This window comes from Triturus cristatus, chromosome 5_1 (assembly GCF_964204655.1).
Source record: "Triturus cristatus chromosome 5_1, aTriCri1.1, whole genome shotgun sequence".
Taxonomy (NCBI): Eukaryota; Metazoa; Chordata; class Amphibia; order Caudata; family Salamandridae; genus Triturus; species Triturus cristatus.
In genome coordinates this window covers 17,611,849-17,683,937 of record NC_140587.1, presented here as the reverse complement: position 1 = coordinate 17,683,937, position 72,089 = coordinate 17,611,849, and positions in this window count along the sequence as shown.

The following is a 72,089-nucleotide window of genomic DNA, read 5'->3' as shown; positions in this document are numbered from 1 at the left end:
TTCTCCTATCGGGGGTCCCGCAGAAGGGAGTCGGGTTCAGCCCGTTTGAGTTGCTCTATGGCCATCCCGTTAGGGGGCCCCTCAGCTTGGTTAAGGAGGGGTGGGAGAAGACTTTGCAGAAGCTTCCCCGTGACATTGTCAGCTACATGCTGGCGTTCCGCAGCCAGATGGCCAAGCTGTGGAAGGCAGCCTCAGAGAACCTAGAGGCTAGCCAGACCGTTATGAAGGAGTGGTATGACCGCAACGCTCGGACGGTCAAGTTGGACGTTGGACAGAAGGTGTGGGTCATGGAACCTGGGGAGCTTTGTGCCCTCCAGGACCGGTGGACTGGCCCGCACGACATTGTGGAGCGACGAGGCCAGACCATGTACGTTGTGAATTTGAAGACCCCCCGTCAACCCCTCAGGGTGTTCCACGTCAACCGCCTGAAGCCGCACCATGAGCGATCAGAGCTCGCTCTCATTATGGTGACGGATGGGAGCGAAGAGGAAGAGAGTAAAGCTCTTCCTGACCTTCTAGCGGTACAAGAGAAGGATGGTTCGGTGGAAGGTGTAGTCCTCTCCCCATCCTTGACCCCAGAGCAACAGAGGGACTGTCGCCATGTCCTGGGACAGTACGCCTCGTTGTTCTCCCTCACGCCTGGAATCACTCATCTGTGTACCCATGACGTGGACACAGGGGACAGCCCCCGGTAAAGAACAAGTCTTACTGGCTCTCTGACCGAGTGAAGGCTAGCATCCAGCGTGAGGTGGCAAAGATGCTGGAGCTGGGGGTGATAGAACCTTCCAGCAGCCCGTGGGCAGCCCGTGGGCTAGTCCAGTGGTGTTGGTGCCAAAAGCGGCCCCACCGGGTACGACGCCGGAGCTTCGGTTCTGTGTGAACTCACGAAGACAGATGCTCACCCCATCCCATGTGCAGATGAGCTGGTGGACCGGCTGGGAGCAGCCCGGTACCTCAGCATCATTGATCTGACATCCGTATATTGGCAGATTGCCATGGCCGATGGAGCAAGGGAGAAGACAGCGTTCTCCACCCCCGAGGGCCACTACCAATTCCGAGAGAGGCCCTTTGGGCACAAAAATGCCCGGCCACATTCCAGCGGTTAGTGAATCAGGTACTATCTGGTCTGGAGTCCTTCTCAGCGGCCTACCTGGATGACATAGCTGTCTTCAGTAGCACCTGGGAGGACCATCTGCAACACCTCCAGGAGGTATTGCAGGCGCTGCAACGCGCTGGCCTAACAGTTAAAGCCAGCAAGTGCCAGATTGGACAGGGATCTGTCATGTACCTGGGACACCTGGTGGGCGGAGGTAAGGTGCAACCCCTCCAGGCCAAAATAGAGTCCATCTTGGCTTGGGAGCCCCCCAAGACCCAAACAGAGGTCCGAGCTTTCCTCGGCCTCACTGGGTATTACCGCTGGTTCGTCAAGGGATATGGTACCATCGTAACCCCCTTGACGGAATTGACCTCGAAGAAGCAACCTCGCAAGGTTGTATGGACAGCTGCTTGCCAAGAAGCCTTTGACACGCTGAAACATGCGATGTGTACTGCTCCAGTACTAGCAACACCAGATTTCAGCAAGGAATTCATTGTGCAGACAGACGCCTCAGAGCACGGCATAGGTGCGGTGCTCTCGCAGCTCAACACCGAGGGCCAAGATCAACCAGTGGCCTTCATATCCAGAAGACTCCTCCCTCGGGAACGGCGATGGAGCACCATTGAGAGAGAAGCCTTCGCGGTGGTCTGGGCTCTGAAGAAGTTGAGGCCATACCTCTTTGGAACTCACTTCCTCATTCAGACCGACCACCGCCCCCTTCGCTGGCTCATGCAGATGAGAGGCGAAAACCCCAAGTAGTTGAGGTGGTCCATTTCCCTACAGGGGATGGATTTTCGGGTGGAACATCGGCCCGGAGTTGACCACGTCAATGCTGACGGTCTCTCCAGGTTTTTCTGCCTTAGCGATGAGAACTCCCTAGAGGTTGGGTAGCTCTCCCCTCTTTCGGCTGGGGGGGGACGCGTGTTAGACCTGTCAGCCCTAGGGTGGTCTCCCCATCTATTTTTGATCGTGCCTCATTTTTTCCCCCTCATTTTTATGTTGGACTAGGTCTCCGGGCTCCTTTTCATTGCCAATCAGTGTTAAGGTGCAGGTGCTCCCTTCTCCCAAGATGGCTGCCACAGACCCCTGCTACTGCAGAGTGGTCTTTATTAGTAGCACCCTAGCTGCCAGGAGCTGGCTGGAACCCCACAACAATTTTGCGACACCAGCCTGCCTTTTTTGTCCCATAGGTAGAATGGGGAAGCTCCTGGAATGTGCTGGAACCTTCTAGAAGGGAGGTGTGGTTTTACTTTTGCCGCCTTGGCTAGAGGTCACCTGACCTAGGGCTACTTAAGTGAGGGAGGGAACTTTTTCTAGTTAGTTGGCCAGTGGGGTAAAGCAGAGCAGGAGAATCCATGCAGGAGTTTTAGGCAGTAGGGCCTAGCCAGGGACTTATGCCTCTGAGAGTGACAGGGCTTAGGTGCTGCCTCTTAAGTGAGTGAGGGATCCTGTGAAACCCACTGATCTTGCCCAGCAATAGGAGGACCCAGGGAACCTCTGCCCAGCCTGACTAGGAGGGACCTAGTCGCCAACTCATCCCCTACCCCCCTGGAACAGAACCCCAAGGGCGCCAGTATCACCTGCGCCGCAACAAAAACTGAATCCTGAAACTTCATGACAAGAACTGAATTCTGAAACTTCATGACACCAAGCTGAATACTGAAACTTCCTGCGAAGACTGATTGCCTGACTGCTGGGGATCAACCAGGTACTAGCGCTGTGTTTCCCGCGCTTCCAAACCTGTCCTGGGATCCCCTGCGTTGATCTACCGTTGAGCGTGGAGCTGGCCGAGCTCCCGCTTAATTTGTGACCCCCCCTGGTGCTGGGACCAGCAGCGCGATCACCGCCGCGGCCCGTAGGCCTCAGGGACGTGTCTGAGCCAAGTTGGGGCCCGCGGAGAAGCCCGGGGCCCCGCCGCTGCCGTCGCAGCGTGAGGAGGAGGAGCGGGTGTCCGTGACGTGTCCCACGCCGTTGCGCGCATCTAGCGAAGGGCCCGGAGCGGAGCCGAGCGACGAGACACAGGTAACCCCCGGGGGCTGGGAGGTAGCGCGGCCGTGTGGCGGCCTGGGACTCGCCCCCCGTGCTCCCCGGGAGACTTGGGAAGGCCCCGGTGCGCCCCCTGCCGAGTGGGAGCGACACCACATGCAGAGACTGAGACTTTCCCCCCTCCGTGGGATTTCCCTCCGTCCTTCCGAACTTTAACTGTGAATTCCCCCTCCGTGGGATTACCCGTGCCTGGGGACTGCCATCCGAGTGTGTTTGTTTACCTGTGCTCAATGCGTTCTATGCCTAAGTAGCGCTTATCTTCAAGTTGTGTTCACGAGTGCTCAGTGCTCCGAGTGTGTTCACCTGTGCTCAATGCGTTCTATGCCTAAGTAGCGCTTATCTTCAAGTTGTGTTCACGAGTGCTCAGTGCTCCGAGTGTGTTCACCTGTGCTCAATGCGTTCTATGCCTAAGTAGTGCTTATCTTCAAGTTGTGTTCACGAGTGCTCAGTGCTCCGAGTGTGTTCACCTGTGCTCAATGCGTTCTATGCCTAAGTAGCGCTTATCTTCAAGTTGTGTTCACGAGTGCTCAGTGCTCCGAGTGTGTTCACCTGTGCTCAATGCGTTCTATGCCTAAGTAGCGCTTATCTTCAAGTTGTGTTCACGAGTGCTCAGTGCTCCGAGTGTGTTCACCTGTGCTCAATGCGTTCTATGTCTAAGTAGCGCTTATCTTCAAGTTGTGTTCACGAGTGCTCAATGCTCAGTTTGTGTTCACCAGCGCTCAACGCGTGCTATATCTAAGTAGCGCTGATCCTCAGTTTGTGTTCCCAAGCGCTCAATGCGTGCTATGACCCTCAGTTGTACTCACAAGTGCTCAATGCGCCCTATGTACGAGTAGCGCTTCATTTTCAAGTTGAGTCCTTACGTGCAAATGCGCTTTATCTTCAAAGGGTGTTCATAAGTGCAATACGCTCTGTGTACCAGAAACGCTTTATCCTCAGGGTACGCTTGGAAGTGCTCAATGTGTTAGGCAGACGTGTAGCGCGTCCTCCTTACGTTATGCCCAGGAGTGCCTAGTCCTTGATGTAAACGAGTAGCGCTTCAACTTCAAGTTATGCTCAGGGGTGCCTAAGGTTCAACGTATACGAGAAGAGCTGTAGTACCACGTGATGCTCATGTGTATTTGTTTCTTTGTAGACACCAGTAGCACCGTGTATGCAGGCCCTGGCCCGCAGCACTAGTGAAGTTCATGCTGCTGGGATTGTGGAGGTAACCGTAATGAGATGCGGTAATGCAAATGTTAATATGTACAAGTTAAGATACATTGCCTTCTAAGAAACTGTGCGTGCTCCTTTGATTAGATAAATCTGATTAATTTGCATTCACCTTACTGTGTGGCGTCCCTTATTGTGTGCGTTTACTGCTTCAGAGGATGTGTGTGTTGTATGGTCGCTTAACACATAGGCCTTTGGGTGCCCAGCCGCTCGTGTCACGTTACCCCCTTAGGGCCTGGAGACCCTAGGTCTTACATACTTCCAGGACATATATCTGACCATGCAATGGTGAGTATCCTATTGAAGGGACTTAAGAAACTAAATAATCCTAGATGGACGCTTAAAAGGTCCATACTGTCAGATTTAGAGGTCTCTGCTCATCTGCACATGGGATGGGGTGAGCATCTGTCTTCGTGAGTTCACACAGAACCGAAGCTCCGGCGTCGTACCCGGTGGGGCCGCTTTTGGCACCAACACCACTGGACTAGCCCACGGGCTGCCCACGGGCTGCTGGAAGGTTCTATCACCCCCAGCTCCAGCATCTTTGCCACCTCACGCTGGATGCTAGCCTTCACTCGGTCAGAGAGCCAGTAAGACTTGTTCTTTACCGGGGGCTGTCCCCTGTGTCCACGTCATGGGTACACAGATGAGTGATTCCAGGCGTGAGGGAGAACAACGAGGCGTACTGTCCCAGGACATGGCGACAGTCCCTCTGTTGCTCTGAGGTCAAGGATGGGGAGAGGACTACACCTTCCACCGAACCATCCTTCTCTTGTACCGCTAGAAGGTCAGGAAGAGCTTTACTCTCTTCCTCTTCGCTCCCATCCGTCACCATAATGAGAGCGAGCTCTCTTCGCTCATGGTGCGGCTTCAGGCGGTTGACGTGGAACACCCTGAGGGGTTGACGGGGGGTCATCAAATTCACAACGTACATGGTCTGGCCTCGTCGCTCCACAATGTCGTGCGGGCCGTGTGGCGGCCTGGGACTCGCCCCCCGTGCTCCCCGGGAGACTTGGGAAGGCCCCGGTGCGCCCCCTGCCGAGTGGGAGCAACACCACATGCAGAGACTGAGACTTTCCCCCCTCCGTGGGATTTCCCTCCGTCCTTCCGAACTTTGACTGTGAATTCCCCCTCCGTGGGATTACCCGTGCCTGGGGACTGCCGTCCGAGTGTGTTTGTTTACCTGTGCTCAATGCGTTCTATGCCTAAGTAGCGCTTATCTTCAAGTTGTGTTCACGAGTGCTCAGTGCTCCGAGTGTGTTCACCTGTGCTCAATGCGTTCTATGCCTAAGTAGCGCTTATCTTCAAGTTGTGTTCACGAGTGCTCAGTGCTCCGAGTGTGTTCACCTGTGCTCAATGCGTTCTATGCCTAAGTAGTGCTTATCTTCAAGTTGTGTTCACGAGTGCTCAGTGCTCCGAGTGTGTTCACCTGTGCTCAATGCGTTCTATGCCTAAGTAGCGCTTATCTTCAAGTTGTGTTCACGAGTGCTCAGTGCTCCGAGTGTGTTCACCTGTGCTCAATGCGTTCTATGCCTAAGTAGCGCTTATCTTCAAGTTGTGTTCACGAGTGCTCAGTGCTCCGAGTGTGTTCACCTGTGCTCAATGCGTTCTATGTCTAAGTAGCGCTTATCTTCAAGTTGTGTTCACGAGTGCTCAGTTTGTGTTCACCAGCGCTCAACGCGTGCTATATCTAAGTAGCGCTGATCCTCAGTTTGTGTTCCCAAGCGCTCAATGCGTGCTATGACCCTCAGTTGTACTCACAAGTGCTCAATGCGCCCTATGTACGAGTAGCGCTTCATTTTCAAGTTGAGTCCTTACGTGCAAAGGCGCTTTATCTTCAAAGGGTGTTCATAAGTGCAATACGCTCTGTGTACCAGAAACGCTTTATCCTCAGGGTACGCTTGGAAGTGCTCAATGTGTTAGGCAGACGTGTAGCGCGTCCTCCTTACGTTATGCCCAGGAGTGCCTAGTCCTTGATGTAAACGAGTAGCGCTTCAACTTCAAGTTATGCTCAGGGGTGCCTAAGGTTCAACGTATACGAGAAGAGCTGTAGTACCACGTGATGCTCATGTGTATTTGTTTCTTTGTAGACACCAGTAGCACCGTGTATGCAGGCCCTGGCCCGCAGCACTAGTGAAGTTCATGCTGCTGGGATTGTGGAGGTAACCGTAATGAGATGCGGTAATGCAAATGTTAATGTGTACAAGTTAAGATACATTGCCTTCTAAGAAACTGTGCGTGCTCCTTTGATTAGATAAATCTGATTAATTTGCATTCACCTTACTGTGTGGCGTCCCTTATTGTGTGCGTTTACTGCTTCAGAGGATGTGTGTGTTGTATGGTCGCTTAACACATAGGCCTTTGGGTGCCCAGCCGCTCGTGTCACGTTACCCCCTTAGGGCCTGGAGACCCTAGGTCTTACATACTTCCAGGACATATATCTGACCATGCAATGGTGAGTATCCTATTGAAGGGACTTAAGAAACTAAATAATCCTAGATGGACGCTTAAAAGGTCCATACTGTCAGATTTAGAGGTCTCTGCTCGCTTGAAAGAAGCTAACCTAGATTTTTTTCAGATTAACACTCAATCGGCCCCGATAGGTGTCACATGGGATGCTTTTAAAGTGTTTCTTAGGGGAGTACTACAAAGTGCGACTTCCTATAAGAACAAGACAGAAAGGGTTGAATTAAAAAAATTGGAAGAGGAGATTGGGACATTAGAAGGAAGAGCACAGCAAGACACGCACGATATACAGTTAAAAGAAGAGATTCTGAAGAGCCTCGAGGAGGCCAGGATTAACTATAGGATTAAATTAGATCTGAAGTGTAGGGCTAGATGGACCAACGTCTGCATGCAACATTTCAAGTACGGGGAAAAAGCAGACGCACTCTTTGCTTGGAAATCCAAAGCTGAGAGAACCAGAAATCACATTTATGAGCTGGTAATTAATCAGGGGGGAACAATTACCAACAAAGAAGAAGAAATACAGGAGACTTTTGTTTCCCTCTTCTCCGAGCTATATTCAGAAGCTGGGCGATCGGATGAGGAAGTATTAAAAAGTTGGCTGAGGAATTTAAATTTCCCAGCCCTCACAGATGAAGGTAGGAACAAATTGGATGCCCCGATCACTGAAAGGGAAATCATAGAGCAGCTTACACGTATGAAAAACAGGCAAGGCTGCTGGCCCGGATTCCATTCCAGTCATAGTATAGAAAGTGTTAGTATATGAAATCGTGCCAGAGATGAAGGCTCTCTTCAATGCAGCTTACAGAGAGGAAGGCACTAGCCCGAAGTCCTGGAGTGAGGCTATTATAACTTTGATTTTAAAACCCTCAAAAGATCCAAAGAGAGCAGATTCTTACCGTCCAATCTCTTTACACAGGAATTTTAGCATGTCGCCTGGCTATGGTCGCCCCCAAATTAATCCATATGGACCAGAAAGGCTTTGTTCCAAAGCGACAAATACAGAACCTTACATTGTCCTTGATCGGAACAATAGACTTGGCAGTTGCATGCTCGATTCCGTTGGCAGTAATAACAATAGATGCTGCCGAGGCATTCAATCAAGTTAGTTGGGGATTCATATGGGAGGTGCTGAATACAATGGGTTTTAGTTATGGCTTTATAAGGGCTATGCAAAAGTAATTACATCCTACAGAGAAAAATCTATCTTGCATCCATTAAATCAGCTAAAAAAACTTACTACGTCAACGCCATTAAGGATGCTAGTCAAAAGCAAAAAAACCCTTTTTGCAATAGTTAACTCCTTTACCAAACCTAAAGCTCTTCAACTGGAAATCCCTCCATCTCAAGAATTTTGTGATAAAATCTCCGACTACTTTGATGACAAGATCATCTCCATTCACAAACATTTTCCCCCCCCTCCCCCTGTTCCTTCACTCCTGGACCCGGACCAATTCAACCAGCCTATCCATAGCCTCAAAAGCTTTACTCCTGTCACCTTGTCCCAGACCAGAGAAGCTATCCTCGCCTGCAAATCTGGCTCCCCCTCTGACCCCTGTCCACCTAAGATTCTTCACCTCATCATCGACGATGTCAACCCCTTCATCAATGCCATAATCAACCAATCCCTCTCATCCGGTTCTGTTCCCCGCTCTTGGAAAAAAGGGGTGGTCAAGCCGCTCATGAAAAAGTCAAACAAACCCCCCTCCGACCTGACTAACCTCCGCCCGATCACCCTCCTACCTGCACTAGGTAAAATAACGGAACAGTTGGTCCACAAGGAGCTCAAGACCTTCCTGGATTCACATAACTTACTTCACCCCCAGCAATCCGGCTTCCGGTCGAAACATTCCACTGAGACGGCCCTGATCGAACTGACCGATACCATCAAAATCCTTCAAGATCAAAGGAAGAAGGCCATCTTGATCCTTCTCGACCTCACGGCAGCTTTCGACACCATTTCTCATTCTATTCTGATCAATAGACTCTTAGATATCGGTGTCACCAACTCTGCCCTATCCTGGATTAGTTCTTTCCTCAGTGACAGGTACCAAACCGTCACCCTTGGCCCCTATCATTCCAAGGAGAAAAAGGTGTTCTGTGGTGTCCCTCAGGGTTCCATTCTGAGTCCCCTCCTCTTCAATATCTATCTTATCCCTCTCCTTACCCTCATAGAATCGTTCGGCATAACCGTCACCTCTTATGCCGACGATACTCAGTTGATCATTCCTCTTGATGACAATTCCAACACGGCTGAGCTCAACCTGAAACACTGCCTTACAGCAGTCTTCCAATGGATGGACTTCAATCACCTGCGCTGCAACTCGAATAAGACCGAGATTCTTCCCATCGGAAAAAATGCTTCCTTCTGCCCTGCCCTGTGGTGGCCGGACAACTCTGCTGCCCCACCACAAACTGTCTCATCAGCCAGGAACCTCGGGGTTCTCTTCGACTCCGAGCTCTCCTTCGATCTCCATGCCTCGACCACAGCTGGAAAATGCTTCGGCATAATAAAGTCCTTAAGGAAATTCTTTGATTTCCTCCCGCTCGACTCAAGAAAAACGGTGGCAGTAGCCCTCATTCTCTCCCGTGTAGACTATTGCAACGGACTCATGGCAGGGACCAAAAAGTCCACCCTTGCCAAACTACAAAGTGTCTTGCACACTGCCGCCCGGCTTGTCTTAAAACTTCCACGAAAATCTTCCATCTCTGCAGCCCTTAAGGCCTTACACTGGCTCCCCCTGCACAAGAGAATCCTCTTCAAAATTCTCATTGTAGCTTTCCGAGCCTTCAACAAATCCGGTCCTTCCTACCTGACTAAACGCTTCCCCCATTATACTCCGTGCCGCTCCCTTAGATCCTCACAAGATAACCTCATGACCCTGTCTAAATTCAACCTGAAATCCAAAGGCGGCAAAACTCTTAGCACCTTAGCCATTAAAGCCTGGAATAATATGCCAAGGCATCTCAGGCTTCAAACAGTCGAGAAGCCTTTCCGGAAGCTTCTAAAAACCTGGATCTTCAAGCTTCCCGACGACTGGTCCAAAGCTGCCATCTAGCCTTCCTCACTCCACCCTGTGACTTGGAATCAGGACTCATAGCGCCATGATGCTCCTTCCGGAGCGACCGTCTGCGCTTTAGAAATACTTTTCCAAATTCCAAATTCCAAATTCCAAATATGGTCACCCAACGGCCAAGATTCTTATCAATGGCAAGTTGATTAAAAGTTTTGAGATACATAGAGGGACAAGACAGGGTTGTCCCCTGTCTCCACTCCTCTTTGATCTCTATATAGAGCCGCTTGCACATTTATTGAGAGCAGATTAAAAAATTATGCCCATACGCCAACTCCCGTCTCATAGTAAAATCGCGCTTTATGCAGACAATCTAATTATATATACTTCTGATCCAACCCACAAATTAATAAGAATTGAACAACTGACTAGTGAATATGGGTCCTTCTCAGGGTATGCTATAAATCCATCGAAGACAGGAGTGATGTGTTGGAATATGGATGGGTGGGGAGGTACAAGATGCAAGGAAATTAGATATCTGTGGATCGACATTCTGGAAAAAATAGAGGAGATTCCATCTTACAATATGAAGCGAATTATGAGGGAGGTGTAGAAACAACTAACCAAATGGAAGAAACTGCCGCTCTCCGTATCTGGGAGAGTGAATTTGGTTAAAATGTCTATCCTGCCGAAGTTAACTTACCTTCTTAATGGAATTCCTCTTTCTTTTCCAACAGAGGAAATAAACAAAATCCAGGGGAAAATAACGAGCTTCATCTGGGCATCTAGAGGGGTCCGCTTATCATGGAGGAAATTAGGTTGTAGTCTTAAAAAGGGGGGACTTGCCTTGCCAGATCCTAAATTATACTGCCTGGCTTTTCAATTTAAGAATATTTGCATGCTACTTGGGGAGCCCGTGTACAACACATGGGGGTTTACCTTGGGGGAAATGGTTAAGGAATTAAGCCCAAAGGCTTTTTTGTATAAATTTGGAGCTAATTTGTTTAATAAAATATAAGGTTAAAAGTTTTAAAACTATGGCTAACAGTGAGATGACTTTTAAAGATTGGTTACTTTTCGGCCTTGGCCCCCATCTGGGAATCCCCGGGAACACCGGACTGTTTAGAAGATGCATTGAGTTTACCATTAAAACAAGCTGGAATAAACTGCTGAGGGATCTCTTGTCCGTAGAAGGATTGATCTCATGGGTTGCTTTGAATAATAGGTCAGGGAACAAACTATCTAAGTTTAAATATTTTCAGCTTATTTCATGGCTCTCAACCATTACAGAGGAGTTTGGGGGGAAATTGGGACTTTTAAGTTGCGGTACAGGATACAAGTCCAAAAGCCAAAGAGGGGTCGAAATGGTATGGCCAATTTCTGGAGGCTGAAGAGGATGGAATGAAGGCCTTATCAGATATTTGGGTAAGCACCTTGCAAGAAGATTGTGTACAATGTTTGTGGACTGAATCTTTAAAACATTTATATGCTTTGGTTTCACCTGCCAACGTCAAATGTCATCACTTTTTGTTATTCATAGGATCTATTGGACTCATGAGAGACTAGCCAAGTTTGTATCACAACCTGTCCCTAGTTGTAAGAGGTGTAAGTTCTTAAGAGCCAGCGATGTTCATGTTTTTTTCCCCTGCCCAGGAATCCAAGGGTACTGGAAGAACGTTGAAAATACTTTGAGGGCCGTCTTTACTAAGAACATTGGGGCTCATTTATGAGCCCCTGCGTCACTTTTGCGCCACCAGTGTGTCACTTTTTGTGACGCACCAGTGGTGTAAAACAGCACCATGTCACGCCATATTTACGAAGTGACGCATCTAGCTAGATGCGTCACGTCGTAAACCCCTGCGCTACATTATACCTGCTCCAGGTATAATGTATGCAGGGTGGGCATACCCCCGCAAGGAAGGGTCGTAGGAGTGGTGCAGCGAAATCTAGGAGATTTCGCTGTGCCACTACTAGGACGCCAATGCGTCAAAATCTTACGCCTGCCTCATGGCAGGCGTAAGGGTCACACAGGCCCATTCACATGGCGCTTGCCCCATGTGAAAGGAACATTGCTGGAGTTGCGTCAGGCTTCCGACACAACTCCAGCAATGCGCCACTTTTTGCGCCTACAGATATGTCAGTTATACTGACGTATCTGTCCTTCCTTGCGACATGATGCGTCATATTATAAATATGACGCATCATTGGTGTCGCAAGGAGGGCGCACTGAGAAGTGTCGCATTGCTACTTTCACGCAGCGATGCGTCACTTCTCATAAATGAGGCCCATTGTCTTGACAGAAGCGCTGGTGTAATTAGGGGTAAACAATTCATCTCGACAGATATTAAATAACATACAAAGGGGATTACTATTTTACTTGCTCCGTTTGGCGAGAAGAGAGATTTGTAAAAAGTGGTTAGACTCGGACCCTCCACAGCCAATGGCATGGTTAAATTCGATAAAATGGATTTGTGAACTAGACACTAAATGTAATTCTAGTCTTCCAAATGAGTTGTGGAAGGACTATCTGACATGGTCAAAATAGGCAGCTCAAAACAAGAACTATAGACATAGGTCAAAACAGCAAACCATACATGAGTTCAAACCATAACTATCGACATAGATCAAAACAAAAACCATACATGAGTTCAAACAAGAACTATTGACATAGGTCAAAACAAAAACCATACATGAGTTCAAACAAGAACTATACACATAGGTCAAAACAAAAACCATACATGAGTTCAAACAAGAACTATAGACATAGGTCAAAACAAAAACCATACATGAGTTAAACCAGAACTATAGACATAGGTAAAAAAAAAACATACATGAGTTCAAACAAGAACTATAGACATAGGTCAAAACAAAAACCATACATGAGTTCAAACCAGAACTATAGACATAGGTCAAAACAAAACCATACATGAGTTCAAACAAGAACTATAGACAGAGGTCAAAACAAAAACCATACATGAGTTCAAACAAGAACTATAGACATAGGTCAAAACAAAACCATACATGAGTTCAAACCAGAACTATAGACATAGGTCAAAATAAAAACCATACATGAGTTCAAACCAGAACTATAGACATAGGTAAAAAAAACATACATGAGTTCAAACAAGAACTATAGACATAGGTCAAAACAAAAACCATACATGAGATCAAACAAGAACTATAGACATAGGTCAAAACGAAAACCATACATGAGTTCAAACCAGAACTATAGACATAGGTCAAAACAAAACCATACATGAGTTCAAACAAGAACTATAGACATAGGTCAAAACAAAAAAAATACATGAGTTCAAACAAGAACTATAGACATAGGTCAAAACAAAAACCATACATGAGTTCAAACCAGAACTATAGACATAGGTCAAAATAAAAACCATACATGAGTTCAAACCAGAACTATAGACATAGGTAAAAAAAACATACATGAGTTCAAACAAGAACTATAGACTAGGGGTGGGCGGAATTTGCGAAATCCACTTTCGCAAATTATTGCGAAAATGTTAAAAATTATCGGAGAGCTTTCCCATATAGTGCCTGGGGCATTAACCACCCCTCGTGCTTGGGAATGGAGTGCAGCTGTCTCTACTGCCTGTGGGTGCAGCCATATATAGTGCCTGGGAATGGAGTGCAGCTGTCTCTAGTGCCTGTGGGTGCAGCCATATATAGTGTCTGGGAATGGAGTGCAGCTGTCTCTACTGCCTGTGGGTGCAGCCATATCTAGTGCCTGGGAATGAAGTGCAGCTGTCTCTAATGCCTGTGGGTGCAGCCATATCTAGTGCCTGGGAATGAAGCGCAGCTGTCTCTACTGCCTGTAGGTGCAGCCATCTCTAGTGCCTGGGAATGGAGTGCAGCGGTCTCTACTGCCTGTAGGTGCAGCCATATCTAGTGCCTGGAAATGGAGTGCAGCTGTTTCTACTGCCTGTGGGTGCACCCATATCTAGTGCCTGGGAATGGAGTGCAGCTGTCTCTACTGCCTGTGGGTGCAGCCATATCTAGTGCCTGGAAATGGAGTGCTGCTGTCTCTACTGCCTGTGGGTGCAGCCATATCTAGTGCCTGGGAATGGAGTGCAGCTGTCTCTACTGCCTTTGGGAGCAGCCATATCTAGTGCCTGGGAATGAAGCGCAGCTGTCTCTACTGCCTGTAGGTGCAGCCATCTCTAGTGCCTGGGAATGGAGTGCAGCTGTCTCTAAGGCCTGTGTGGGCAGCCATCTGCTGGGCCTGGGAGAGCTTCCCCATACAGAACCTGGGACCATAGACCTCTCTAGTGCCTGGTTATGGAGTGCAGCTGTCTCTAGCGCCTGTGTGTGCAGCCATCTCTAGTTCCTGAGAGTGGAGTGCAGCTGTTTCTAGCGCCTGTGTGGAGCCATCTGTAGTGACTGTGAAAGTTCACACATCCAGTTTCTGGGACTGTAGACATCTCTTGTGCCTGGAAGTGTACACAACTCTAGTGCCTGTGAAAGGAGTGCAGCTGTCTCTAGTTTCTAGAGTTGATGCAATCTGTAGTGCCTGTGAGAGGTTCCACATACAGTGAAATGGGACTGTAGAGACCTGTAGTGCCTGGGAATGGAGTGCAGCTGTCCCTAGTGCTGTGTGTGCAGCCATCTGTAGTGTCTATGAGAGATGCCTCCTCTATTGCCAAGGACTGTAGACAGCTCTAGTGCCTGGGACTGTAGACTTCTCTGGTGCCTGGGAATGGAGTCCAGCTGTCTCTAGTGCCCCTGTGTGGAGCCATCTGTAGTGCCTGGAAGTGGAGTGCAGCTGCCTCTAGCGCCCCTGTGTGTGCAGCCAGCTATAGTTCCTGAGAGTGGAGTGCAGCTGTCTCTACTGCCTGAATGTGCACCCATCTGTAGTGCCTGGGAGAGTTTCCACATACAGTGCCTGGGACTCCAGATATCTCTAGTGCCTTCGAATGGAGAGTAGCTCTCTCTAGTGCCTGTGAGTGTAGACCTCTGTAGTCCCTGGGACAGCTTCCTCATACAGTGTCTGAGACTGTAGACATCTCTTGTGCCTGTGAAAGGAGTGCAGCTGTCTCTAGTGTCTAGAGTTGATGCAATCTGTAGTGCCTGAGAGAGGTTCCACATACAGTGCCTGGGACTGTAGACACCTGTAGTGCCTGGGAATGGAGTGCAGCTGTCCCTAGTGCCTGTGTGTGCAGCCATCTGTAGTGTCTATGAGAGATGCCTCCTCTATTGCCTAGGACTATAGACATCTCTAGTGCCTGGGACTGTAGACATCTCTGGTGCCTGGGAATGGAGTCCAGCTGTCTCTAGTGCCCCTGTGTGGAGCCATCTGTAGTGCCTGGAAGTGAAGTGCAGCTGCCTCTAGCGCCCCTGTGTGTGCAGCCAGCTATAGTTCTTGAGAGTGGAGTGCAGCTGTCTCTACTGCCTGAATGTGCACCCATCTGTAGTGCCTGGGAGAGTTTCCACATTTAGTGCCTGGGACTCCAAATATCTCTAGTGCCTTTGAATGGAGAGTAGCTCTCTCTAGTGCCTGTGAGTGTAGACCTCTGTAGTCCCTGGGACAGCTTCCACATACAGTGTCTGCGACTGTAGACATCTCTTGTGCCTGGGAACAGAGTGCAGCTGTCTCTAGCGCCTGTTTTTGCAGCCATCTGCAGTGCCTGAGGTGGAGTGCAGTGGTCTCAAGTGCCTCTGTGTGCAGCCATCTGTAGTGTCTATGAGAGAAGCCTCCTCTAGTGCCTGGGGCTGTAGCCATCCCTAGTGCCTGGGACTTTAGACATCTCTAGTGCCTTGGACTGTGGATATCTCTAGTGCCTGGGACTGTAAACATATCTAGTGCCTTGGACTGTAGACATCTCTAGTGCTTTGGACTGTAGACATCTCTAGTGCCTTGGACTGTAGACATCTCTAGTGCCTTGGACTGTAGACATCTCTAGCGCCTAGGACTGTAAAAATCTCTAGTGCCTTGGACTGTAGATATCTCTAGTGCCTGGGACTGTAGACATCTCTAGTGCCTTGGACTGCAGATATCTCTAATGCCTGGGATTGTGGTGAAGCTGCCTCTAGTTACTGTGGTTGCTGCTATCTGTAGTGCCTGGAAGAGCTTCCCCATAGAGTGCCTGGGACTGTAGACGTCTCTAGTGCCTGGTAATGGAGTGCAGCTGTCTCTGACGCCTGTGTGTGAAGCCACATTTAGTGTCAGGGAGAGTTTCCACATACAGTGCTTGGGACTGTAGACATCTCTTGTGCCTGGTCATGGAGTGCAGCTGTCTCTAGCGCCTGTGTGTGCAGCCATCTGTAGTGCCTGTGAGAGTTCCCACATACAGTTCCAAGGTCTGTATACATCTCTAGTGCCTGGTAATGGAGTGCAGCTGTCTCTAGCGCCTGTGTGTGCAGCCATCTGTACTGTCTATGAGAGAAGCCTCCTCTAGTGCCTGGGACTGTAGCCATCTCTAGTGCCTAGGACTGTAAACATATCTAGTGCCTTCGACTGTAGACATCTCTAGTGCCTAGGACTGTAGAAATCTCTAGTGCCTGGAACTGTAAACATCTCTAGTGCCTTGGACTGTAAACATCTCTAGTGCCTTGGACTGTAGACATCTCTAGTGCCTTGGACTGTAGACATCTCTAGTGCCTAGTACTGTAAACATCTCTAGTGCCTTTGACTGTAGCCATCTCTAGTGCCTAGGACTGTAGACATCTCTAGTGCCTTGGACTGTAGACATCTCTAGTGCCTTGTCATGGAGTGCAGCTGTCTCTAGCGCCCGTGTGTGCAGCCATCTGCAGTGCCTGGGGTGGAGTGCAGCTGTCTCTTGCGCCTCTGTGTGCAGCCATCTGTACTGTCTATGAGAGAAGCCTCCTCTAGTGCCTGGGACTGTAGACATCTCTAGTGCCTTGGACTGTAGATATCTCTAGTGCCTGGAACTGTAAGCATCTCTACTGCCTTGGACTGTAGACATCTCTAGTGCCTAGGACTGTAGACATCTCTAGTGCCTTGGCTGTAGACAACTCTAGTGCCTAGTAATGTAAACATCTCTAGTGCCTAGGACTGTAGACATCTCTAGTGCCTTGGCTGTAGACATCTCTAGTGCCTAGTACTGTAAACACCTCTAGTGCCTTGGACTTTATATATCTCTGGTGCCTGGGACTGTAGACATCTCTAGTGCCTTGGACTGTAGATATCTCTATTGCTTGGGAGTGTGGTGAAGCTGCCTCTAGTGCCTGTGGTTGCTGCTATCTGTAGTGCCTGGAAGATCTGCCCCATAGAGTGTCTGGTACTGTAGACAGCTCTAGTGCCTGGTCATGGAGTGCAGCTGTCTCTGATGCCTGTGTGTGCAGCCAGAGTTAGTGTCTGGGAGAGTTTCCACATACAGTGCCTTGGACTGTAGACATCTCTAGGGCCTGGTCATGGAGTGCAGCTGTCTCTAGTGCCTGTGATTGTAGACCTCTATAGTGCCTGAGGATAGAGTGCAGCTTTCTCTAGCGCCTGTGTGTGCAGCCATCTGCAGTGCCTGGGGTGGAGTGCAGCTGTCTCTAGTGCCTGTGTGTGCAGCCATCTGCAGTGCCTGGGGTGGAGTGCAGCTGTCTCTAGCGCCTGTGTGTGCAACCATCTGCAGTGCCTGGGGTGGAGTGCAGCTGTCTCTAGCACCTGTGTGTGCAGCCATCTGCAGTGCCTGGGGTGGAGTGCAGCTGTCTCTAGCGCCTGTGTGTGCAGCCATCTGCAGTGCCTGGGGTGGAGTGCAGCTGTCTCTAGCGCCTGTGTGTGCAGCCATCTGCAGTGCCTGGGGTGGAGTGCAGCTGTCTCTAGCGCCTCTGTGAGCAGCCATTTGTAGTGTCTATGAGAGAAGCCTCCTCTAGTGCCTTGGACAGTAGACATCTCTAGTGCCTTGGACTGTACACATCTCTAGTGCCTTGGACTGTAGACATCTCCAGCGCCTAGGACTGTAGCCATCTCTAGTGCCTGGGACTGTAGATATCTCTAATGCCTGGGACTGTAGACATCTCTAGTGCCTTGGACTGTAGATATCTCTAATGCCTGGGAGTGTGGTGAAGCTGCCTCTAGTGCCTGTGGTTGCTGCTATCTGTAGTGCCTGGAAGATCTGCCCCATAGAGTGTCTGGGACTGTAGACATCTCTAGTGCCTGGTCATGGAGTGCAGCTGTCTCTGATGCCTGTGTGTGCAGCCAGATTTAGTGTCTGGGAGAGTTTCCACATACAGTGCCTGGGACTGTAGACATCTCTAGTGCCTGGTCATGGAGTACAGCTGTCTCTAGTGCCTGTGAGTGTAGACCTCTATAGTGCCTGAGGATAGAGTGCAGCTGTCTCTAGCGCCTGTGTGTGCAGCCATCTGCAGTGCCTGGGGTGGAGTGCAGCTGTTTCTAGCGCCTGTGTGTGCAGCCATCTGCAGTGCCTCGGGGGAAAGCAGCTGTCTCTAGCGCCTCTGTGAGCAGCCATTTGTAGTGTCTATGAGAGAAGCCTGCCTAGGACTGTAGCCATCTCTAGTGCCTGGGACTGTAGATATCTCTAATGCCTTGGACTGTAGACATCTCTGGTGCCAGGGAATGGAGTCCAGCTGTCTCTAGTGCCGCTGTGTGGAGCCATCTGTAGTGCCTGGAAGTGAAGTGCAGCTGCCTCTAGTGCCCCTGTGTGTGCAGCCAGCTATAGTTCTTGAGAGTGGAGTGCAGCTGTCTCTACTGCCTGAATGTGCATCCATCTGTAGTGCCTGGGAGAGTTTCCACATACAGTGCCTGGGACTCCAAATATCTCTAGTGCCTTCGAATGGAGAGTAGCTCTCTCTAGTGCCTGTGAGTGTAGACCTCTGTAGTCCCTGGGACAGCTTCCACATACAGTGTCTGAGACTGTAGACATCTCTTGTGCCTGGGAACGGAGTGCAGCTGTCTCTAGCGCCTGTTTTTGCAGCCATCTGCAGTGCCTGAGGTGGAGTGCAGTGGTCTCAAGTGCCTCTGTGTGCAGCCATCTGTAGTGTCTATGAGAGAAGCCTCCTCTAGTGCCTGGGGCTGTAGCCATCCCTAGTGCTTGGGACTTTAGACATCTCTAGTGCCTTGGACTGTAGATATCTCTAGTGCCTGGGAATGTAAACATATCTAGTGCCTTGGACTGTAGACATCTCTAGTGCCGTAGACTGTAGACATCCGTAGTGCCTTGGACTGTAGACATCTCTAGCGCCTAGGACTGTAAAAATCTCTAGTGCCTTGGACTGTAGATATCTCTAGTGCCTAGGACCGTAGACATCTCTAGTGCCTTGGACTGTAGATATCTCTAATGCCTGGGATTGTGGTGAAGCTGCCTCTAGTTACTGTGGTTGGTGCTATCTGTAGTGCCTGGAAGAGCTTCCCCATAGAGTGCCTGGGACTGTAGACGTCTCTAGTGCCTGGTCATGGAGTGCAGCTGTCTCTGACACCTGTGTGTGCAGCCACATTTAGTGTCAGGGAGAGTTTCCACATACAGTGCTTGGGACTGTAGACATCTCTTGTGCCTGGTCATGGAGTGCAGCTGTCTCTAGCGCCTGTGTGTGCAGCCATCTGTAGTGCCTGTGAGAGTTCCCACATGCAGTTCCAAGGTCTGTATACATCTCTAGTGCCTGGTAATGGAGTGCAGCTGTCTCTAGCGCCTGTGTGTGCAGCCATCTGCAGTGCCTGGAGTGGAGTGCAGCTGTCTCTAGCGCCTCTGTGTACAGCCATCTGTACTGTCTATGAGAGAAGCCTCCTCTAGTGCCTGGGACTGTAGCCATCTCTAGTGCCTAGGACTGTAAACATATCAAGTGCCTTCGACTGTAGACATCTCTAGTGCCTAGGACTGTAGATATTTCTAGTGCCTGGAACTGTAAACATCTCTAGTGCCTTGGAATGTAGACATCTCTAGTGCCTAGTACTGTAAACATCTCTAGTGCCTTGGACTGTAGCCATCTCTAGCGCCTAGGACTGTAGACATCTCTAGTGCCTTGGACTGTAGACATCTCTAGTGCCTAGTACTGTAAACACCTCTAGTGCCTTGGACTTTATATATCTCTGGTGCCTAGGACTGTAGACATCTCTAGTGCCTTGGACTGTAGACATCTCTAGTGCCTAGTACTGTAAACACCTCTAGTGCCTTGGACTTTATATATCTCTGGTGCCTGGGACTGTAGACATCTCTAGTGCCTTGGACTGTAGATATTTCTAATGCCTGGGAGTGTGGTGAAGCTGCCTCTAGTGCCTGTGGTTGCTGCTATCTGTAGTGCCTGGAAGATCTGCCCCATAAAGTGTCTGGGACTGTAGACATCTCTAGTGCCTGCTCATGGAGTGCAGCTGTCTCTGATGCCTGTGTGTGCAGCCAGAGTTACTGTCTGGGAGAGTTTCCACATACAGTGCCTGGGACTGTAGACATCTCTAGTGCCTGGTCATGGAGTGCAGCTGTCTCTAGTGCCTGTGAGTGTAGACCTCTATTGTGCCTGGGGTGGAGTGCAGCTGTCTCCAGCGCCTGTGTGTGCAGCCATCTGCAGTGCCTGGGGTGGAGTGCAGCTGTCTCTAGTGCCTGTGTGTGCAGCCATCTGTACTGTCTATGAGAGAAGCCTCCTCTAGTGCCTGGGACTGTAGCCATCTCTAGTGCCTAGGACTGTAAACATATCTAGTGCCTTCGACTGTAGACATCTCTAGTGCCTAGGACTGTATACATCTCTAGTGCCTTGGACTGTAGACATCTCTAGCGCCTAGGACTGTAGATATCTCTAGTGCCTGGAACTGTAAACATCTCTAGTGACTTGGACTGTAGACATCTCTAGTGCCTAGGACTGTAGACATCTCTAGTGCCTTGGCTGTAGACATCTCTAGTGCCTAGTACTGTAAACATATCTAGTGCCTTCGACTGTAGACATCTCTAGTGCCTAGTACTGTAAACATATCTAGTGCCTTCGACTGTAGACATCTCTAGTGCCTAGGACTGTATACATCTCTAGTGCCTTGGACTGTAGACATCTCTAGTGCCTTGGGCTGTAGACATCTCTAGTGCCTAGGACTGTAGACATCTCTAGTGCCTTGGCTGTAGACATCTCTAGTGCCTAGTACTGTAAACACCTCTAGTGCCTTGGACTTTATATATCTCTGGTGCCTGGGACTGTAGACATCTCTAGTGACTTGGACTGTAAATATCTCTAATGCCTGGGAGTGTGGTGAAGCTGCCTCTAGTGCCTGTGGTTGCTGCTATCTGTAGTGCCTGGAAGATCTGCCCCATAGAGTGTCTTGGACTGTAGACATCTCTAGTGCCTGGTCATGGAGTGCAGCTGTCTCTGATGCCTGTGTGTGCAGCCAGAGTTAGTGTCTGGGAGAGTTTCCACATACAGTGCTTGGGACTGTAGACGTCTCTAGTGCCTGGTCATGGAGTGCAGCTGTCTCTAGTGCCTGTTAGTGTAGACCTCTATAGTGCCTGAGGATAGAGTGCAGCTGTCTATAGCGCCTGTGTGTGCAGCCATCTGCAGTGCCTGGGGTGGAGTGCAGCTGTCTGTAGCGCCTGTGTGTGCAGCCATCTGCAGTGCCTGGGGTGGAGTGCAGCTGTCTCTAGCGCCTGTGTGTGCAGCCATCGGCAGTGCCTGGGGTGGAGTGCAGCTATCTCTAGCGCCTGTGTGTGCAGCCATCTGCAGTGCCTGGGGTGGAGTGCAGCTGTCTCTAGCGCCTCTGTGTGCAGCCATCTGTACTGTTTATGAGAGAAGCATCCTCTAGTGCCTGGGACTGTAGACATCTCTAGTGCCTTGGACTGTAGATATCTCTAGTGCCTGAAACTGTAAACATCTCTAGTGCCTTGGACTGTAGACATCTCTAGTGCCTAGGACTGTAGACATCTCTAGTGCCTGGTCATGGAGTGCAGCTGTCTCTGATGCCTGTGTGTGCAGCCAGATTTAGTGTCTGGGAGAGTTTGCACATACAGTGCCTGGGACTGTAGACATCTCTAGTGCCTGGTCATGGAGTACAGCTGTCTCTAGTGCCTGTGAGTGTAGACCTCTATAGTGCCTGAGGATAGAGTGCAGCTGTCTCTAGCGCCTGTGTGTGCAGCCATCTGCAGTGCCTGGGGTGGAGTGCAGATGTCTCTAGAGCCTGTGTGTGCAGCCATCTGCAGTGCCTGGGGTGGAGTGCAGCTGTCTCTAGCGCCTGTGTGTGCAGCCATCTGCAGTGCCTGGGGTGGAGTGCAGCTGTCTCTAGCGCCTGTGTGTGCAGCCATCTGCAGTGCCTGGGGTGGAGTGCAGCTGTCTCTAGCGCCTGTGTGTGCAGCCATCTGCAGTGCCTGGGGTGGAGTGCAGCTGTCTCTAGCGCCTGTGTGTGCAGCCATCTGCAGTGCCTGGGGTGGAGTGCAGCTGTCTCTAGCGCCTGTGTGTGCAGCCATCTGCAGTGCTTGGGGTGGAGTGCAGCTGTCTCTAGCGCCTCTGTGAGCAGCCATTTGTAGTGTCTATGAGAGAAGCCTGCCTAGGACTGTAGCCATCTCTAGTGCCTGGGACTGTAGATATCTCTAATGCCTGGGACTGTAGACATCTCTAGTGCCTTGGACTGTAGACATATCTAGTGCCTAGGACTCTAGACATCTCTAGTGCCTTGTCATGGAGTGCAGCTGTCTCTAGCGCCCGTGTGTGCAGCCATCTGCAGTGCCTGGGGTGGAGTGCAGCTGTCTCTAGCGCCTCTGTGTGCAGCCATCTGTACTGTCTATGAGAGAAGCCTCCTCTAGTGCCTGGGACTGTAGACATCTCTACTGCCTTGGACTGTAGATATCTCTAGTGCCTGGAACTGTAAACATCTCTAGTGCCTTGGACTGTAGACATCTCTAGTGCCTAGGACTGTAGACATCTCTAGTGCCTAGGACTGTAGACATCTCTAGTGCCTTGGCTGTAGACATCTCTACTGCCTGGTAGTGTAAACACCTCTAGTGCCTTGGACTTTATATATCTCTGGTGCCTGGGACTGTAGACATCTCTAGTGCCTTGGACTGTAAATATCTCTAATGCCTGGGAGTGTGGTGAAGCTGCCTCTAGTGCCTGTGGTTGCTGCTATCTGTAGTGCCTGGAAGATCTGCCCCATAGAGTGTCTTGGACTGTAGACATCTCTAGTGCCTGGTCATGGAGTGCAGCTGTCTCTGATGCCTGTGTGTGCAGCCAGAGTTAGTGTCTGGGAGAGTTTCCACATACAGTGATTGGGACTGTAGACGTCTCTAGTGCCTGGTCATGGAGTGCAGCTGTCTCTAGTGCCTGTTAGTGTAGACCTCTAAAGTGCCTGAGGATAGAGTGCAGCTGTCTATAGCGCCTGTGTGTGCAGCCATCTGCAGTGCCTGGGGTGAAGTGCAGCTGTCTCTAGCGCCTGTGTGTGCAGCCATCTGCAGTGCCTTGGGTGGAGTGCAGCTGTCTCTAGCGCCTGTGTGTGCAGCCATCGGCAGTGCCTGGGGTGGAGTGCAGCTATCTCTAGCGCCTGTGTGTGCAGCCATCTGCAGTGCCTGGGGTGGAGTGCAGCTGTCTCTAGCGCCTCTGTGTGCAGCCATCTGTACTGTTTATGAGAGAAGCCTCCTCTAGTGCCTGGGACTGTAGATATCTCTAGTGCCTTGGACTGTAGATATCTCTAGTGCCTGGAACTGTAAACATCTCTAGTGCCTTGGACTGTAGACATCTCTAGTGCCTAGGACTGTAGACATCTCTAGTGCCTGGTCATGGAGTGCAGCTGTCTCTGATGCCTGTGTGTGCAGCCAGATTTAGTGTCTGGGAGAGTTTCCACATACAGTGCCTGGGACTGTAGACATCTCTAGTGCCTGGTCATGGAGTACAGCTGTCTCTAGTGCCTGTGAGTGTAGACCTCTATAGTGCCTGAGGATAGAGTGCAGCTGTCTCTAGCGCCTGTGTGTGCAGCCATCTGCAGTGCCTGGGGTGGAGTGCAGATGTCTCTAGAGCCTGTGTGTGCAGCCATCTGCAGTGCCTGGGGTGGAGTGCAGCTGTCTCTAGCGCCTGTGTGTGCAGCCATCTGCAGTGCCTGGGGTGGAGTGCAGCTGTCTCTAGCGCCTGTGTGTGCAGCCATCTGCAGTGCCTGGGGTGGAGTGCAGCTGTCTCTAGCGCCTGTGTGTGCAGCCATCTGCAGTGCCTGGGGTGGAGTGCAGCTGTCTCTAGCGCCTGTGTGTGCAGCCATCTGCAGTGCCTGGGGTGGAGTGCAGCTGTCTCTAGCGCCTGTGTGTGCAGCCATCTGCAGTGCCTGGGGTGGAGTGCAGCTGTCTCTAGCGCCTCTGTGAGCAGCCATTTGTAGTGTCTATGAGAGAAGCCTGCCTAGGACTGTAGCCATCTCTAGTGCCTGGGACTGTAGATATCTCTAATGCCTGGGACTGTAGACATCTCTAGTGCCTTGGACTGTAGATATCTCTAGTGCCTGGAACTGTAAACATCTCTAGTGCCTTGGACTGTAGACATCTCTAGTGCCTAGGACTGTAGACATCTCTAGTGCCTTGGCTGTAGACAACTCTAGTGCCTAGTAATGTAAACATCTCTAGTGCCTAGGACTGTAGACATCTCTAGTGCCTTGGCTGTAGACATCTCTAGTGCCTAGTACTGTAAACACCTCTAGTGCCTTGGACTTTATATATCTCTGGTGCCTGGGACTGTAGACATCTCTAGTGCCTTGGACTGTAAATATCTCTAATGCCTGGGAGTGTGGTGAAGCTGCCTCTAGTGCCTGTGGTTGCTGCTATCTGTAGTGCCTGGAAGATCTGCCCCATAGAGTGTCTTGGACTGTAGACATCTCTAGTGCCTGGTCATGGAGTGCAGCTGTCTCTGATGCCTGTGTGTGCAGCCAGAGTTAGTGTCTGGGAGAGTTTCCACATACAGTGCTTGGGACTGTAGACATCTGTAGTGCCTGGTCATGGAGTGCAGCTGTCTCTAGTGCCTGTTAGTGTAGACCTCTATAGTGCCTGAGGATAGAGTGCAGCTGTCTATAGCGCCTGTGTGTGCAGCCATCTGCAGTGCCTGGGGTGGAGTGCAGCTGTCTCTAGCGCCTGTGTGTGCAGCCATCTGCAGTGCCTGGGGTGGAGTGCAGCTGTCTCTAGCGCCTGTGTGTGCAGCCATCGGCAGTGACTGGGGTGGAGTGCAGCTATCTCTAGCGCCTGTGTGTGCAGCCATCTGCAGTGCCTGGGGTGGAGTGCAGCTGTCTCTAGCGCCTCTGTGTGCAGCCATCTGTACTGTTTATGAGAGAAGCCTCCTCTAGTGCCTGGGACTGTAGACATCTCTAGTGCCTTGGACTGTAGATATCTCTAGTGCCTAGGAAAGTAGACATCTCTAGTGCCTGGTCATGGAGTGCAGCTGTCTCTGATGCCTGTGTGTGCAGCCAGATTTAGTGTCTGGGAGAGTTTCCACATACAGTGCCTGGGACTGTAGACATCTCTAGTGCCTGGTCATGGAGTACAGCTGTCTCTAGTGCCTGTGAGTGTAGACCTCTATAGTGCCTGAGGATAGAGTGCAGCTGTCTCTAGTGCCTGTGTGTGCAGCCATCTGCAGTGCCTGGGGTGGAGTGCAGATGTCTCTAGAGCCTGTGTGTGCAGCCATCTGCAGTGCCTGGGGTGGAGTGCAGCTGTCTCTAGCGTCTGTGTGTGCAGCCATCTGCAGTGCCTGGGGTGGAGTGCAGCTGTCTCTAGCGCCTGTGTGTGCAGCCATCTGCAGTGCCTGGGGTGGAGTGCAGCTGTCTCTAGCGCCTGTGTGTGCAGCCATCTGCAGTGCCTGGGGTGGAGTGCAGCTGTCTCTAGCGCCTGTGTGTGCAGCCATCTGCAGTGCCTGGGGTGGAGTGCAGCTGTCTCTAGCGCCTGTGTGTGCAGCCATCTGCAGTGCCTGGGGTGGAGTGCAGCTGTCTCTAGCGCCTCTGTGAGCAGCCATTTGTAGTGTCTATGAGAGAAGCCTGCCTAGGACTGTAGCCATCTCTAGTGCCTGGGACTGTAGATATCTCTAATGCCTGGGACTGTAGACATCTCTAGTGCCTTGGACTGTAGACATATCTAGTGCCTAGGACTCTAGACATCTCTAGTGCCTTGTCATGGAGTGCAGCTGTCTCTAGCGCCCGTGTGTGCAGCCATCTGCAGTGCCTGGGGTGGAGTGCAGCTGTCTCTAGCGCCTCTGTGTGCAGCCATCTGTACTGTCTATGAGAGAAGCCTCCTCTAGTGCCTGGGACTGTAGACATCTCTAGTGCCTTGGACTGTAGATATCTCTAGTGCCTGGAACTGTAAACATCTCTAGTGCCTTGGACTGTAGACATCTCTAGTGCCTAGGACTGTAGACATCTCTAGTGCCTTGGCTGTAGACAACTCTAGTGCCTAGTAATGTAAACATCTCTAGTGCCTAGGACTGTAGACATCTCTAGTGCCTTGGCTGTAGACATCTCTAGTGCCTAGTACTGTAAACACCTCTAGTGCCTTGGACTTTATATATCTCTGGTGCCTGGGACTGTAGACATCTCTAGTGCCTTGGACTGTAGATATCTCTAATGCTTGGGAGTGTGGTGAAGCTGCCTCTAGTGCCTGTGGTTGCTGCTATCTGTAGTGCCTGGAAGATCTGCCCCATAGAGTGTCTGGGACTGTAGACATCTCTAGTGCCTGGTCATGGAGTGCAGCTGTCTCTGATGCCTGTGTGTGCAGCCAGAGTTAGTGTCTTGGAGAGTTTCCACATACAGTGCCTTGGACTGTAGACATCTCTAGTGCCTGGTCATGGAGTGCAGCTGTCTCTAGTGCCTGTGAGTGTAGACCTCTATAGTGCCTGAGGATAGAGTGCAGCTGTCTCTAGCGCCTGTGTGTGCAGCCATCTGCAGTGCCTGGGGTGGAGTGCAGCTGTCTCTAGCGCCTGTGTGTGCAGCCATTTGCAGTGCCTGGGGTGGAGTGCAGCTGTCTCTAGCGCCTGTGTGTGCAGCCATCTGCAGTGCCTGGGGTGGAGTGCAGCTGTCTCTAGCGCCTGTGTGTGCAGCCATCTGCAGTGCCTGGGGTGGAGTGCAGCTGTCTCTAGCGCCTCTGTGAGCAGCCATTTGTAGTGTCTATTAGAGAAGCCTCCTCTAGTGCCTTGGACAGTAGACATCTCTAGTGCCTTGGACTGTAGACATCTCTAGTGCCTTGGACTGTTGACATCTCTAGCGCCTAGGACTGTAGCCATTTCTAGTGCCTGGGACTGTAGATATCTCTAATGCCTGGGACTGTAGACATCTCTAGTGCCTTGGACTGTAGATATCTCTAATGCCTGGGAGTGTGGTGAAGCTGCCTCTAGTGCCTGTGGTTGCTGATATCTGTAGTGCCTGGAAGATCTGCCCCATAGAGTGTCTGGGACTGTAGACGTCTCTAGTGCCTGTTAATGGAGTGCAGCTGTCTCTAGCGCCTGTGTGTGCAGCCATCTGCAGTGCCTGTGGTGGAGTGCAGCTGTCTCTAACGCCTGTGTGTGCAGCCATCTGCAGTGCCTGGGGTGGAGTGCAGCTGTCTCTAGCGCCTGTGTGTGCAGCCATCTGCAGTGCCTGGGGTGGAGTGCAGCTGTCTCTAGCGCCTGTGTGTGCAGCCATGTGCAGTGCCTGGGGTGGAGTGCAGCTGTCTCTAGCACCTGTGTGTGCAGCCATCTGCAGTGCCTGGGGTGGAGTGCAGCTGTCTCTAGTGCCTGTGTGTGCAGCCATCTGCAGTGCCTGGGGTGGAGTGCAGCTGTCTCTAGAGCCTGTGTGTGCAGCCATCTGCAGTGCCTGGGGTGGAGTGTAGCTGTCTCTAGAGCCTGTGTGTGCAGCCATCTGCAGTGCCTGGGGTGGAGTGCAGCTGTCTCTAGCTCCTCTGTTTGCAGCCATCTGTACTGTTTATGAGAGAAGCCTCCTCTAGAGCCTGGGACTGTAGACATCTCTAGTGCCTTGGACTGTAGATATCTCTAGTGCCTGGAACTGTAAACATCTCTAGTGCCTTGGACTGTAGACATCTCTAGTGCCTAGGACTGTAGACATCTCTAGTGCCTTGGCTGTAGACATCTCTAGTGCCTAGTACTGTAAACACCTCTAGTGCCTTGGACTTTATATATCTCTGGTGCCTGGGACTGTAGACATCTCTAGTGCCTTGGACTGTAGATATTTCTAATGCCTGGGAGTGTGGTGAAGCTGCCTCTAGTGCCTGTGGTTGCTGCTATCTGTAGTGCCTGGAAGATCTGCCCCATAGAGTGTCTGGGACTGTAGACATCTCTAGTGCCTGGTCATGGAGTGCAGCTGTCTCTGATGCCTGTGTGTGCAGCCAGAGTTAGTGTCTGGGAGAGTTTCCACATACAGTGCCTGGGACTGTAGACATCTCTAGTGCCTGGTCATGGAGTACAGCTGTCTCTAGTGTCTGTGAGTGTAGACCTCTATAGTGCCTGAGGATAGAGTGCAGCTGGCTGTAGCGCCTGTGTGTGCAGCCATCTGCAGTGCCTGGGGTGGAGTGCAGCTGTCTCTAGCGCCTGTGTGTGCAGCCATCTGCAGTGCCTGGGGTGGAGTGCAGCTGTCTCTAGCATCTGTGTGTGCAGCCATCTGCAGTGCCTGGGGTGGAGTGCAGCTGTCTCTAGCGCCTGTGTGTGCAGCCATCTGCAGTGACTGGGGTGGAGCGCAGCTGTCTCTAGCGCCTGTGTGTGCAGCCATCTGCAGTGCCTGGGGTGGAGCGCAGCTGTCTCTAGCGCCTGTGTGTGCAGCCATCTGAAGTGCCTGGGGTGGAGTGCAGCTGTCTCTAGCGCCTGTGTGTGAAGCCATCTGCAGTGCCTGGGGTGGAGTGCAGCTGTCTCTAGCGCCTGTGTGTGAAGCCATCTGCAGTGCCTGGGGTGGAGTGCAGCTGTCTCTAGCGCCTGTGTGTGCAGCCATCTGCAGTGCCTGGGGTGGAGTGCAGCTGTCTCTAGCGCCTGTGTGTGCAGCCATCTGCAGTGCCCGGGGTGGAGTGCAGCTGTCTCTAGCGCCTCTGTGAGCAGCCATTTGTAGTGTCTATGAGAGAAGCCTACCTAGGACTGTAGCCATCTCTAGTGCCTGAGACTGTAGATATCTCCAATGCCTGGGACTGTAGATATCTCTAATGCCTGGGAGTGTGGTGAAGCTGCCTCTAGTGCCTGTTGTTGCTTCTATCTGTAGTGCCTGGAAGATCTGCCCCATAGAGTGTCTGGGACTGTAGACGTCTCTAGTGCCTGGCAATGGAGTGCAGCTGTCTCTAGCGCCTGTGTGTGCAGCCATCTGCAGTGCCTGGGGTGGAGTGCAGCTGTCTCTTGCGCCTCTGTGTAGTGTCTATGAGAGAAGCCTGCATAGGACTGTAGCCATCTCTAGTGCCTGGGACTGTAGACATCTCTAATGCCTGGGACTGTAGATATCTCTAGTGCCTAGGACTGTAGACATATCTAGTGCCTAGGACTCTAGACATCTCTAGTGCCTTGTCATGGAGTGCAGTTGTCTCTGGTGCCTGTGTGTGCAGCCAGGTTTAGTGTCCTGGAGAGAAGCCTCCTCTAGTGCTTGGGAGTAGAACTATCACTAGTGCCTGTGACTTTGACCATTTCTAGTGCCTTGTGCTCGGATTGCAGCCATATGTAATGCTTGAGCATGTAACCATCTTTAGTATTTAGGAGTGCAGCTGTGTGTAGTGCCTGTGTGTGCAGCCAACTTCAGAACCTAACATTGAAGTTTTCTCAAGTGCCTGGAAGACTCGTGCCTGGAAGGGGAAGCCATCACTAGTGCTTTGACAGCTTTCATCTATAGTGCCTGGCAGTGTAGCCATGGCTAGGGCCTAGTGCTGTGAGTGCAGCCAGCGTCACATGGGCGGCCATCTTAGAATGGGCATCTCCTAATAAACGAGAGCCCCTCTGCATTACACAGGCTCATGCGCGCGCGCATACAGGGTGCAATCTTTTAATATTATCTTTTATTATAACTTTATTACGAAATAAACAGTGGACCGATAGTTAGTGTGCGCATGGGTACACGCAAAAGGCATCCAGTTGTTAATGGTTTGTTAAAATGGTGTGCAGATACACCGCCATTGGCAAGATCAACAGGCTTGCAACCTATGTCAGAGTGAATCCTACATTTTTGGCCTCTTTCAAAGTTGATTGGCCTTGTTTTTAATATTAAACCTGCCCGGGCTATCAGACACAGAAGGGCTATCACAGGGGCGGGGCGCTGCATTAGAAATCCCTGAAAGAGAGTCTAAAGCAAGAGGTAGTGTGAGGCAGTGAGAGCTGGCCCCAGTGGCCAAAGTCTACCAGGAGGCAGTGTGAGACACTAACAGCTGGCTGCAGTGACGAAAGTCTACCAAAAGGAGGCAGTGTGAGGCACTGAGAGCTGACTGCAGTGCCCAAAGTCTACCAGGAGGCAGTGTGATACACCAAGAGCTGGCTGCAGTGACCAAAGTCTACCAGGCGGCAGTGTGAGACACTGAGAGCTGGCTACAGTGACCACAGTCTACCAAAAGGAGGCAGTGTGAGGCACTGAGAGCTTACTGCAGTGGCCAAAGTCTACCAAAAGGAGGCAGTGTGAGGCACTGAGAGCTGGCTGCAGTGGCCAAAGTCTACCAAAAGGAGGCAGTGTGAGGCACTGAGAGCTGGCTGCAGTGGCCAAAGTCTACCAAAAGGAGGCAGTGTGAGGCACTGAGAGCTTACTGCAGGGACCAAAGTCTACCAAAAGGAGGCAGTGTGAGGCACTGAGAGCTTACTGCAGTGGCCAAAGTCTACCAAAAGGAGGCAGTGTGAGACACTAAGAGCTGTCTGCAGTGACCAAAGTCCACCAAAGGAGGCAGAGTGAGGCACAGAGAGCTGGCCTCAGTGACCAAAGTCTATCAAAAAGAGGCAGTGTGAGACACTGGGAGCTGGCTTCAGTGACCACAGTCTACCAAAAGGAGGCAGTGTGAGACATTGAGATCTGGCCTCAGTGACCAAAGTCTACCAGGAGGCAGTGTGAGGCACTGAGAGCTGGCTGCAGTGGCCAAAGTCTACCAAAAGGAGGCAGTGTGAGGCACTGAGAGCTTACTGCAGTGACCAAAGTCTACCAAAAGGAGGCAGTGTGAGACACTAAGAGCTGTCTGCAGTGACCAAAGTCCACCAAAGGAGGCAGAGTGAGGCACAGAGAGCTGGCCTCAGTGACCAAAGTCTATCAAAAAGAGGCAGTGTGAGACACTGGGAGCTGGCTTCAGTGACCACAGTCTACCAAAAGGAGGCAGTGTGAGACATTGAGATCTGGCCTCAGTGACCAAAGTCTACCAGGAGGCAGTGTGAGGCACTGAGAGCTGGCTGCAGGGACCAAAGTCTACCAAAAGGAGGCCGTGTGAGGCACTGAGAGCTTACTGCAGGGGCCAAAGTCTACCAAAAGGAGGCCGTGTGAGGCACCAAGAGCTGGCCTCAGTGACAACAATGAACAACAAGCATTTGCAATGCAATAGGTCTCGCGTTTACGGGAGTTTGAGCTATTGGCACTGTAAATGGCAATGCCTTTCATTTATGTTTTGGTTTTCAAAGCATAAATAAAAGACACTGTCATGTACAATGGTAGCAGCTTAAACTCGAGTAAATGCCAGACCTATTGCATTGCAAATGCTTGTTCTCTCTGTATACACAGGCTAACCTGTCTTTTTCCTAAACATCCTGAATCCTGTTTTCACAAAGTTCCCCAGACAATAAATGTCCTCCTCTCTTTAAAGCCTACGGTAACCTCTCAGATAGAATGCCAGCTGTGCCCACTGCACCTCTTAAATGTCGTCAGCACACCCTGCTAATAGTAATTATAAACGGCCACAAGCAGCAGCAGGATGAAATGTTCATAAATCGTGCATCACTTTTCTATCGGTGAATAGTGCGCACTAACTAGTTAATCTAAGAGGTATGATTAACTTTCCAGCTGCACCTGCACTTTGCCCCTCACTTTATGACTCTCCAGTGGCGGGTGGCAGAGGAGCTCTGCTCGGCAGGCCTCGGGAATATTCTGCGAGCTCTCGATTTTAAGCCTAAACAGGAGTGTGTGGGTCAGCTTCAGCAAGGCCACAAACCTCAAGTAGGGGAGTAGCTAGCGTTGATGCAGGAGGTGCAGTGACACCGGGGCCCGGAATCGTGAGGGAACTTTAAACCCATTGAACTCCTGCAATTGCTGTATTTTACTGCCACAGCAGAAGTCATTGTTTACTTTATTTCGGTCATAAACAACCAGAACAGTACAGTGCAACGAAAGTAAATCACAAAAAAGACATCTTGTTACATGGAATAAAAAAAAATCTATAATACAATAAAATGCATTTTATTTAAAATGATCTAGTGAACCAGGATGTCAATGGTTCCCTAAACATCGTCCAATTGCAAAAGAGAAAACCCAGTCTTCCTTCTCTAGTGCATCTGGCCGTTTATGCAAACATTTCAAGGAAACCAGCAGAGACCAAGCTTTTATATAAAAACAAATGCTACTTGTTGACGGAATAGTTTAAATGCCAAGACACATTTGAGTTACATGGCAAATTCTTCGTTCAAAGTTACGCATTACAGGCATTCAAAGCAACAGGGATCAAATAAACATGCCAACTTCCGCTTTATAAAAAATGTATGTGTAACATATTAAAAGAAATACCATGTATAAAGTATCCCAATACCCCAATCATTGTTCAGAGGAAAAGTCACTCAACTATAAAGTTTCTAGCGCATTTAGGTCTATGTGCAAATCATGCAAGGGCGTTCGCATGTGCAAAGTCCAGGCTATTGTAAGAGAACAAGCAAATGTTTGGGGGATAATCCAAAGCCAGATCACATTTGGCTAACATATTAAATTCATAATTCATGATGGCTAATATCAACGATTAATCATAGAGTAAACGTTACAGTGCAAACAAAATGTGTTAAAAATGTGTAAAACGACAGCAGTTAATGGGGTCATTTTCCTAGCTTGCAGCAGGGCCCGTGGCATCCATGTTACCTATTCACCCCAGGGGGCCTCAGCACAGGCGCGCAACACCCATTGGACTCAAAGGGCTTCAGCCCCCCCCGTCGTGTTTGGCAGCCCGGGATGAGAGACCTTCCCGGGCAAAAAAGCAGCCGCACCCGAGCACTTCACAGGTCTTTAAAAGACCATTTGCATGTCAATGAGGCCTTGCTGTTGTTTCACCCCTTCTAAGAGCCCCTGCAGCTCCACTCTGCCTATTGCTTAAAGTTCAGCCCCCCCCGAAATTTTTGCTCAGCCCCCCCCGAAATTTGGCTCTAGTTGCGCCTCTGCCTCAGCACATACAAATAACACAGACAAACAAGCGGCCGTGTGGCCGCGAAAGTGAAAGTGAACGCAATCGCGATCACGATCAAACATCAAAGCGGCCGTGCGGCCGCGAAAGTGAAAGTAATCGCGGTAAAGTGCGGCGCGCGCGCCCGCGCACATGCACTGTAGCTCTAGGCTGGCCTGGTAGCACTTTTTGGAGCCCTCTCAATAAGTCTCGCCAGACCAGCGCATGCGCTGGGTCAGGCGAGACCTAAAAAAGGAATATTTTAGGTCTGGGGAACCTTTGTCAGTTCTTTTTGCCTCTTTTCAAAGGATGTTGAGTTTCTCTGGATATCTGACTTGAATGCACTGCCAGACAAGGGTGGGTAGTGAAGGACTCCTTATCTCACGGACCAGTTGATGGAGACAGGTGCACATCAACTGAGGGATACAAGAGGTGATGGATAGAAGGCCTGAATTCATCTTAGGCACTGAAAATCCCACAGGGCTGCTTCCCAGTCCAGTGCCTTTTGCCCACCAGGCCACCTCAGTTTGCTCCCAGGCATTTGCAAGTCACTCTCAAAGCTGCTCCAAGAGGAACAGTTTAGCCGAACTGCAAAGCCAGGTCCTGTCGGGAACCCTTTCGTTTGCACAAGGAATTATTATAACAAGAAAGGGCATACCTCTGTAAAAATACCTGCAGGCAAGTATCCACGTTGGAGAAGATTAAGTCCTGGCTGGAGATCCCTCCTGCGCGCTGTGATATATGAACTGAAGCATTCCATTACTGGGGATCGAAACTCGACCGTGCCCACTTCCTGTAGTGGTGCGCGGTCTAGTTGCGCTTCTCTGAGACACTTCTGAAGGGTTAACGCGCATGCGCGATGATCGCGTGGCGCACTTCAATGGATGAGAAATCCCTGACAGGAGCGTTTACCTCAGCGCTTCGTGTCAGCACAGAGTTCTGCTCAGAGAGTTAATTACGCAGCAAGGAGACTTCAGTAGGGAAGTAGAAAAGGCTATAATTGTTTTTTCCTGGCAATATCAGTGTTTAACAACATTCAACAATTCCTTCAGCAGAGTATTTTTTCAAGGAGCAAGAGCAGCTGGTCCTGTTCAGAGTACCAGATTGCAAGTAGGAGAGAGCTGGAGAAGAGAATTTTCAAGGGAGCAGCTTCAGTGAAGAGAAGAGCTCTGAATCTCAAGTAAGCGTGTTCATGTGGTTTAAAAAGATCGCATTTTCAGTCAAGAAGAATTTCCAGTTAGGAAGCGAAATCGTCAAGAGAAAATTCTATCTTGAGAGGGTTTGAAAGAAAGGTGGAATAAATTCTTCCCGCGAATATTCACCAGTAAGGAGATAGTATTCTTCCCACGTATGTTCACCAGAAGGAGATAGTTTTTAACCCTACACTTATGAGACTAAGACTATGTAGCAAAAGGGTTGAACAGTAAAAGAACCAAAGAGACAATTGGAGCTATTAGAGGTTGTGAAGATTTTTTCTTTTTCCTTTTCTTTCTCTTGGAAGAACCTAAGGCTTGATAATATATATATATTAAAAGAAAGAAACTTTTGAAAGATAAGAATAATATTCAAGTCGCAAAATAGGGGTTCTTCCGGTTAATCAGATTACTCACAATTCAGACAAAACGTAATAGAGAGGAGCTCGCTTCAGAAGTGACACAGGTAAATAGGTGCATATGAGAGAGAGAGAGCGAGTGTAGCAATTAAGAACATTAGGCAAGTCAATGTTTGTGTTTCTCTTGCAGGTGACTTCCCTCCCAAGACTTGAAGTTAGGAGAGAAATCAGAGTCAGGAGGCAGTCTCTCTTGTTTTGTCTTCCACTTTCCCTTTCCCCCGAGCTGAAGTTTGTGACAGCTGATATCACCTGTCGCAGGCTTCGGCAGGTAGGATTTGGGGCAAGGTCATCTGCTTCTGAGGGAATCGTCTTATAGTAAGGCAAGTTTGACAGGTCCTCCCTGAGCCAGAACACAAGCAACCCAGGATGGATGTTGCCGAAATAAGTGTGCATCTGCCAGGTTTGTCTTATTAAACTGATGCAGGGTGTATGAGACCAACGTCTGCATCCCCTTAGAATTATACCCCATACAGCTAAATGTTCATTTCACCCAAGGGTGTACTTTGGTCAATAAGACAGAGGGGGTGTGAGCTTCAGATTTCCCAACAATCAGGCTGGGATATCTTGCTATAACACATTATATAAGTAGCACATGAGAGTGCTTAAGGGGTACTGGAAAGGTAGATAAGGAGGGGCACTTAAAACACAACATTTTCCAACGAATCAGCAATTTATAAGGCCTTCAAAACAGGTGCAAAAGCAAGTGTGTGCTTTTGTCAGTGTGTGTTTGTAACAATCCCAGGTGAAATCCAACAGACACTTGACCATACCCAACTGAAGGCACTTGTACCCAACTATGTACAACCAAATGCATTTTTAGGTAGTGTAACACATGAAACACCCCCCATGAAGCTCTGCTCCTGATTTGTCAATGAATCAGCAGTGCTAGAAGGATGCTCTAGTTTGATGACTATTTAATTTCAGCAGTCAGTCTAAGTACCACCAAAAAATGGTCAAAGGATATATAGCTGTTGGTCGACTGAATACACCATCAGGATTTTATATGAAGTTTCCGATGCTATTTATTGGAATTTTTGGCAGTCGCTATACAATTAGATTTTGTTCTCCCATTGGATAACATTGGGAGTCCTTAGGAAATTTAATAAGCTGCCATTTCCAATTGGGAGCAGGTAGCTATCACATGCTTGGTGTATTTGGAATTGTATTGGAATATCCCTATTTAATGGTAAAGTCGGGCTTTTGATTTCAATTTTGAAAAATTGCACTTTTAGAAATGTGAAATTTTTCTGCCCTTAGCCCTTTTGTGCCAGTAACCTGTCTTTGGTCACAGGACTTGGTGTAACTGACACTTAGAATTTGTGAATTTCTTTCAGTTATTCACAAAATAGAGGGATTAGGTGTGCCTTAATGTGCCATCTGTTGCCAGGATGATGTGGCACAGAGCTGAACACAGTCCCACTTGCAACTTACTAGGGAGTGCTCTGCCAACTCACAAAGGACTTATCACCTCACCATTGTCACTGCAGCCAGCTTGGACAGAGGGAAGGGGAGGTGTAAATTTCTATGCACTCCAAAACGACTGTCTAGAAGCTTCTCCCACCTTCCTGAAGCAGGGCATCAGGGTATAAAAAGGGGACCTCAGACACAAACTTCAGTACCCAGGTCCCAGACCAGCTCTCCCCTGCTGCTGCATTGCTCTCTTCTGCTTTCTGCCTCATTTTTACTGCTTTTTCCTCCTCACCCCTCGTTTTTCAGAGTGTTTTCTCCTTCTTTGTGCCACGCTTTTACTGCTTTCTCCTCTTCTCTCCCTGTTTTTCTGAGTGTGTTCTCCTGCTGTTTACCTTGTTTCCACTGCTTTCTCCTTCCTTTGCCAACCATTTTTCTGAGTGATTTCTCCTGCTTTTTGCCTCGTTTTCACCGCTTCCTTCCCCCAATTTCTCTTACTCATTTTTTAGTCTCGATTTTACTGCTTTCTCCTCCTCTCCCACCATTTTTTTGAATGCTTTCTCCTTTTTTGCCTCATTTGTAATGCTTTCTCCTCTTCTCCCCCAGTTTTTTAGACTGCTTTCTTCTAATTTTTGCCTCATTTGGTCAGTGTTTTTCTTTTTCCTATTGCTGCTCCACCCTGCCGCCCAGCCCTCCCTCCTCTCAGGACCTACTTAATGGAGGCAGAAGTGCAACCTCATTGAGCAGGTCCCAGGCCCAGCTTTACACGTGCTGCTGCATCGCGCTCTCCTGCTTTCTGCGTCGTTTCTACTGCTTTCTCCTCCTCACCCATTTTTCTGAGTACTTTCTCCTGCTTTTTGCCTCATTTTCACTGCTTTCTCTTTCCTTTCTGACTTTTTTCTAAGTGCTTTCTCCTGCTTTTTTACCTCATTTTCACTGCTTTCTGCTTCTTTTCCCGTTTTTATGTGAGCTTTCTCCTTCTTTTTCCCTCCCTTTTACTGCTTTTTCTTGTTTTTTCCCTAATTTTCAGTGCTCCCTCCTTTCTTGTCCCCCATTTTACTGAGTGCTCATTCTTTCTTTTTGTTTTGTTTTTACTGCTTTCTTCTTCTTCCCCTTTTTTTCTGAGTGCGTTCTCATGCTTTTTGCCCCATTTTTTACTGCTTTCTCCTTCATTTCCTCTATCTTTTGGAGTGCTTTCACTTGCTTTTTCCTGGTTTTTCACCGCTTCTCCTTTTAAGTTACTCAACAACGCTTTGAGACCATCACAGGTGATTTTCAGTGCTTTACAAATCCTGATGGATTGATTGATAAAATGTGTGGTCAGTGGAAGGACAAGGCATGAGTAATCGTACCCAGGTGAGTTCAAAAGCATTGATGCTCAGTCCACAGAAGTCCCTTCAGGTAGCCACAGCTAACCTGGAAATATAAGAGAAGGGCATGGAGACTCAGGGCTAGCAACTGAGCGGTGGGATCTTTCTGACATAGTTGGGGATTGTTTTAAGTCGGGGCTTAGGTCTTTTCTGAATTTGCAAAAAGGGCATAATGAAAAATCTGAAATGCGGAGCTAAATTAGGTACTGAGCAGAGGTTGGTTGTGCAATCCACTTGCAGCAGAATTTGTGAACTTTGTGGTAGGCCCATTTTAAGCTGAATATGGCCTGAATATTTTTAAATGAGCCGAGCCTGAAGCAGTAGCAGCTCGTGCCAAGTCCCCAAAACCTGTCGAGGAGCACACAGCTTTTTATCTCCTCACGCACCTGACCCACGTTGGACTGTAAGAGCCTTGTGGTGGGCAGCATCACTGTATGACACAAGTGTAAACTGGAGCCGGCCAGTGCTGATGGATTTTGCAGCATTTCACCACAAGTCTTGCGATCAGCCCTTCAGCCTCCCGGGGCTGGTGTCACTTCATATATTGGATTAGAACAGCCTCTTAAGGCTGTTTATATATAGCCTGATTTACAAGCTAAAAAGTCAACACCCTGAAGGATAATCACATGAAACTCAGCACAGAGACAGAAAGATGAGCACGCACAGACGTATTTTTAAGTTAGTGGTGTGGTGGAGCATTAAACCACTGAAAAGTTTATTTTTAATGACCATGCAAGTTTGTCTTGGCAGTCATGTAATGAATTAAAAAAGTTTAATTGGACTTTCATTTGTACTATCAGACACTTATTGGACATTCATGTGTACTATCAGAGTCTCGGTTGGTCTTCATATGTACTTTCAGAGTCTCATTGGAGTTCCATATGTACTATCAGAGTCTCATTGGAGTTCCATATGTACTATCAGAGTCTCATTGGAGTTCCATATGTACTATCAGAGTCTCATTGGAGTTCCATATGTACTATCAGAGTCTCATTAGATCTCCGTATGTACTATCAGAGTCTCATTGGAGTTCCATATGTACTATCAGAGTCTCATTGGAGTTCCATATGTACTATCAGAGTCTCATTGGATCTCCATATGTACTATCAAGAGTCTCGTTGGAGTTTCATATGTACTATCAGAGTCTCATTATATCTCCATATGTACTATCCAAGTCTAATTGGAGTTCCATATGTGCTATCAGAGTCTCATTGGACCTTCATATGTGCTATCAGAGTCTCATTGGATCTCCATATGTACTATCAGAGTCTCATTGCAGTTCCATATGTACTATCAGAGTCTCATTGGATCTCCATATGTGCTATCAGTCTCGTTTTCCAGTACTGATTGTGCCTGGTTTGGATATACATCTGTGGTTGGCCCTGAGTAATGGTCATTTTAATTGAAGATGCGTTGCCTGTAATGTCAGTGAGCTACCACACCATGCATACTCCACCTTAACCAAACACTCGACTCTTCAACACGCCATGCCACACCACTGCAATCTACTCTACACCAGTATACACTACACCACTCCACACTGCGTCACTGCACTCGACACCACTCTATGCCAATGTACTCTATCCCCACAAAACTAACATAGTATACTATGCACCACTCAACACTGCGTCACTGCACTCTATACCACTCTACGCCAATGTACTCTATCCCCACAACACTAATATATTATACTATGCACCACTCAACACTGCGTCACTGCACTCTACACCACTCTACGCCAATGTACTCTATCCCCACATCATTAATATAGTATACTATGCACTACTCGACACTGCGTCACTGCACTCTACACCACTCTATGCCAATGTACCCTATGCACAAAATACTAATATAGTATACTATGCACCACTCAACACTGCATCACTGCACCCTACACCACTCTACACCAATGTACTCTATACACACAACACTAATATAGTATACTGTGCACCACTCAACACTGCGTCACTGCACTTTACTATGCACCAGTCCACACTGCATCACTGCACAGTACTGTGCACCACTCCACCCTGAGTTACTGTACTTTACTATGCACCACTCTATGCTAATGCATTCTAACCCACACTACTCTACTATGTGTTACTGAACTCTATGCCAAAGCACTGTACCCCACACCACTCTACTATGAACCACTGAACTGAAAGCCAATGCACTCAAATCTGCACCACTAAACTCTGCACCACTGAACTTTGTGCCACTGAACTCTACACCGCTCTACTTTAGTCTGCACCACTGATCTATATGCCTCTGCACTCTGCAGCACTGTACTCTGTGCCAATTAACTCTGCACCACTCTGCTCTATGCCTGTGCAGTCTGCAACACTCCATGACACTCCACAACACTCCACGACATTCCATTCCACACCACTCCACTCCATGACATTTCATTCCTCGACACTCCATGACACTCAACTCCACAACAGTCCTCTCCGTGACACTCCATTTAACCACACTCCAGGACACTCCATCCACGACACTCTACTCCACGACACACCACTCTACTCCATGACACTGAACTCTGGTGCTCTACTCCAATAAACTCTACTCCTCTCTGACAGTCTACTCAATACTATGCCCCTCCACTGTACTCCACTCCACCCTACAACACTTTACGCAAGTCCCTCTATGCCACACCATGCCACTTAACTCCACTCTATTCTATGGCACACTAATCCACTCTACTCCACTACTCCTCTCTACACCACTTCACTTCACTCTATGCCACTTCACTCTCCTACACTTCTCCACTCTATGACAATCTACTGCGCTCTATCTCAATCTACTATACAGCGCTCTATTCCACTCTGCACAACACCCTCTATGCATCTCTGCTGTGATCTACACCACTGCACTCTATGAAATTTCATTCCACGCAATCCCAACACTCAACTCCACATCACTCCTCTCCATGACACTCCATTTTACGACACTCCAGGACACTCCATCCATGACACTCTACTCCAAGCTACTCCACTCGACTCCGCTCTACTCCATGAGACTTAACTCTGGTGCTCCACTCCAATAAACTCTACTCCACTCTGACACTATACTCAATACCATGCCCCTCCACTGTACTCCACTTCACTCTACACCACTTCTCCACTCTACACCACTTCACTCCACTCTATGCCACTTCACTCTCCTACACTGCTCTACTCTATGACAATCTACTGCTCTCTATGTCAATCTACTATACAGCACTCTATTCCACTCTGCGCAACACCCTCTATGCAACTCTGCTGTGCTCTACACCACTGCACTCTATGCCATTCCACTCTCCAACTCCACTCTATGACAATCTACTGTACAACAGTCTACTCTCTCCACGACACTCCATGACACTCTACGTCAGACAAATCTACTCTACACCACTCTGTGGTAATCCATAACACTCTACACCACTCTATGACTCTCTACAGCTCTCCATAACACTCCACTTTATGACTCTCTACAGATCTCCATAACACTCCACTATATGACTCTCTACAGCTCTCCATAACACTCCACTCTATGACTCTCTACAGCTCTCCATAACACTCCACTATATGACTCTCTACAGATCTCCATAACACTCCACTATATGACTCTCTACAGCTCTCCATAACACTCCACTCTATGACTCTCTACAGCTCTCCATAACACTCCACTATATGACTCTCTACAGCTCTCAATAACACTCCACTTTATGACTCTCTACAGCTCTCCATAACGCTCCACTCTATGACACTCCACTCTATGCCATTCCATTCCATGACACTCAACTCCATGACACTCCACTCTACATCAATCTACTGTACAACAGTCTACTCTACACCACTCTGTGCTACTCCATAACACTCTACACCACTCTAGGACTCTCTACAGCTCTCCATAACACTCCACTTTATGACACGCCACTCTATGCCATTCCATTCCACGGCACTCAACTCCACGACACTCCACTCTACATCAAGCTACTGTACAACAGTCTACTCTACACCACTCTGTGCTCCTCCATAACACTCTACACCACTCTATGACTCTCTGCAGCTCTCCATAACACTCCACTCTATGACACCCCGCTCTTCTTTACCTCCCTCCCCTTTAGCCATGCTGAACAGCAGCCGTGCGGGTGTACAACATTACTAAAACTTATTGGCTAAGCCAATAACTCTTGCATAAGCGAGACCTTTTGACTTTGCCAATACTTGTTTTCTCTTTTTGCTTTTTACCTTAAACCACCCTAATAGCACATCCCCTCTGCTGTTTCACTGACATCCTGGTAAACAATGATTGTTTTTTTATCCTTTTTAGCTCGTCCAAGCCAAAGAATACAGAGTCTGATTTTAGTCTGTGGATCTTTAAATGCTGAATTGTCTTCGCTGTTTCACCGTGTGCCGGCCAAATAAGTCATGTTCTTTGATTGTTTAATGAAGGAGCAAGTAAATAATGCATTGTCTTTTCTCATTGGCTGGTTCCTGGGCAAAAAGTCCATAATATGCCGAGTAGTTGTTGGCGGCTAACCAAGGGAAGAGCAGATTGTGAATGTGACTATAAAGCTCCTGTGCGCGCGCACATTCTGCAGAGCCCATCTTCGACGCACACTCTTTGTGAATCTTGGCCAATCTCTTGCATTAAGTGGACACACGCATGACGCTAGTTGCATTGGCAAGCACACCATGACTGTGCAGCGCATCAAAACTCCGTCAGATGGGTCCTTCGGTCCAGCCTCCCTGTTTCTGCACAGCAGGGCACTAATGTTAGGTAAGAAAGCTGCCCCTGGGCCATAGCCTCGCTCTCGGTTCCATTCCACTCCATGGAATACTTCATGTGGCCACACGATGGCAGTGCATGCCCATGTTTATCATCAGCCTCCGAGGATGACGCGTCAACACGTTTCAAACAGCAACAAAGGAAACCGCCCTGGTTGTCTCGAGTGAGCTAAAGGTTCTCATTGCGTAATCTGTGGTTAATTTGTCTCTTTCCCAAGGTAATAAGCCAGAGTAGGGCCCAGAGCCCACACTCCTCAACCAGCCCCCCCATTCTATGAGAACTGCGTGAAGGAGGCTGACTTAGGTCAAAAGAGACGGCGAGGAAGGAAATGAAAGTGCATCGTTGGTATGAGAGGGGCTGAGGAAGAGGAACAGGTGACAGGAAGTACGTGCAGAAGGAGAGAAACCAGAAAGTGATGAAGTAAAAGACGTGCCGTTGGAGGGTGCTCAGAAAGATGTGTAAACAAACAAGAGAGGGAGCTTGCAATGCAGTGGAAGGAAGACTGGGGGTACTTACTCCTTTGCCTGGTGTTGAATACCTGGGCAAAACCATGCCATTTGTTTCTCACGAAATTTCACGAGTTTCCATGAACATTTTGTGACGTTGCACTTCTGTGGTGGAATGTGATTTGCATGTTTTCTTGCATTACTGTTTCCCGATCGCACGCCTTGTGATAAGAGTCTCTTAAGATACCAGAAGGAGGAAGGTTTGCCTGTATCTCTATGTGTTGTGAAGCACTGATATGTCCTTGTGCAAGGGTTCCATTATGGAAAATGCCCAAAATATTGTATGGATTCTGTATGTCAACCAAGCTCTAATCTCATTCCCCAAGAATTCAGCACAAAGCATTGACATTTGAAGGCACAAAGAAAAAGCAACAATCTAGTGGTTTAATTTTGCTCTATCTTGAAAAATGGCCTGTTTCTCAAAGATAGCTTCGAGAAAGTGGTTCTGACCATCTAATCCTCCTGGATTTTTTGCTTTTTGATCACCTGGGGTTTTGAACTTTTTCTGTAGGCGAGTCTCACAACCTGTGACTCACCCAAGGTAAACTCATGGTAAAATTGATAGTGTGTGTTTTTCTGACCGTATCCGCCTTTTATGATAAGGCCGCTGCGACGCAGCAAGAGTAATAGGCAATTGGCTGGTTTCATAAGAACATGTGTGCACATGCATGTGCACACGTGTGAGGGCTGCGCGTGGGAGACCCCTGTCATGAAGGGACTCTGCATAGTTGGGTATTGACCTGGGATAGGCCTTATGATGTTGGTCTACACAGATAGGGAAAGTCAGTGGCTTTACTGTCTGATCTGCAGTGACCCTCCATTATACAACTTGGGGAAGACTGTCTTAGAGTGCAGCTCCACTTCTCCTTGGTCTGAAGACATCAGGGTCATACCAATGTACAGTGTAATTTGTTTGAAATGAGCTATTATTTAAAGTCCAAAGTAATATCTGTGCAGCTTATCGGTCATCCAGGAATGCCATATTTCTCTGACTCAGCTCAGGATCAGAGCCCAAGCCTGTTGGCAGCCTGCTGAGTTGGGTTCATTGCTTTTGTCTCCAGCAGCAGGAACAAAGGCCTCCCCCCACAAAGGGAGCGACTAACCTTGATTAGGTCAGCTCCTCAGTAGGATGGACTCTCCATCAGTCAGCCAGCTGTCATCTTGTGCCAGGAAGAGGGCCAGCCCAAGTCCAGAAAACAAAGGGCGGGAGCCAAGACACTGGGGCCAAACCAGGAGGGGGCTTATTGGAAGGTTTGCTTTGGAAGGCCCTGGCAGTGATGTCAGCGAGGGGTGGAGCTCAGATCCCCAGGGAACATGAGGCAAGTGACTCCTGGAAGAGTGGCGCAATCTTGAAGTATCCCAGAAGGCTGTGCAGGGAAGTTGGGGGCGGAGGTTGGGACAGGGGAGGAGAGTTGTTGTAGCACATCAGGATAGGCCAGAGGTGCATCCCTGCTGGAACCTCCTGCCCCCACTTAAAAGGTCTTGCGCAAGGGGGAGAGCTTCTTGGGTGGGCTTTTCTGCTGAACAATGGGGACGGTAGACTGTTGCCATGGACAATTGGAAGGAGGAACCCCCTGAGTGTCGCCTGGACTAAGGACTCTGCCTCTGATTGACCCCTCATGAGGACCAGTTGGGGGGAAGCCTGGGCTCCTGAGCAAGATGGTTGGTAGCCCAGAGGAAGATCAAAATGAAAGGCTGGCACAGGGAGCCAATAAAACCAGCTCCCTGTAAAGTTTGTTGACTTTGAAGCCAGGCGGCCTGAAGAAACTGCTCCAAGTTGCTAGGACTTGCCAAGAGGAGCAAAATGACACCAAAATTGTCGATGTCGTCCCAATGAGGCCCGATATATGCCCTTGTGATATTGGTGACCTTTGACCCCCAACTGGCCAGCACAAGTGAGTTGAGCTCTGCAGCCGGAGGATCGTTATCCTCCAAGGGAGGGAAAGGCCCACTGAGGTTGCCCCAACAATATTGCCTATGGGGAAGCACTGCTGCTCTTCCCTGTGAGCGTAGAAAGGGCCCAGTACCACATCCTTGGGCCCGGAGAAGCAGATTCATTGAGGGAGCACCGTTGCGCTCCCTGCTAAGGCAGGAGGGTGCCCAGGACCCTATCCCTGGGCCCAAGTGCCATTCACAAGAAGGGTGGACTGCCCCCGGATGGGGGTTCACCTTCCCCACTACTCACGCCCGTGTCTGGGGGGAGCACTGTGGCCGGCTACAAGGCACGCATCTGCCCGCAGAAGTGGACAGACCAGTCTGATGCTGCCAGCTCCCGCAGCAGCAGCCAGAGTGCTGGTGTGGGGGTAGCTCAGGGTGGGCTCCTGAGGCTGTCCGGCCATGTCAGCTGAATGCGGGTGTAGGAAGGTGGAATCTGACTATATGGTTGCCCCCACATTTTTTATGGTGTTTTGCTGGTTTTTGACTTTAGTCTGGCTGGGACCCTGCTATTCAGGGCCCCAGCCTAACTGCTTCCTTTCTAAATTGATTGCATGTACTTTAGGTACACTCCAGATTGGATTCTGGGGTACCCTTATGAGTCCTTAGAATATGTTACACTAGGTACCCAGGGCATAGGTACCGCAGAGGCCTACCAGGGGCTGCAGCATGTATTATGCCACCCCTGGGAAGCATTCCAAAATGACACCACAGGTCTGCTACTGCAGCCTGTGTAAGGTGGTGTATGCACCCCTTACCCAGATAAAGGTTTCCTATATCTACCTAGAACTACACATCTAAACCTATCAGTCACCCCTATAGCAGGCCTTATCAATCCTAAAGGCAGGGTGCTGGGTTTTATGTTAGAGGGTGCCCATGCATGAGCAGAGCACCCCTGCAGCCTTCGGAATCACTTCTCCGGGGTTGTTAGTGGTGCAGCCAGACCATATATCTTTAAATGCATTATATCCTCGCGGTAAAATGTAACTTTGGAATGGCTGCACAGAAACATGTTGTGTTTGGTGTCAAACACCTTGGAATCATGCCTCCACCCCAGGACTGAGGTGGGAGGCATGATTCCTCCATTCCACAGAGACATGCGTGGGCCACTGATATACCCAACTCAAGAGATTATAGATTGGTAAAACAAGCTGCTTTACATTCCTTCAAGACTTAGCCTGAAGGCTGCTCTCCATAGCTACCACTAGGATAGCTTTCAATAAAAGTTGTCTTTAACCTATCACCATAAGAGTCGAATTGTGCTGGTGCAAGGGGCCCACTTTAACTAGTGGACAGCATATACCAGGCCAACTTCTCACACTGTTTACTTACTTCACAAGCGCTATTGTAGCTGCTCTGCTGATACCGTCCTGGAAAACCGAAGCGTAACCATAGAGGACCAAACCTCCGCAATTTAAAAGCTGCACACCGTTCCCCGGCGCGTACCCTAGTGACGCGATACTTCCGGGCACCAGTGTAGAAAGATAGAAAAAGGACTACAAAATCGTAGCGAATCGAAGAAACACACAAGATGTCTGCCATATTAGTACATGCCTGTCAAAACAAACAAGGTGTTACATTGAAATGATGGGTATACTGCTCATACATTGTGATAGTTTACTCTAGAATCATTGTGAATTTAATGTAACGCCAGAAGGGACACAATGCAAGTTTTAATACGTCAATCTGAAAAATACTGACAACAAACCTTCGAATTGGCCAATAGTGACACTGGCTAGAGCTGAGCAGATCAATCAACATGCTCTGAAATACATCATACTTAAGCAAGCTGTCAATCATTATTCTCCTTGAATTCATGGAAGTACAAGGTAACAATGATAGCACTGAAATTACTACACACACTTGTGTGTGTCTGAAATACATAACCACAATTGGTACAGAACTGCTTTTACAGTTAGAAGAACACAACAGAATGTTCATGGATAAGTGGTATTCTATCCTGAACAAGTGCTCACTTGACTTAATCTTGTTGATAGTGAAAGAGTTATCATCGGTTTTGTCTGGACTTGAGCAAGAAATACGGAAATTACAAGATTCTTTGAAACAACGCATGGATTCTGGGGATTGGACAACCACTCTAGCAGAGATCAATGTCAAACTAGATACTTACGCCAAGAAGATCCATGAGCGTAAAATACGCAAGTTCCTCATGGACACGATTGATTATAAATTGGATGAGGTATATTCCTGGGCGCCCAGAAGCAGAACTTTCCAAGACCAGGGACCACTTTCTCCGAGGAAAGTTTAGTGTCAATCAGCGACACTCGGATGACCAGAGCACCAGTCCCATCTACATTTGGGGTTTCACAAGAGGAAGCAAGATCTGAAACAGTGGTCGCCCCAAACGTCTCTTTTTTTAAAGACCAGTCCAGCAGCCAACAATCAACCCACAGCACAAGTACCACCGGACGCAGTAAGACCCGCCGAAGCGGGAGATTCAACAAAAACTATTTCCTCCGGATGCAGAACGAAAAAACACTAGTGATCAACATATCTTCCATTCAACTGTCAGGAGCTCAGATAGATGTGTTGAACAAGGGCATTGCGTTCGTACCCACATTTCATACTAAACCATTTGACACTGAAGTAGATTTGTACAAGTTCATGCGGAAATTAAGATTGCGTTAATTTTTTGCCAATTCAATCTTCAAGGCAATGCACATGAAACTGAATACTTGGAGTTCAGGCCCAAGAGTATTTTCATGTCACCAAGATCACATAAAGTGATAGATACATTTGAAACCCTGGTAAAGAAAGATTTATCGCGTATGCCTTTGGTTTCCTAGAAACGGCAGAATATGACCAAAACTGAAAAAGATGCATTAAAAGCTTTGAAGAAAAACAACTCTGTTAGACCTGGCACCTCGGCGTGAGTCTCCCTTCCACTTTGTATCGCTGTGCCTCATGTGTTTTTATGGTGTTGGCCTCTCAGAGCACTGTGCCACTGCCAACCAGTGCCACAGTGCAAGTGCTCCCTATGTAAAAATGTATATGTTGGTTGGATTCCATGATTGGCTTATATGGTTTACTGTCAGACACCAGTAAAGTGCACCAGGAGTGCCAGGGCTTGTAAATACAAATGCTGCTGGTGGGCTTGCAGCACTGGTTGTGCCACCCACAGAAGCGGCCTGGTAAAATGTGTCTAGGTCTGCCATTGCAGAACCTGCATGCAGTCTGGTACTGTCATGCTGACAGGGCAAAAGCACCCACTTGCCAGTCCCTAAACCTTCCCTTAACTTCATATTAGTCACCACTATGGTAGGCCCAAGGGCAGGGTGCATTGTAAGCATAAGGTAGGACAAGCCCTGATGTGTGTGGCATGTCCTAATAGTGAATTACAGCCATTTTCGTTTTTCACTATTGTAAGGCCACCCTGTTCTCATAGGCCAGAATGGGCTGTTAAGATTGTTACATCGTATGATCCTAACAGGCCCAGGGAATATGGTAGAAGATCGAATTTATTATGCCTGAACTCAGAATAATAAGGTACATCTTTTAGTAAGGTTTATTTTAATATTCTGCGTTTGCAAATGCCACTTTTAGAAAGTTGGCATTTGCTTGCCTAACCATTTCAGCCCGCCTCTGCGTGATGTGTATCTGCTGTCTGGCTTGTGTGAGTGACAGGGCTGGGGAAACCCAGATGGGCAGGGCTAGGTAGCCTGGTGGTGAATAGAAAGATTGATACAAGATGGGTGGGAGGAGTACACCTGGACTCTGAATAGGGCTGTGCTCCGCCACCACAATGCTGGCTCCGCCCTCTGTGGAGCGTCAGATGGCTCTGCCCTGCACCCTGAAAGAAGAAGCCTGCATCGCGTCAACAAAGTGCTCCAGAACTGGACTGAACTAGGCAAGGGCCCCCCTGGCCTGGGAGAACAAAAGAAATATAGTATAAATGTAGGAGCCCTGCTCCTAAGAAATTAGATCCTGCTACAAGACGAACCTCTGCCTGAGAAAAAGGAACGAGGAAAGCTGTAAGAGGAGTACTGTCCCTGACCTGGGGGATTGGCCTGCAGTGGTTGCCTTGCTGCTGAAGGAGAGGAGAAAGATTGCTGATAAACTTTGCTTCAACTTGTGCTGTTTAAGGTCTCCAAGGGCTTGTGCTGAGCTTGCCCCCTGAACGAAGTCCCAGGACCAGTGGACTTCACCCCCTTTGAGAACCACCTTTCTCCCCGTGAAGCTGACGCCGAGTAAAGTGTGCGCCTCCCAACTCGGCGCGTACTTTGGCAAGCCTGTGCCCCCTGCCCGGCCTGAGCACCGCGACTAAGGCCCCTCAAGCCGTAGCTCGCAACGTAAAGGAAGGACTTCGTTACACTTGTTATTTGCCTCTCTGCATCGTGCCACTTTGCGTGCCCCCTACCCTTGCTGAGGGCAGGCTGTGACTCATAGAGTGGCTGGTACGTGGCTCCACACCGGAGCGTACTGCCTGCTTCGCATCGCGCTGAGAACAGAGGCGCCGCTCTCAAAGGTACAGCTCGAACGCCGCAACAAAGAGCCAGCGCACCGTACGTCCGCACCGTCCCCCTGAGCAACACAACTGAGGCCCCCTTCGAGTCGTAGCTCGCACTGCGATTGAAAGGACATCGCGCCATACAGACGCGCTGAGGATTCACCGCATCATCCGTGATGAACTCCTGAAAGAAAGGTACTGTGTCCCCTTCACACCGTAAGGTGTACGCATCGCCCGGAGCGTCTGCAAATGCTTGTGAATCCTGCTCGTAAGCCTCTTACAACCATACGAACCGCACGACGCGCACAAAGCGCACAGAACTCCTGAACTAAGCTTTAAACCAAGAACTCTTTGTCTAAATAGTATTGTGGGCCCGTTTACACGTTATTGGGTCTTGTGATAAGTCTGATTCTATATCCAGAAGTATATTTTTGATAAACCCAGTGTGGAGTCCATTTGTGGGAGTGTCATTGAATTGTTGTATGTGGTCACAAATGCTTAACCATTACGCCTGAGATAACGCCTTGGCTGCTCGCGCCAGGCTACCTAGAGGCTGAGCAGGGGTTATTGTTAGAGTGTAACCCCTTACCCTGACTGGAAGAAAGGTTCCCTGCTTGGCCCAAGTACCTACCTGTGCCAACCAGAGAATCCAGATTCTAACAGACTCCCTTGTATTTCTTCTATAGTGAAGGCAGGGCCCTGCTTGAGCACATTGCTATGTTAGCATAGGCTTACTAGAAGTTTAAACACCATTTTACCTTTTTGCTGCTTTTGCACACGACACTACGTTTAACTGTTGTTGTAAGTTAGGCTTCGTGAATTGCTTCACATGAGAATAGCTTGTTTTCAACGTCCCTAGACTTACATCGCGACCTTAGTCTGCACAGTGAGTGCAGAAGCCTTCAAGGTTATCATAACAATGTTAGGTGTTGTTCGGGCTGATTGGCTCATGCTCTAGACACAACATGCACGCAGCTGCAGCTAGCTGAAATTCTGGCGCCTTTAATATTGTACTGCATGCATGATTTGAACACTTGGAGAAAATATGTTTCCTGAGAGAGAGAGCTTTGGCAGATCCTGATGTGATTCATCTCTACTGATCTTGGAGGTATGGGGTTCCCCATTCAAGCCTAAGAGAATCTCTATTATTATATAAAACCTAGTTCCTAGCTAGGGAGGGTGGCATACAAGGCACTATAGGACCTGTTTCCACTACCATTATAATATGATTTCTCCCTTTGTGTTTTATGGAATTGTAACAATGCTGATCGTATTATTTTTAATCATATGCCTGCTTATGTTGGCAAAAATTGTGTATCCTAAGTCGCATGTTCTGGCTTGTCAAATCATTGGTAGCTTCGAGATGATACGGAGAACGAATGAGACACTGATTTTAGTCGGATAGGGGTTCTGGGTACAGGGGTGAGTTTTTTGGTACACCACAATTCATTGAGGTCCTGCGTCTCTGTGCACAGTTCTGAGTATAAGCAGAATACCTGCAACACTTCCAGCTGACAAAGGTGGTGCACTGGTTGTCATGGACCGTTCATTCCATGACAGGAAAGTGGAGGCAATGTTGAGCGACGAAACAACCTACCTGCCTTTGACACAGGATCCTACTATCGAGTTCCAAGAGGTTTTGAAAAAGATATTACAGAAGGCGAGGGATATGGGCTGGATTTCCGACAAAACACAGGATTTTTTATGTTGTAGATCACCGCGCAGACCTCTTATCAATGTGCTGCCCAAAATTCAAAAAAATCTCAGGGTCCCCCCTTTTCGCCCTAGAGTATCGGGTTGCGGATCAGTACACAAGACTCTTGGACAATATTTGGACACTTTCTTCCAACCAATTGTTCAGTCTAGCACAACATATCTTCAAGATACCACACATCTTTTGAATTTGCTGAAAGACTTCGAGATAACTGACGGAGTTGAAATTTTGCTTTGCACAGTGCATGTAGTTGCTCTCTATACGTTCATCCCTCACGCAGAGGGCATTGAGGCCCTTGAATGGGCACTAATTCGACAGGAAGAAGTGAAGGCTAACAAAGTTTTTCTACTTGAACTACTTCAATTATGTCTCTTTCATAGTTATTTTCAATGGAAACAAAAACATTTTATACAAACCAATGGGACTTCTATGGGTTTTTCGTGGGTCTCGAGTTACGCGAAAATCTACATGATGAAATTTGAGGACGACTACATTTTGAGTGACAGACCTTGGACGGATCATTTGATCTTGTACCAACAGTACATTGACAATATACTGATCATTTGGCAAGGCACACAACATGAGTTAGAAGCCAACCTCACACAATTAAATGAGAGAAACTCCAGGATTCAATTCACGCATTCCATCGACCCCCGGTGTATTTTTTATTTGGACGTGCAGATTGAATTTAATGGCACATCAATCATGACTACGGTTTTTAAGAAACCTACTGACCGCAATAATGCACTATTATACAGCAGTTTCCACCCTATAGCCCTGAAGAAACATCTACCATTTTCACAATTTCTCAGACTCAAAAGGATTACGTCGGACAACACAGAGTTTATCAACACTTTGGCCCATTACAAGCAAATTTTCTTGGAACGTGGTTACCCCAAGGAGGTTATTGCCAACGCTGAGCGCCGGACACAAGAGATACCTAGATCTGAGCTCCGGAAGCAAATAGAAAAAGTTTCAGAGAAAAGAGAAGTCTTCGTGTCTACGTTCTCCACACAATCAGTATCTATAAAAAGAGTGATTCTCAACCGTTTGGAGCTTTCACAGACGGGATGTTTCAATATCCACACGTTTTTGTGTATAAGAGGTCTCGTAATTTACGACAGATTTTGACGGCAAGCAAAACAGATACCATAAAGCAATACAAAGGCATGCAGAAATGTTTTAACTGCCCACACTGCAATAATGCCTTCGTTGGAACACTCATATCTCATCCCTGGACAGGTAAACCAGTCCAGTTACATTATACGGCTAATTGTAATGAGCAGAATGTGATTTATGCCATCAAATGCCCTTGTGGCCTATATTATGTGGGCAAGACCGAGAGAGTGTTACGCACAAAGATTACAGAGTACAAGAGTATGATTAGAACTCTTACAAAGAGCTCCTCTCTAGCTTGTCATTGGTCTGAGAAGCAACATACAATTGGCCAATTAAGATTCACTATAATGGAAGTGGTCAGGAGAAGGAGTGATATAGACATGTCCAAGTTTCTAACCCAACTTGAGAATTTTTGGATTTGCTTCTTGGACTCATTGATGCCCAAGGGGAAGAATGACAAGTTGGAACTGGCATGCTTCTTGTAAATCATATGGACGTTTTACATTTACACCCGTGGCAACACTGCAGTTTTTACCACGTTTTTACCACTTTATCACACCACACGTTTGTGTTGAGCTGACATCAGCTTATTAACTGATTAGCACCCATTTTTTCACCAGATTAGGATAGTTTTTATTGTGGTCGTCATCAACATTTTGAGGAGTTTTTCTTTTTTTTTGAATTTGTATTCATAATAGAGCATGGGTTTGAAACTTGCACATTTTGTAATGCTATGCTTGTCATGTTTACATGCGCAAGTACCATGTTTTTCGTAGTGTGAGCGCATTTGAATGAATTTTCAGATACATCGGCGTACATAGAATGTAGTCACCAAACAGCATGTTCTTTCTGTTGTCTTCTTCTAACTGTAAAAGCAGTTCTGTACCAATTTTGGTTATGTATTTCAGACACATACAAGTGTGTGTAGTAATTTCAGTGCTATCATTGTTACCTTGTACTTCCATGAATTCAAGGAGAATCATGATTGACAGCTTGCTTAAGTATGATGTATTTCAGAGCATGTTGATTGACCTGTTCAGCTCTAGCCAGTGTCACTATAGGCCAATTCGAAGGTTTGTTGTCAGTATTTTTCAGATTGACATATTACAACTTGCATTGTGTCCATTGTGGCGTTATAATAAATTCACAATGTTTCTAGGGTAAACTATCACATTGTATGAGCAGTATACCCATCATTTCAATGTAACACCTTGTTTGTTTTGATAGGCATGGACTATTATGGCAGACATCTTGTGTGTTCCTTCGATTCGCTACGATTTTGTAGTCCTTTTTTTATCTTTCCTCAATGGTGACGGGAAGCTTGTGAAGTAATGGTATGCGGAGTAAAGCCTCCGTAGTAATGGCTGATTACCCTCATAAAGTACTCAATACCTCTAGTGAGGGGTGGGTAATCCTAAAACATAGACACACACATAAAGAGATACAACTCTGTATACAGCACTATTGCAGGGCGTGTCTTTTCTCCACCTGAAAGGAGGTTTGGAAGCCCATTTATATTTGGAATTTGCTAATTATAAATGGCTGAACTGTCTGAATAGTATTAAGACAGTCTCGAAAAAGCGCGACTGAATAATACTCAATCTAGCTATTAGCACTGGCTTGAATGAAACTTCCTTAGAATGAAATTCCTTTTACACAACCCCTCTGAATATTGTTTGAATCTATGACAATGGTCAACAATATGATACACTCAGTTTAGAAAATAAAATTCCTCCTTTCTCTGTGTATTAATGTCAATTGACATATTAATGTAGTGATTTCTCTTGGTTCATGATGAATTACAATGTGATGTATATGTATGTAAGAAAGAAATGTGCATTATTGATAATGTGGTAACTAATCGGTTAACTCTACATGACCTGTGTCATTTCTTACCGCTTTGGTTATGTACCTATAGTTAATTTAAGATAAAGAAAACAAGATGGCGGCTGGGAACATAAGCGCACACAACTTAATCAGTCCAAACAGAAGACATATATTAGTGTCCGTTTCATATATTGTTTGGTGCTCTGGAGGAAGGACAGCCACCTGATCTTCCTCTACCATAAAGGATTCCAAATTGGATTTAAGAAAGTTCTCTGGGCACTCAAAAATTGTTCTGGTGTCGAGGTTGTGGTATCAACAATTCTTTTTTCAACTATTCAATTTGGCCCTTACGCTTGGACTTTCACCTTGCCAACTCGTGTTTCGTCTTTCGCTGTAATCGTGACAACAGACTTCATCAGGGCTCATTATTTGTGCATTCAGCTTTGTCCTCCTATCAGGAGTTATGAATAAATACCGTTCATTCGGTCAGGGTAATCACAAGAAAGAGCATGACATACTTGTGTTAGGTATATAACCACGGTTATCCCTGGAGAGACCTAGGAGAGGGAACTAGAGACAAGGGGTACTAGGAGCACGCAGCGTCCAACATACAATGTTTAACACAAATGAGCTGCTCCCAGATTGGAGACTGAGGTGCTATAGTGTGAGTGCAGGCATCTACCTAAAAGTGAAAGACTGGCCTCACACACCACCTGGTGTCATTCTTCATCATTGACCAGTCCTCGCCTAAAAACATGGTTTGATAGAGGGCGGACATACACCTGATGACAGGGATGCACTTCTAAACTTAGTGGGGGCCCTAAAAAAAGTGAGATTAAAAGGCCATTATAGATGTCAAACCAATTTTAATTTAACTGGCATCTATACGGTAGTTAAAATAAGTGATTGGTGTGCTAGGGATTCTACCACTATGGTGAGTGTGGTCGACATGTTTCTGCCAGTTGGCCAGAGGGGTCCATGGCATTCATCAGGACCTAGAAGGAAGAATGGCAGGCTCCACTCTTACCAGACTTTGGTGAGACAGTTCCACTGCGTGGTGTGACCTGTGTCACACTCCACCGTAGTGCTGCATGTATGTTTTCAAGCCTACAAAACAAGGACAGAATTTTAGAAAAAACAACTAAAGTGCCAAGGTCAACAAAATTCATGTGGCCACATGCACAGGTTAATAGTGTGAGTGGCTATATGTGCACAAAACATGGCAGTCATCTGTGTTCTCTAAAACTTGTGGTGGCAATTGTCCACATTTCATACCCTGATTGGGGTGCTGATTAACCCCATAGGAGGGTGAGGGAGGAAGACCCCTGAAGTGAAACGCTGGGCAAACAAAAAAGACAAGCAGATAGAGATGTTATTCAAGAAAAACGTTTCCCACAATAAAAGCATAGCCATGATGCTCTATGCACTTTGTAGTTTGGAGGTAGAAATACATCCCCTGCATAACATTCATATATGCATTCATACTGTCACTCGCTTACTGCCTCAAGGTGCGTTTTCCACTTCTGCACCTAGATGTGTGCTCATTGCCTCCTCACCGGTAAATGGGAGGCACATGTGAGTGCTATTTATAGTATTGGTGCAAGGTAGAAGGCGTTAATTGAAAAGTTAAGCTGGCTGCCAGTATGAAAATATCGGATGCCAATAGGGCGGGCGTGGTGTCCCGCCTCTATCTTTGCGTAAGGAAAGTGTTGTCTGTGATGCGCGCATGCGCTTTAAGGTAGTGGCGCACTAAGAGCGCTGCTGTTCACCAGTACCGTAAACGTTGCACTTCAGCGTATAGTGACAGTAACAGGTGTGCTCAAACCGGAGGGCAACATTGGCAAATGGGCCAAATTAGGGAAACGCACTATAAGGAAGGTGTGCAATCTCTGTTTATAAAAATAGTGGAAAAACAACTTTTCGTACATGTAGTGGTTTGGTCAGGTCAGCCTTATATTTTTTCACTAACTCTTGTACCACCCATTTAAGGTCGGTGTCTTTATGATTTTTGTCCAGAAAGTGTCTTGTAAGCTTAGTATTTGTCTTTTTGCATCTTATAGTGCTACGGTGTTCGTTAATGCGGATCTTAATCTTCCTAGTGGTCATTCCCCCATACATAAGACCACAGGGACATGTGAGGAGATATACCAAGTTTTCGGTGTTGCAATTGCTAAAGTTTTTCAGTATCCATGGTTTGTAGTACCGATGTCTACTTCTTTTGTGGTTACAGTAAATAGACAAGTGACACATCCGCCACATGCACAGGTCTCTGTGTGTTCCAAAGGATCACCTGGTCGTCCCTCACCTTAGGAGGCGCTTTTGCATGTACTAGGTCATCCCGTAGACTCGTACTCCTCTTGAATGCAAACAGTGGGGGTTCCCAATGCTTTTCTGCACCATCTAGAATGTGCCAGTTCTTCCTTATGATTTTTTGTACAGTATTAGATACTGGGGTATACGTTGCAGCGCACACAATTCTGTTTGTTTTCTCTTTATGATTGTTCTCTAGTAGTGCTTCCCGACTGTTGTTTCTGGCTCTCTTTTTTGCTTTCTTTATCATTTTATTCGGCTAATGACGGTCAAGCAATTCATTCTCTAGTTGTTCTGCTTGCTCCATGAAAGTTTCTGTCTTTGAGCAGTTTCTACATAGCCGGAGAAATTGACCCACTGGTAAGTTGTTCCACAGAGCTTTCGGATGATAACTTTCATACAGAAGTAAGCTGTTCTTGTCAGTAGGTCTATTATGTACCTTCATGCTGATGCCTTCTGTTTTCATACTAATATCAAGATCCAGATATATTGCATGATCTTTGTTGATGGAGTGGGTGAACCTGAGATGCTCATCCTTAGTGTTGACCCATTATAAAGGCTGTTGCTGTGTCCTCATCCCCTCGCCAGACTATAAAAACGTCGATATAACGTTTCCATATCTTCAGATGTTCCAGAAAAGGGTTGCTGTGATTGAAGATATGGTCCTCCTCAAATTGTTGTACGTGCAGGCATGCAAGGCTCGGGGCGAATGTGCTGCCCATTGATGTGCCCTTGATTTTGTGGTATATCACTTCCTCAAATTGGAAATCATTTTCAGTTAAAGCCACCTCAGCGCATTCCAAAATGAAGTTTTGAGGGGTAAGAAAATCCCGTTCCATGTTCAGTACAATTTGTTCCATGACTGTATAAAAATGCTGTGGGCCTGGTGGAAAGCCAAAACCTGGCAGATAGTATGGTTGTTGCCAGTACCCGAACTGGGGCATTGGTGGGTGCATCATAGGGTGGTGATAGGTTTGCTGTCGACTCCCTTGTTGGCCATCAGTGCTCTCATCACTGCTGCTTCCGCTCGTGCTCCTCTCATCTCCAGAACTGAAGGTCCAATTCCGCGGGGTTGGTCTGAACCGTGGTTGCTTCCTGCCTGTCTGCGGTGGTGATTGTTTCTTGTAATTCTCATCTATAGTGTACGGGTAAATAGTCGCCTGACTGAATTTCTGCACGTCTTTCTTAAGTTGTGTGAGTTTCGACTGAGTTACGTATTCTTGGTACTCAGTATGGTTTTTATTAATCTCATCCAGTTTCTTTTTGAATACTGTTACATGTATCATGGTCTTTAGCCTGCTTTCACTCTGCTGGATCTCTATCAAGAGTGCGTCGACCAATTCCCTGGCTGTATTTATAATTAGTACCAGCCAGTCTTTGGTGCATTTCCATGCAATCCTGGACCAGTTAGTGCGAAATTCCTTGTTATTAAGAAAAAGTCTTGGTTCGTTCGTAACCACAAGAGCCCTCGGTGCACTATTCTTCCGCAAGTATTCTGTCATAAATGCTCCATGTAGAGCTGTACGGATCTGTTCTTTCTTTTTCGAAGATAAAGCCTCCCACTTGTCTGAGTTTTGGACTGCTTGTGCCACCACCGTCTCGGCTAATAGGGATGGTGTCCTAAGTATTTCCGCATAATTTTCCTCATTAAATGCTAGATCGATATCCATGTTTGTGGTAAAACAGGGTCAAAATAACAACCGACACACCGTAAAACTGTAGGCGCGTATAGTTATATAGGTGCACGTGTCTTGCTGTTCAAGATACGTTTTGGTTCTCTGATTCAATAGGTTTCAGTGTAGAACCCACTTTTGGGTGAATATTTACCCTGAAGTGTTCCCACAGCCGTCAGCTGTATTAAATATATAACCACAGTTACCCCAGGAGAGACCTAGGGAAGGGAACTAGAGGCAAGGGGTACTAGGAGCAGGCAGCCTCCAACATGCAATGTTTAACACAAATGAGCCGCTCCCAGATTGGAGACCGAGGTGCTATAGTGTGAGGGCAGGCATCTACTTAAAAGTGAAAGACTGGTCTCACAAACCACTTGGTGTCATGCTTCATCATTAACTAGTCCTCGCCCTCTAAAAGCTTGGTTTGATAGAGGGCGGACATACACCTGATGACGGGGATACACTTCTAAACTAAGTTGGGGCCCTAAAAAAGGCGATTAAAAGGCCATTATAGATGTCAAATTTTTTTAATTTTACTGGAATATATACGGCAGTTAAAATAAGTGATCGGTGTGCTGGGGAATTTCTATTGTCCCCCCACCGTGGTGAGTGTGGTCGACATGTGTCTGCCAGTTGGCCCAGAGGGGTCCAAGGCATTCATCAGGACCTAGAAGGAAAAATGCCGGGCTCAACTCTTACCAGACTTTGGTGAGAGAGTTCTACTGCGTGGGGTGACCTGTGTCACACTCCACTGTAGTGCGGCTTGTATGTTTACAAAACAAAGACAGAATTTTAGAAAAAACAACTAAAGCGCCAAGGTCAACAATTACAACCAAATGAATTCAGCCACATGCACAGGCTAATAGTGTGAGTGGCTATATGTGCACAAAACGTGGCAGTCAATGGTCATCTGTGTTCTCTGAAACTTGTGGTGGCAATTGTCCACATTTCTTACCCTGATTGGGGTGCTGATTAACCTCATAGGAGGGTGAGGGAGGAAGACCCCTGTAGTGAAACGCTGGATATATATGGGAAAAGAAAAAAGACAAGCAGATAGAGACTTTATTGAAGGAAAACATTGCCCACGATAAAAGCATAGCCATGAGGCTCTAAGGTTGCTTGCTGAAGATTGCACGCACTGGCCTACAGACCTGCTCATTGGGCTCATGCAGTCTCTCCCTTCAATCCGCCTCCTCAGCGCTAGTCCAACGGCGCGCTCCTCCCTGCGCTTGGCTGACTGATACACTACCGTGGCCCTGGAGGGTCACCTGGCACTCGCACCATGCTTCAGCCAGATCGCGCCATTGCTAACTCTGCGGGAGGCCCCCTGCCCTCACTACGGTATCCAGGGCCTGACCTCCAACCCCTACAGAGCTTGAGGATCAGTAGAAGAGCGTTTACTGCTCACCTTCTCGACCTGGGGGCCAACGCCATCTGCCTCACTCTCTGGCCTGACTCCTGGACACTCACCTGTACACTGCCTCCATTCTCCCACTTGCCCTCGGCTGGACACTGGGGAGCGCGCCACACAGGCGGAGCCCACAGAGACCCAAGACGGCAGCATCCGCTCCTTGCTCCTTGAGGTAAAATCCAGCTTAAAGACCATCGATGTGAAGATCGATAATCTCACCTCCCGCCTAGACCAGGTCAACCAACATGTAGATTTGCACGATGCTCGCATCGCACAGCTGGAAGCAAGGGTTGCAGATCTTGCTGATGCTGGGGCGGTAGACAAGTAGCAACTCCTTAAAATGGACAAGGTACTAGAACTTATCCGGGCCAAAAATTAATACCTTGAATCTCGTTCCCGTAGGAACAATATACGCATCGTAGGCCTCCTGGAATCTACCGCCATTGATAAAATGGAGACATCGTGAAACACTGCTGAGAGATCTGTTCAGAGAAGCCCTGTCTGACCTATTCATTGTTGAGCGCCTTACACAGATCACTGGGGCCGATAGTGGCTCACTTTCTGAATTATCGCAACCATGAAGCGATACTCTGCAGGGCAAGAGAGCTCGGTGAGGTCCGACACCAAGGCAACACATTATCTTTCTATACCAATTTCACTATGTCCATGCAAGCTGCCTGCAGAGACTTTCTCCCAGCAAAGCGTATCCTCTAACAAATCCACGTTTCATATGCACTCATGTACCCTGCTAAATTGCGCATAGACTCTGGAACTAAGCCCCGCTACTTCACGGACCCAAAGGCTGCACTGACCTTCGCCAAGCAGTTACCAAAGCTCCCGCAATCGCCAGTCGCCCACTGAAGAGGATCGCACAAGTGACAATGATTGAATTCATTCCTGCTTGTTTCTGAGTAGGCCTGGTTTCTTCTTGCTTTTTTTGACTATATTCTTTTGTTCCTATGCTGAATTAATGGTTGTGTCACTTCCTTTCCGATACTCCACTCAATCTTTCCTTCTCATCTTGCTCGCATATGTCACGCACGGCCACCCCGCCTCTTGGTTTGGAGGTTGTCTTGCTGAGCCCATGTACCCCTAATGGGATAATTCCCACCACAAGTTGGCGTTTGCCAAGTTGGGGTTCACTGGGAGGTGGGAGGGTAATGTCTCAACCATGTTGGGGGGTTGGTGTGGTTGGGGGAGTTCTGGGGTACTCCTGGGACTGGATGTACCTACCAGGTTATTTTGCAATGACAAGTTTTATTAATGTACGTTTCTTCCTTCACTCTTCTTCAAATATGCATTTGCTGGCACACACACAGTACACTCTCTGTGAGAAGTTGGCCTGGTATATGCTGTCCACTAATTAAAGTGGGCACCTTGTACCAGTCCAAACAACCCCTTAAGGTGTTAGGTTAAAGACAACCTTTATTGAAAGCTATCCTAGTGGTAGCTATGGAGAGCAGCCTTCAGGCTAAGTCTTGAAGGAATGTAAAGCAGCCTGTTTTACCAGTCTATAATCTCTTGAATGACCAAATGAAAAGACAACCACACCAGGTATATATTTAAAATATATGTATTTAAGATGAAACACACCCCTCTAGTCTCTTTATGAGGCTGGAATTTGAAGTACTTAAGTTACAAGTCAGTATTCAACAGTAAAAGCACAAATACCCGTTTGGGCCCCAGGGGGCATACCAAACCATATACCAAGAAAGTGGTATAAGAACCACGACTGAACTAGACACAAGGCCTAGAGCCTGTAGAAGTGCTTGGACCACAAGGAACCACCCAAGGTACTGACACAGGGGACCCACGGGGGACGCGTGCAGTGTGAGAACCCATACGCAAATAGCTGTTAACTTCTATGGGGAAAGTCGAGGTTGGAACTTAAGAGTTTACGGACACTTAGAGGATGACTACAAGCAAACCCTTTTGGACTTAGAGTTGTCTAGGGCCAACACCCACAGGACCACTGGAGTACTTGAGTTACCTCACCCAGGGAAGCCGGGTGCATAAGTGTCAAATGGTGTTGGGTCGCGGCGTCGTTTTCAATGGAAGCTGCTCAAGAAGTGCTGCTGCCGTGAAGAGAAGTGTCCGAAGCGATCCAAGCCTGGATCGAGGATGGAAGGACACTGAAAGCAGAGGGGACAGAGTCTGGGTCACTTTACCAGTGACCATGAGCACGATAGAACAACCCCCAGAGATGTTGGGTGCTTCAGGTGAGTTGATGGGTGTCTTGACTCTTCAGTCATGAGGTCCAGGAGGCGCCGATGACAACCAGGAGCTGGATTCTAGCTTTCCCACGAAGTTTGTCGAGTGCTGCGGTGGCAGCGACTGGATTGGTCCCAACAACCCTTTGCAATGGCAAGTCACTTGAAAACAGAGAAAGGACTTTGGTGCAGACCAGCAAGGCCTGGGTGACTCACCCAGCAAGGGTAAGTCAGGGCACGTCTGGAGGAACCAGGACAGCCCAATCAGAAGAGGAGTTGCCTTCGCGGGGACCCACTAGCCAACAAGCTAGTGATTGCGAAAGAGCCTCAAGCAGTCGCACTGGGAAACTGGCCCAAGGGTCACTCATGGAGTGGAGGCCAGAGATCTTTCGTGCAGTAGATGCCCAAGGCTGGGGCTACTCGGAGCCCAAAGCACCACTTCGAGGAAGACCAGGAAGAGGATGTACCGGCAAAAGATCACGGTGTCCAGGGGTCACGGTTCCACGTCACCCACGATAGCCATGAACCTCAGCTTTGCTGTGGACTCAGGGTAGCCTCGGGGAAGTCTGGAAATCCACTTCTGGTGATGCAAAGACTTTGGTGTAAGGCAGGAGCTTCAGCGATGCAGACCGGTCAGTTGCTTCTTTGGTGCCTGCCAAGAAGGGGAGTCACTCCTTGGCCCCAAGGGAGATTTCTTCAGTTTTCAAATCGAAATAAAAAGTTGAAGGTCCAGGATATATATTGCAGAGTTTCGTCCGGGGTAATCTAAAGTCTCCAGGACTGGGTTCCCATACTTATACTAAGTTTGAGGGTTGGACATACTCTAGGGACACACCTATGACAGGGTTTGGAAAGAGGGGTGGTTATACCCATTTCCTTTGTCCAGTTTTGTGCCAGAGCAGGGGCAGGTAGCCCCTGCAACCGGTTTGAACAGGACTATGCACAGGGACACCAAGTGTGCCTCCAGTGCAGGACTTCACAGCACCAGAGAGTGCTCCCGCCCAGCCTCAATACACATCTGCCTGTCTGGAGAGGTGGTTACACCTCCCTGGTGTGGTAAATTTTAATTACCTAGACTTAATTTATGCGGTAAAATACAATATGAATAACTCAGTAAAAATAAGAGGCAGAATCCGTGGTATTCGAGGGTATAATAGGGTATTTATTCCTTACAAAGGAATGATGGTTCGAACCAGGCAATCGAGTTCCGTCACCACGAAGGTTCAGGAAGGGATCAGCAATACATTATTGACAAGTTGTCATATTTATATTGAAGTGCATTACAGTAAAGACAGATACAGGAGGCGTAACAACTGATAAGAATACACATACGTAATAGAGAGGTATTACAGTAGGCGTGCATAGAGGCGTATACTAAAAACGTCATTATGATGATGACACAAATGGGTGGATCCATAAGAGAATCCTGCAAAGTCAGCGGAAATACATGGCAGAGATGCACGCGCAGCCGCATGACGTGTGATTGACGTGTAACTAAAGGGTGAAGGGAACTTGACATTTAGCCCTACATGTGGAGACAGAAGTCTGGGGTGTCAGGACAACCTAGTCCTAAATCATATCTAATATCTTGTGTTTAAGGAACTATATTATCTGGAAGGAAAGGTCTTCTCGGACAGATCCTATTCTATACTGACTGCTAGTGCGTGTACAAGCGTCTAAGTGTCTACATGAGATGCGAGGGGGCATGGGCCTACCATGGTAACGAGAGTCATGAATTACTTGCACAGAGATAGTAAGGCCGGGCCCTTTGCTCTGCAGCTAGAGGGATGTTTACCTAAGCTATTTAGACAGAAATGCATTTCTTGAGGAGCGGAACAGATAACTTGAAGGCCGAATTTAGTTTTGGCAGGCAACAGGCCGGGCTTAGGCACCGTTAGCCGCGCAGGAAGTAAGACAAAGTTCATGGATACAGATGCAGGTCCAGGCTGGAGCATTCAGAGGCAGAGGCAGGAAAAGGCTCGATGGCAGAATTCAGGGCCTACCTTGCCAGAGCTGGAAAATGTGAAAAGTATACCATATAAAGACGGTGGCAAGGCATACTTAGGAACGGAATATCTGGCCCATTCATGGCAGATATGAAAGAGTACATATTAACGTTGGACACAATTGTATTTGCGTCTTCATAGCTTGAAGTGGAGGGAACATACATGTACTTGTAGCATGTACATGGAGCCGATGGGGTCTAGATAGGGGACACAATTGACCATAAAAATTAATATTTCCTCATTCCCTCCTTGTCCCCTACGGACCCTCATGAAATATCGATCTTCAGGAATCCATCAATCTGTTCATGTAACATCATTTGCTCTTCTTTCTTCTTCCGGGATCTTGAATAAAAACTTGAACGTGGAATACACGATGTGGCACATAGGCCGCAAATCGCTGGTCCACATTGTAGACATAGGCAACAACTAAATACTATGAGAAGGCCAATACCTAGGAAGGATAGGACTTTCCATCCCCAGGCTGACAACACGCTCCAGAACCAACTGGACCATGTCCAGGTGCCTGCATTCTGATGTATCTGATTTGCAATCTTGTGAAGACGAGTTATGGCTTTATATACGGATGGTGCGTTTTCTGGGATGAAAACACAGCAACTTGATCCGATGACCCTACAAGCTCCGCCCCTATCTGCTAGGATGACGTCAAGGACAAGACGATTTTGAAGAACAACAATCCGCATCGCAGACTGCTCCTCTGTTAAGTTGCCTAGGGCAGAGGTAGTTTCATTCACTACTGCTTCAAGGGTTCTAGTTAATCTGCGTATCAGTTTACTGTTTGAGACAACACCTATGTAAGGAAAGAGACCTTTATTGAAGTCTGTATATTGTTCCCATGCTGTTTCGGTGTAGTCAACAATCGGGATATCTCTCTGGGGCCTATGGTGTACTAGATTGGTATTTCTATGATAATCAGGAGGGGCTAGGAAAACAGGTGGCAAAAGGAATGCAATGTAACAGGTACCATCCCAGTCTGGAGGTAGACGTATATATGCGGTATGACCACATATGAAGTAGGAATGACGGGAAGCTCTAAATGTAGACTTGCCTTTATCACTGAATTCGATCACAGTAGTACATTTACTATGACCCAGGTGTACTGAACCATTCTTTCTTACACAGAATTCACCTTTGACTGGTAATACTGACATAGCAGGCAAGACTAGTGTAGCGTCAGATTCAACATTTAGAATCATGAGGTTAAGTGTAAAATTACCTAATCCATATACTTCATTTTCTAGATCAGTTCCTGTTCTTTTGGGAAGTCCCTCTTGTTAGGATAACAGGCTTTAAGCAAAACTAAGTTCAGGTTTCCCCATACCCAGTTGCTCTGGTATACTACAGTGTTTGAATCTAAAGAGTTAATCAAACTAAACCATGCTCCACAGGAACCATTGTGTGTGAACGGATATGGAAAGAGAGGCAGAACTCCTTTGTATTTCTGATAGGGAGGGAGTCGGCCACATATCCAACAATTTGTAGCATTGCTGGTCTGATGGGAATGATGTAACATACTAATGAATGTGTTGTTGCGCAGCGCAAATCTATAGGACAACTCATGTGGAGGTAGTTCACTAAAAGAATGTTCGGCAGTAACATTGTAAGCACGCTTGAAAATAGGATAGTACATATGTAACAGCATACTTGCAGCAATAATAAAAAGACTTAGGAAAAACATAATCAACAATGTCACTATACAGTGACTATGAAGTGATTTACAGTATGCATGTTTCTTGAGCTGCTTCTGTCTATTTTTCTCTCTCATTCGGTCTAGAGGATACATGTCAAAGACTTAATTCAACCGATTCACCTTGGAGAGGACTTAAACAATCGAATTGTCTGACTTGCTAGACCTTAGTTTCAGTTTATAGTTCTCTTTTTCTGTCTTTTCAACCAGGGGGAGTTTTGAGTCAGTCGGTGAGGGAATGCAGGGCTGGACGTTTAAATCCGATGGTAGTCCATGAAATTTCTTGATATGACTCGAGTGTAACCACCCCTTGCGACCCTCAATCTTCACGGCTGTCCTTGTGGTGAGAAGAACGAGCTTGGGTGACTGCCAACGAGGCTCCGGCGGGCTCCTCCTGTCGAAGTTTCTTACAAGCACTAGGTCTCCAGGAACCACGTCATGGGGCTTCACCTCAGTGTTATTGGGAAAAGCTGCAGCTACCTGTGAACGGCAAGATTGTAGTGCAGACATCAAGGAAGCAAGGTAATCTGTCAGCATATTACAATCAACATCAGTTATTTTACGAGGTATAGGCGTCCCCCACATATTTGGTGGCCTACCGAAGACCACCTCGTACGGGGATAGCCCTGTGCGAGAATGTGCTACCATTCTCATGTAAAATAGTGCAACCGGTAAGGCTACTATCCAGTCGACACCTTTCTCTCTACAGATTTTTGAAAGTCGTATTTTCAGGGTCTGATTATGACGTTCCACGAGACCTGCTGCCTCGGGATGTCAGACACAGTGGAATTTCCATTGATAGCCTAACAAGAGTGAAATGTGTTTCATTAGCTCGGATGAGAACGGCTGGCCATTATCTGAGTACACGATACGAGGCAAACCATACCGTGGGAAGAATTCACGAACTAATTGTTTGGCAGTAGTCGGGGCAGTGTAATCTGAAACGGGATACGCCTCTGTCCAACGGGAAAGGGCGCATACAACTACGAGGACATATTTGAATCCTCGACATCGTTCCATCTGGATATAATCCATCTGGAGGACTTCAAAAGGGTGATCGGGAGGTTGAAATCCACCCTGCTCTACAGGTACACCTTTACCTGGGTTGAACTGACAACAAATCATACAAGTTCGGACTTTCTGTTTGGCTGCGGCTCGTAAGTTCTTGTTGAACCAAATGTGTTGAATACTGTCTAACATAGCTTTTTCTCCTAGATGTGCTGGACTATGTATTGTGTTAATGATAACTTGAACCATTGAGTCGGGGAGAAACCATATAGATTTTCCCTTCGTCATCCATCCCTGACCGGTTTGGATCCCTCCTAATTCAGTCCATTTCTTTATTTCCTCTGGTGTAGCATGTGTCTGTATGTCAATTACATCAAGAGCGGGATCCTTAACTGTCATGCAGTGTGTCGGCGTCGGAACTATTGTCTTTGTCAAGTCAGTTGCATGAGTCTGATTCTGTGCTGTTTGCTTAGCTGTTCGGTCTGCTAGGTCGTTACCCTGGGAAATAATATCGGTGACTTTTGTATGAGCTTTACACTTCATGATAGATATTGAAATAGGTAGATGTATAGCATCTAATAGAGCTTGAATGAGGGAACCGTGTTGAATGTTGGCACCGTGAGAAGTCAAATAACCTCTCTCTCGCCAAAGGACTCCGAAGTCGTGTACGACTCCGAAAGCATAACGTGAATCTGTATATATATTAACTTTTCTATTCTTGGCTTGAATACAGGCTTGTGTTAGAGCAATAAGTTCTGCTGCTTGAGCTGATAATGTGTCGATACAATTTGTTTCAATGACTTCGGTGTCTGTCGTGACTGCATAGGCAGCCACTAACTTTCCTGTACTTGTTCTCATACATGAACCATCTACATAAAGGGTCAGGTCTGGATCTGGTAATGGGACATCTGTCAAATCTTGTCTGGGTTTCGTCGTAATAGTAATGACTTCAATACAATCATGTGCCAGTGGATCTGTTCCACTTAATGGCAAAAGTGTGGCAGGATTTAATGTACTGCAACGTCTGATTTCTATGTGTGGCTGGAACAATGTGAGTTCGTAACCTGTCAGTCGTGCTATAGTCAAGTGTTGTGTCTGTGTCCGGTTCAAGAGAACCTCTACTGCGTGTGGTACTTGTACTGTCAATTGATGTCCTAATACTATGGAATCGCTTTGCCTAATCGCTAGAGCTGTCGCTGCGACTGATTTCAGGCACGCAGGAAGAGCTTGAGCTACGGGATCTAACGTGCTAGAAAAGTAAGCACATGGCTTGTGTGATCCTGCTTGTTCCTGAGTGAGTACTGACAAGGCAGTACCTTCACGTTCTGTAACAAAGAGTGTAAAAGACTTACTGTAACATGGTGTCGCTAAGACAGGTGCTTGGCATAACGCTTTCTTTAAGTCTTCAAAAGCTTGTGTATGTTCTGGAGTCCAAGGGAGGACAGTCGATGTCGCTGCCTCCTGTGTTGTCAACTGAATGAGTGGTTTAGCTAAAAATGCATATTGGGGGATCCACTGCCTGCAATACGAAGTGAGGCCTATGAAGGCCCGTACCTCCTTTTGTGTCTTGGGTGGTGGCATGTTTACAATTAACTGGATGCGATCAGGTGTGAGCTGTCTCCCCCATTTGGACAGCAAGTGCCCTAGGTACACAACTTGCTGGGCACAAAATTGCAGCTTTGAAGGGGACACCTTGTGCCCCTTGTCGGCTAAGAAATGTAAAACCGTCAGTGATGCTTTTTCACATTCGGATTCGCTTCGGGCGGTGATCAGCAATTGTAATTGTAATTGTAATGGTATTTGTAGAGCGCGATTGCTGCCCGTGGGCGTCCAAGCGCTAAGCTGACCAGAAAGTGACGGAGGAGGTGCTATGGTACAGTGGGTTTGTCAAACAGCCATGTTTTTAAGTTTTTGCGGAATGATAGAAGATTTGAGTTGGACCGGAGAGAGAGGGGAAGGTCGTTCCAGAGCCTGGCGGTATTCAGCGAGAACATTCTTCCCCCTGCTCTGGCTCGCTTTACTCTGGGAATGACGGCAAGGAAGGCCTCCTTTGATCGTAGGTTCCTGTTGGGATGATAGGGGGTGACAAGATTTCTGTTGATCGCTGGGCTTGTGTTCCAGAAGGTGCGGTGCGCCAGGCACAGTGCTTTGAAGGCTATCCTCTGCCTCACTGGCAGCCAGTGGAGAATTTTTAGAGCAGGTTTAGCAGACTGAGTGCGCGGGATTTCTAGCAAGGAACGAGCTGCACAGTTTTGAACAACCTGCAGTTTTCGAAGTGTAAACTCAGGTGCCCCCATGTATAGGGCATTGTTCGAGTCAAGGCGAGACTGGATTAGCCCTTGGACCGCAACCTTTTTAGCTTCTAGTGGCAGCAGCGGAAGAACCTTCCTCAAGGTTCTTAGAAGGCCAAAGCATGTGGCAGATAGTTTTGTGGCCTGGGTGGAGAAGGAGAGTTTGCTGTCCAACCACACTCCCAGGCTCTTCACGCTTTCCTTTGGGGTGGGGGGGGGACCCAGTGCATTAGGCCACAGGGAGGTGAATGGGACTGGAGAAGGTGGGCCTAGGAGCATGAGCTCCGTCTTATCTCCATTTAATTTAAGGGAGGAGTTGGTCATCCAACCCTTTATGTCCTCTAGGCAGTGTAGCAGATCGGCAGGGGAGCACTTGCTGTTCTCGGTGGCCAGCGAGACCACCAGCTGGGTGTCGTCGGCGTATGACATGATTTTGATGCCATGCGGTTCGACGACACTTGCCAGCGGCCTCATGTAGACGTTAAACAGCACAGGGCTCAGGGAAGAGCCCTGTGGTACTCCGCAGCTCAGGGGTTTACTTGAGGATACTGTTACACCGTCGAAGATCTGAAACGACCTCCCAGACAGAAAGGATTCCAGCCACCTTAAAGCGTCACCTGAAACTCCGATGTTATGGAGACGGTCCAGCAAGGTGGAGTAGCTGACCGTATCGAATGCGGCACTTAGATCAAGGAGGATCACTGCCACTGATCCTCCTTGGTCCAGAATCCTTCTAGTATCTTCGGTGACTGCTAATAAGGCGGTTTCTGTCCCGTGTTGTGGTCTAAAACCTGTCTGGGATATGTGTAACAGCGAGTGATCCTCCAGGAACTGCACCAGCTGTGCATTTATGTGCTTCTCTAGCACCTTGCTCGTCCAAGGAAGGAGTGAGATGGGACGGTAACTTGACAGATCGTTTGGGTCTAGGCTAGGTTTCTTTAGCAGTGCCCGTACCATGGCCTGCTTCCAGGCTGTAGGGACAGAGCATGCAGAGATGGACGAGTTCAAGAGATCCAAGATTACAGGCAGGGTGGCTTTGCTTGCCTGCATCAGGATGTCTGGAGGGGCAGGTTCACGGGGAGATCCCGACTTGACCGCACGGGCCACTTTGCCTAAAGTGTCGAGGTCGAGGGGGAGAAAGTGCTCGAGCGACGGCTGGCCTGGACGGGGAGGTGGTCTGAGGCGTGGTGGTTTGAACGCTTCCGGGGGGGTGGCTGCAGGTGGAAAGGTGGAATAGATTTTTAAAACTTTGTTATGGAAAAAATCTGCAAGCTCGTTGCATTGCTTCTGGGATTTGATAGGGGGGGGAGCCGTGGTGGCGCTAGAGCATTGTTTTATGATTTGGAAGATTTCCTTGGGTTTGGACTTCGCTTCCATTATTTTCTGTGAGAAATAGGTAGCCTGGGCTGCTCTAATCCTTTCTTTATATACCTTGATGGCCTCTTTATAAGAGGTCTTCTTTTCTAGGAGGAAATCTAGGCGCCAGGCTCTCTCTCTTTGTCTGCAAGTGCGTTTAAGCTGTTTTAGAAAGTCAGAAAACCAGGGGGCAGATTTATGAAGTCTCTTAGAGGAGGATTTACGCATCGGGAGAGTGGAGTCTAATGAGCGGGTGATCCAGTCTCTATAGATGTCATTTCCCACATTAGGATCCGAGCAGGGTGAGGGGCAAGTGGAATCCAGTTGGTGCAGCCAGGATTCCAACGGGAGTTTTGACCAGTTCCTCCTGATGGTCACTTGAGGGGGTGCTTGGGGATTTTTATGAGTGGCCCACGAGAAAGGGATCAGAAAGTGGTCTGACCACGGAAGGGGAATGGGTTGATCAACCGTTAGGTCCAGGCAGTTGCTGAAAATGGGGTCTAGCAAATTGCCTTTTCCATGGGTCGGAGCCGCCACCAGCTGGGTGAGTTGGAGGGCCTCCAGATCTTCTAGTAAGTCCTGTGCGATGTGATCAGCAGGGGAATTAAAATGAAGATTGAGGTCCCCCAAAATCGTGTGGTTGGCTGATGTGAGGGTTCTTTCCGCAATGATTTCTGGCAGGGACCTGTGGAACAGTTTTGCAGGTTCCGGGGGGCGATAAATCAGGGTGCCTGAGAAGGAGTTGTTTGCATCAAACTCTAAGCAGAAAGCTGCGCTTTCACAATCAGGGATAGTGTCTGCCGAGAAACGGCATTGGTACTGGTTTTTCAGAATGATCGCCAGACCTCCGCCTCTGCCGACCGGTCTATCCACTCTGAGAATGTGATAACCTACGGGTAGTGCTCGCACCACGTCTGGATCGGAGTGGACAGTGAGCCATGTTTCTGACAGGAAGATTGCGTCAGGCTTTTTCTCCTCGAGCAACATGGCAATCTCCGTATGGTGTTTCGGCAGAGAGCGGCAGTTTAATGCAAACATATGGAATACTTGTGCCTTGGCCGACGGAGTTTTGCGGAAGAGGTGCTTGCATCCCTGACATGAGCCGGGTAGTTCGGTGGGGGCATATATAAGAGGGCATTGGGGAGTACAATTCCTACCTATTTTGTGTAGGGCCGCCGAGCTATAAGTCCTGCTCTGGGCGAGGAAGGGGCCAGGGGTTGTGGCCCTGGGTCCCGGCTGGTCGCGGACGGGCGCAGACGGGCTTGCCTTAGGCGCGCCTTCGGCGCGCAGACGGCGCTCCCGCTGCGCTCGTCCGCTGCGCTTCCTGTAGATGCACATTTGTAGGGCGAGGGGGCGTGGCCTCTAGTGGGCGTGTCCGGCGAGCGCGCCTGCTCTAATGGCGGCCGCTTTGTTGTTGTAAGTAGCGCTACAGCGTATGCACCGCTGAGTGCTTCAGGGGGTATTTGGCAATTCAATTTTTGTTTAAAAGCCAGATTTAACAAGTGACACCACACAAAGGTTTAAAACTTGGATTAGCCAAGTGTTCTTCGTTCAGTACCTCCAGCTCCCGGCTTCCGCCTCAGGACTGGGTCAGCTGATCGGTCGTTGCGCTGTGGAGCAGCGTTTATATAGTCAAGGGGGCGTGGCCTCTAGTGGGCGTGTCCGGCGAGCGCGTCTGCTCTAATGGCGGCCGCTTTGTTGTTGTAAGTAGCGCTACAGCGTATGCACCGCTGAGTGCTTCAGGGGGTATTTGGCAATTCAATTTTTGTTTAAAAGCACAGATTTAACAAGTGACACCACACAAAGGTTTAAAACTTGGATTAGCCAAGTGTTCTTCGTTCAGTACCTCCAGCTCCCGGCTTCCGCCTCAGGACTGGGTCAGCTGATCGGTCGTTGCGCTGTGGAGCAGCGTTTATATAGTCAAGGGGGCGTGGCCTCTAGTGGGCGTGTCTGGCGAGCGCGCCTGCTCTAATGGCGGCCGCTTTGTTGTTGTAAGTAGCGCTACAGCGTATGCACCGCTGAGTGCTTCAGGGGGTATTTGGCAATTCAATTTTTGTTTAAAAGCACAGATTTAACAAGTGACACCACACAAAGGTTTAAAACTTGGATTAGCCAAGTGTTCTTCGTTCAGTACCTCCAGCTCCCGGCTTCCGCCTCAGGACTGGGTCAGCTGATCGGTCGTTGCGCTGTGGAGCAGCGTTTATATAGTCAAGGGGGCGTGGCCTCTAGTGGGCGTGTCCGGCGAGCGCGCCTGCTCTAATGGCGGCCGCTTTGTTGTTGTAAGTAGCGCTACAGCGTATGCACCGCTGAGTGCTTCAGGGGGTATTTGGCAATTCAATTTTTGTTTAAAAGCACAGATTTAACAAGTGACACCACACAAAGG